A 59,567-nucleotide genomic window follows, 5' to 3' on the forward strand; every position below is an offset into this window, starting at 1 on the left:
TCATATACTCGTAAATCATTCGTACCAGCACTTTCTGTGACTACGAATTTATAGGGCTTGACCACCCACCCTAACGCCCCCAGTGTTACTCTGTCCCTGTTGCCCCTAAGCCACGGCCCCCATCCCACACTGTCCGCCCTTTCCATGGTCTCCACCTTCCTCTACCGCCCGGACTTCTCTTTCCCAACCCACCTCGTATCTACGCTCCGCCCCCAGTCCTGGCCCGGCCCAGGCACTGGATGTACTGCCGCAGGCCCCGCCCCAGACCTGGCCCCGCCCAAACCCGGGGCGCGCCACCGCAGGCCCCGCCCAGTCCACGCCCTGGCCGCCGCTGGCGGCGGCGTGCGTGCTTGTTGCGCTTGTGCGCTCGGCACGCGCGGCCTCTTCTCGCTACACGCAGGCCCGGCGTTGGGTTGTGCGTCGCGAAGGCGGGACCGCAGCCCAAGGCCTGGGCTGGAGGTAGGACCCGGGGATGGGCGGGGTGAAGGCGCAAGTCCCCGGAGGCCTCACGAGAGGAATGAGGGCGGTGGGTGCGAGTGAGGCCCTCCGCGCGGGCCGGGAACGAGTGGGCACTGGCCGGCCGTTACGGACGCAGTCGCCAGGCGCCCGGCCTGCCCGTGGAGGGAGCCAGCGAATGTGTATTACGCCGGTACCCGGGCCAGCGCGAGGGGAGGTGACCCGCCGATCCCGATCGCGCTCCGGAGACCTGCGGGCTGAGGAGGGCGGGACCGCTGGGCACCGCCCCCTCCGCGAGCATCGGGCACTGCGGTCCTGTGGCAAGCAGCGTTCGCCTGGAAAGTGAAGACAGGGTTGGTGGGGGTTGGGGGACCGAGCCCGACCCCGCCGTCTCTCTCCTACTTAGACACGCGAAGATGGAAGGCGAGAGGCGGCCGGGCCCTCCCGCCCAGAGCCTGCTGGCCGACGGGCACCTGGTGCTGTGGACGCTGTGCTCCGTGCTGCTGCCAGTGTTCATCACCTTCTGGTGCAGCCTGCAGCGGTCGCGCCGGCAGCTGCACCGCAGGGACATCTTCCGCAAGAGCAAGCACGGGTGGCGCGACACGGACCTGTTCAGCCAGCCCACCTACTGCTGCGTGTGCGCGCAGCACATTCTGCAGGGCGCCTTCTGCGACTGCTGCGGGCTCCGCGTGGACGAGGGCTGTCTCAAGAAGGCGGACAAGCGCTTCCAGTGCAAGGAGATCATGCTCAAGAGTGACGGCAGGGCGGCGGACGCCATGCCCCACCACTGGATCCGTGGCAACGTGCCCCTGTGCAGTTACTGTGTGGTTTGCAAGCAGCAGTGCGGCTGTCAGCCCAAGCTCTGCGATCACAGGTAGGGACGTCCCGGAGTGTCCTGAGTGCTGTCAGGATTGCGTGGAGACCGGCTTTAATCTCAGCAAGTTGGCCTAAACTGCTCCCTTACCCTGGTGTTGTGTAAGCACAATCCCTGGTATCGTGCAGCTCTGCAGTAGTCTTATGCTCAGATGCTGCATCTAAGCCCGGCTCCACTGCCCTCGTAGGTAATAAAGCGTGACCCCACTTCCTCCAGAGGTCTCTTAAGCCCCGTGTGCTTCCTGGCCAGTGGTCAACTCCTCATTTTATGTAAGGAAAATGAAATATGCACGAATTAACTTTCATCCACGAAACTGACTCATTCTCAGTTTTGTTCTATGAAAACAAGTGTCATTCCCAGGCAGCATTTTAAATGTCTTTTGCTAATATAGCTGTTGGTGCCGTAGTCGGAAAAAGAACTGAAATGAATACTTCTTTTGACAGATGATCTTTCTGGACTGAAGCATCAAGAATAAGTGGCCATGGTTAAACCAGGACTATTTTAATGGCTTTTCCCTACACACTGAACACATTTGTGTTGTTACATGTTGTCTGAAATAGGTGAAGACATGCGTTGCTTGTGTTAGAGATTGTTAGAAGAGGATGGTATTTTGCAGTTCATCTATTCGAACTCATTTCACAGTTGAGAAAATCGAAGATAAAATCGGATTGGCTTCTAGGATTTCTAACATCCAGAGCAGGATTAGGAAAACTAACACCTGGCCTTCTCTAAGCCGGATGTCTGGACATCCTTATTGTAAAGGATTTTATTTGTGACAAGTAGAAAGGCCCATAAACATATTTAAGAACTGAAGTAGAGAAATGTCACTAGATAGATAGGAAGTTACTTTTTTCAATTTAGTTTTTGCAGAAAAATCTTATATTAACATGAACACTGTTATGTCAATAACTTTTTTTAAATCTTAATTTTACACATCAGATTTAGACTTAATAAAATTTAAAAATAACTTTTTAGACAACTACAGAAGCATTATATAACTATTGGGTTTTATTTGGTATTTTTAAAATTTAGATGTCCTGTGTGACTTTCTGTCATTTGTCTTTATAAGTGAGTGCTATTACCAGGGACTAAATAATTTCATAATGAATTGAGTATTGCTATACTTTCTTCTCTGTCTGCAGAGTTATATTAAAATGTCTTCCACAACTAGCTTAACTGTATTTCAAATACTTCTTAGCAGATAATCACACTGCTTCTGCTCTTCCACCCAAATGATCTTTCTAAAAATGCAAATCTGATCAAGTCCCTACTCTGCTTAAAAACTGTTTAAGTGCTCCCCGTCATTTACACCAATGATCTAACAGTGTAAACTCCAAGTGCTTTAATATGGCACACAAGGGCTTGTGTGCTCTCAGCCTCTTTACTCTTCCAGGCACATCTACCACCACCTGCATTCAATTTCATACACCAGCAGCACCAAGCTGGTGGTAGTGTCCTTAAAATATCAGGCCTTTTCATACTACCCTTCTTTTGCACAAAGTCTTCCTCTCTTAGTATCCTTCTGGCTATCTGGTAAGCATCCTTAAGGGTGTTGGCTTTCCTCTAGGAACCCTTGTCCGATTTACTCACCTTCCACTCTCCCAAACTTTTCCTTGATGATGACATCATAATCTGTATCTCAGGGGTTTCAAAGTAAGGTCCTTTGACCAGCAGCATCAGCATCACTTCAAAATCTGTTACAGATGCAAATTCTAGGATTGTCAGATTTAACAAAAAAAATTTTTTTTAAATATGTAGGACATAATGCCAAAAAATTAGGTTTATCTGAAACTCACCTAGGCATCCTATTTTTATCTGGCAGTTGTAGCCTTACTCCTTACCCACGGTGTCAGAAACGTGGGCTGGGATCAACAGTCTTTGTTTTAACAGACTCTGCAGGTAATTTCTAAGTTGGAGAATTACTATATTTATGTATCTTCTTTTCTTTTTTGGTGGAGTTTGAACTTGGCTTCATGCTTGCAAAGCAGGTGCTGTACTGCTTGAGTCACACCTCCAGTCCATTTTGCTCTGATTATTTTGGAGATGAGGGTCTCTCAAACTGGTTATCCAGTCTGGCCTCAAACTGGGATCCTCCCAAGCTCAGCCTTCCAAGTAGCTAGGATTACAGGCATGAGCCATATGTTGCCAACTTTATGTCTTTTAGAACATGAGCCTCTGTCCTTAATTCTGTGTCATCCCATTGAGCACAGTGGATGTTTGTAATGATAAGGTCGTCGTCTCCTCATTAACTTGTTCTCACAGGTTACTGAGCAGAGTGTTCCCAGGATTCTGCATCCTCACCTGTGGCAGATACGGCCATTATATAATTTAGGAGGTGTTTACTTCCAGGAGAACAAGATCACAGTGTCCTGAAGTTGTACGTATTCTACAATGTTTTGAAATAATTTATTTTAGACAGCGATTTCATGCAAGATTATAATCTGCTGTGACCTTCTGTAGGAATGAGATACTTTGGAGAGAAACAAAACATCACTTTTTAGAACCTTTAAACACAAACCAGACTCCCTTTTTGTCCAGCCTTGGCAAGGGCTCCTTCTCTACACCTTATTCTTAGAGAAGTTGGTGAACTCTGGAGACTGGTCAGCAACTTGGCATTTCAAAGGGCATGATAACAGTGCTGACTGATTTTAAAGGCTGCAGTCCTATTAAACTCTATCAGAACAAGTGACAAAGGCCCTGTAATGTATACTCTTCTAGCCTTTATACTTACTGAGCATCTGTTTTGTGGCAGACACTGCAGTAGAGGCTGTACTTCCTGTAGTTTTTTTTTCTTTTTGTGTGTTCCTGCCTCGACACCAACCACTACAATGTATTTCTGCAGCTAGTATCCTGCATTTTGTTCTTTTTGCTTCTCTTTTAATCAAAATAAGGAATTGGATTATATTTAAGTATTTATTAAATTTATTAAATAAACATTTGTTCCCAGTAATATCCTATGTTTCAGTAAGAGAGGGAGGACTAAGTGTTTTCTATTTTGTAAGGCTTTTTCTTCATTACATTCTACCTTTTCTCACCCCCTACACACATGTGATCAGTAAAACAAAGCTGCTGACTCTTATCAGAATTACAATGGCCACTTTAGCCTCAGTATTGAGGCTAAATTTTTTAAATTTTATATTTCTGTATTAGATTGGTATGTGTTTATTCATTTCAATAATTATCTGAAACAATGAAAGATACCATACCATCTTATAAAGCAGAAATGGGCAAACTTTTATAATACAAAACCTTTATAGTCAAAAAAAAAAAAAAAAGCATTTGATCTGTAATTACTTAAATGCTGCCTAGTACAGAACCAGCTGTGAACCATACCTAAATGAATGGGCATAACTATGTTCCATTAAAACTTTCTTTATGAGATCAGGTGGTAGGTACAGTTTACCAAACCCTGTTTTATGAATCTCATAAATGACCATCTCAATTTGACCTATAATTCAGCTACCTCGTCTAGCATATTAAAGGAAAGTGTTAGCCAGGAAAAGTGATACACACCTATAATCCCAGAACTTGGGTGGGGGAGGCAGGAAGATAGAGTGTTTGACCCTGGGCTGCATAGTGAGTTCAAGGCCAGCTTGAGCTGCATAGTGACTACATAGTGAAACCTATCTCAAAAAAAAAAAAAATACTAAGGGGTATATGTGTGTGTATAGTGCTTGCCTAGCATCCATGAGACCTTGGGTTGAATCCCTAGCATTGCAGATAAATGGCATGTACTATTGTGAACAGTAACTTTTTAGAGAAAATAATAAGCATTGTCACTAGAAGATTTTCTTCCTTGCTAAACTTTTTTCTTTTTTTAATGAAACTAAGAAACTGGGCATGGCAGTACTCACTTGTAATCCCAGCACTCAGGAGGCTGAGGCAGAAGGATTTCAAGTTTGAGGCCAGTCTGGACTACATAATAAGACCCTGTCTTAAAAAACAAATAAATGCATATATAAAACAAAACCAGGTGCCCTGATAACACACCTGTAATTCCACCTACATAGGAGACTGAGATGGAAGGATCACTTGAGCCTAGATAGAGCCCAGCCTGGGCTTCATAGTAAGACCCTGTCTCTTAAGAAAATTAATTAATTTAGTAAAAATAAATCATACCCCTACAAAAAAATTCATACATATTCATGAAGTACTCCTTGTTTTCATATGATGGAACTATCTAGAGTAGTTAATGCTGTATGTATTAATAATAAGGATTTTAATTACATGTTTGTGTTCACTCTAATTTCATTAGATGTACATAGTTATACATTTCATTGAATATAAATTTTATATCAAACTAGAAAAACCTATACATAAGTAATGATCTCTAGGCAATGATAAGCCTACTTGCTAACATATTTAGGAAGTATTTTCATATTTGCAGTTGACTTGGAAATGTGACAAAAATAAGATGAATTAACGTTACATGGAAATGTGACAAAGCAATTATAGTGAGATGTTAATGCTGGATTATAGGTGGTGGACATGCCATGTCTGTCCACTGTAATCTTTTAAAAAGGAAATTTTTAAAAATTTTTATTAGCATAAATTAATTATACAAAGGAGTTTCTTTGTGATATTTACAACATGCATATAATGTGCTTTGATCAAATTCACCCCATCTATATTATTCTTTCTTAACCACTCCACTTTTTCCCCCTCCTTTTTATAAGTTTTGGTGGGTCTAGATTCTGCATATGAGCAAAAACATGTGATATTTGTCTTTCTGACTTTGGCTTATTACACTTAACATGATGATCTCCAGTTCCATTCATTTTCCTGCAAATGACATAATTTCATTCTTATTTTTTGGCTGGATAATCTATTGTATATTTTCTTTATCTACTCATTGGTTGTTAGGTACCTAGGCTGGTTCCATATCTTGGCTATTGTAAATAGTCTGCTATAAACATGGATGATGTACAGGTATCTCATATATTGATTTACATTCCCTTGGATTTATGCCCAAGAGTGGTATAGCAGAATCATATGGTCTTTTTAGTTTCTTTAGGAACCTCCATACTTATTTTCATAGTGGCTAGAGTAATTTACATTCCCACCAAACATTCCCACCTAACCGTCTTCACTAGCATTTTTTTTTTCCTTGATGTTTGCCATTCCGACTGGGGTGAGATAGAATCTCAGTGTTGGTTTAATATGCTAAGGATGTTGAACATTTCTTTATGTATTTATTAGCCATTTGCACTTCTTTTGAGAACTGTCTATTCAATTTGTCTGCCCCCTTATTAATTGTATTATTTGTCCTTTTGGTGTTTGGTTGTTTTAGCTCTTTATATATTCTGGTATTAATCCTGTGTCCAGTTAATACCTGACAAAGATTTTCTCCCATTCTGTGGGTTGTCTCTTAATTCTGGAAATTGTTTTCTTTGATGTGCAAAAGCTTTTTAATTTGATGTAATCCCATTTGTCAATCCTTATACTTTCATCCTGAGCAGTTGGAGTCCTGTTTAGAAAGTAATTGCTTATGCCTAGATCTTCAAATGTAAAAAGCAAAATATTTGAGAAAGCAAAGAAGGTATCCTTGTTTTTAGGAGATACTGAAATATTAAAAGGCAAAAATCTCAATGTCTGCAACTTGCTTTCAAATGATCCAGCAATATATAAGAAAAGAAATTGTAGGAAGAAATATTAATGAATTGCTAATGAGGCATGGTGGCATATAACCTGCAATCCTAGCAGCCCTTGGGGGCCCAGGGCAGAAAGATTGCGAGCTTGAAGCCAAACTGGAGTACATAGAGAGACCCTATCTAAAAAAACAAAAATCACCACAAAGAATTGGGCTGGGGGTATTGCTCAGTGATAGAGTGCTTATCTAGCATGTGTAAGGCTCAGGGTTCGTTCCCCAGCATGGCAAAAAGAAGAGTGGGAGGAGGACAAGTAAAGGGTGAGTTTAGGGTATTCATTTTGTTATCCTTTTGACTTCTCTGAAGTTTCAAAATAAAAAGAAGAAAAAATGAAGATTATAAGCAACTACCCAATGACATGGTACTGCAACTAAATTATAAGGTATTACTAATTTCATATTTTCCCAATGGCTTTGAAATCTAGACTAATTACAAGATGAAGAGACTAGATCTCAAGTTTGTTGTTTTATTTTTTTGAGACAAAGTCTTGATATATGGGTGAGTGTGGCCTGGAACTCACTATAATGCCCAAACTGGCTTCAAACTCTTGTTTTTTTAAACAGTGCTGAGGTTTGAACTTGGGGCCTCACACTTGCTAGGCAGGCACTCTGCCACTTGAACCACTGCCTTGAAAATGATTTTTCTTTTTGAGACAGGGTCTCACTATGTAGCCCAGATCAACCTTGAACTGAAGATTCTCCTGCCTTAGCCTCCTGATTGCTAGGATTACAAGTATGTACCACTACACCAGCTTGAAAATGGTATTTCTAAGGAAAAATATAATACTGAATAACTAATCATCTTTGGCTTTACCTTTACAGAGCAAAGCTGATAACCATTACCTTGTTTAAAAGGAATCTTTTTGTTAGGCATGGTGGTGTATTTCTATATATACCAGCATCACAGAGGCTGAAGCAAGAGAACCTTGAGTTCAAGACCAGCCTGGGCTACATAGCAAGACCATCTCAAAAAAATATTTTTTTTTCAAATTAAAAGAATCTTTTTGTGGGGCTAGAGGCATAACTCAGTTGGTAGAATACCTTGAGTTCAAACCCTAGTACCACCAAAAAGAAAAGAAGAAGAAAAAAACTTTTCCAAAATTATTAAGTTAGCAAATGATGTTATGTCACAAATCACTGAGAACAAAAAAGATTATTTTATGAATTATACCAAAACAAATGTTCTTGGTGATGGAGGAATAACTATAGATGACTATCTAATTTGGAAATAAAAAAATATCATGAGCATTTAAATAAACTACAAAGGAAAAAATAGATCTCTATATCACAAAAAAAACTTAAGTGTATTAAAGTACTGGAGGTGTGGCTCAAGCAGTAGAGTACCAGCTGAGCAAGTGTGAAGACCTGAGTTTAAACCCCAGTGCCACAAAAAAAGGCATATTAAAGAATAAATTTAAAGAAAACTAAGGCATATTTTCTGCAAATATGACAAAAGAGATTACTATCCTAGGTAAATAAAATATGCAGTTATTAAAACATGTGAGAGATGAATATAGGTCATAAACAAATTCACAAAAAATCACTTTTTCTCAGTGACTGAAGATGTACACATTAAAGTAGAATACCTTTCTAACAAGATATCAAGGAGAAAGTTGGAAGCATTAGTGAGCAGTCTTAGCAAGTGTTAGATATGATGGACACTTTCATGTAGTACAAACTTATCAAAGCATGTCAAGAGCCTTAGGAAATGTGTGCCCTTTGATTTAGTAACTTCTCAGATCGCAAGGAAATAAATCTCATTTATGTTTGAGTTGTTCATACATTGTTAATACTTATAAAAATAATATTTTCTAAAAGTTAGAAATCACAGTATATCTACACAGTGTAATATACATTGTTTAATACTGTTAAAATATTTAACAGTATATGAAAATATTCATGATGGGGGTGGGAGTGGAAGAACAATTTCCTAGCATGTTCAGGGCCCCAGGTTCAATCCTCAGTCCTACAAAAAGAAAGGAAGAGGGGGAGGGAAGGGAAGAAGGGAGAAAGGAAGGAAAATATTCATGATTCAGTGTAGGAAGAAAAGCAATATCCAAATGTAAATACTAACCTGAAAAGTAAACTTGTATGCACTATGAATCTGAGAATAAGTACATCATAAGAATTAAGAGTTACTATCTATAGATGGTTTTTATTTTATGTCTTTCTGTATTTCTGAATTCTCAAGCATTAACTAGTATTATTTAAAATTTAATTTTAAAAAATGTATTGAAGAAATTCATGAATATATTCTGATTCTTAGAAACTTAAACAATACTAAAGAATACAGGATAAAAAGTTAATCTGTCCTTCAGTCCTACTTTTCTTCCTAGAGGAGACCTTTATGAAATAATTCATGGGGCATCCTTTCAGATTACTTTCAATAATAACACACTATTTTTAGGTTGTGATCAGGCCACCATCCTATCTAGACCTATGCTGGGAGGCTAAAGCTAGGTTCTGTCCTTGTTTTCTGAGCACTAGTTTTCTGATACCTTCTTAACGGGAAACCATGTGACTCCTCAGATTGTGTCCCTTTGTCTTGTGTTTGTCTCTGTGATAATGATGCCCTGTGTCTGTGCAGGATCTGGTCACCTAGCCAGTTGTTAATACCAAGAAGTTAGATCAGTGTTTCTATTCCTACCCAGTTTAAAAGTTTGTGGTCAGCCAGGCCCCAGTGGCTCACACCTATAATCCCAGCTACTTAGGAGGCAGAGATCAGGAGGATTGCAGTTTGACGCCAGCCCAGATAAATAGTTCACGAGACCCTATCTCAAAATAAAATCATGACAGAAAAGGACTAGCAAGGCCCTACGTTCAAACTCCAGTGCCACCAAAAAAAAAAAAAAAAAAAAAAGTGGTAAGGTTCAATCCTGACTTCTACAAATAAATGCATTGGCTATTTGGGAGAAAACGTGTATAATCTATTTTAAAGTTAATGGTAGGACAAAGATGGAGGTATTATACTTCAGCTGTGTGACCATTTATTGTTTTTCAAGATCAGTTTGAAAGCAAGCATCAGTAAATGTTACTTTGCCAAATTATAATTTTCTTTTTTTTTTGGCGGTAGGTAGGATTACAGACGTGAGCCACTGGCACCCAGCTATGATTTTTCTCCCTAATAAGTTATGCAGATAACTATTTTTAATAGTAAATTGGACTCTTGAGTCAACAGCAGTAATTACTTAACATAGCTGACGACTAAAGGAGAGGAAAACACTTTTGAAATACAAGGCAAAGAGAGAATTAATATCTAAGCAAAACAATGTTTTCCTCCTTTTTTAAAACCTCATTTAATTATATCCATTTTTTTCTGGTGGCCTGCTTTTGTCTGTCCAGTCAGATCTGCCTTATCTGTGAGTGGATTAAATACTCAGCAGATTAATAATAGAAACCCCAGATCTTGCCAGTACTGTTCCCTTTCTGTTTTATGCATTGGCACCAAACATAGAGGCAAATCTGAATGCACATGTTCTTCTATCTGTATTTCAAAAGTAAACATAACTATTTTTTAACTGCAAAAAAAATGAACCATTTTACTTATATATAGAAGTTTAGATATTTCCAGGTTGGACCTGAGGAACTCTTTAAGACCCAGACAGTAGAGTGTTTAGGCAGAAAAGACTGTAGACATGAGCATATTTCAACTAAAGCACAAATAACTAATGCAACCATTGTTCTACATCTGTTTCCTTTACATAGATTATGTCTAGAGATATTTGCCATAGTATAAATTAGAACTAAGAAATTGTTAAAATATTTATTCATTTTAAGATAATAACAAATAATGTGTTTGGGGAAAATAACTGAAAATTTAGTAAGGAGAGTTATGTGTTTTTGCGTATTTCTTTGCCTTAGCAAACAGCTAGTTTCTTCTGTCTGCTTCTATATTCAGTGTATACTGATAGCACATGTCATATGCACTTTTGAGGGTAAAGTGATATCTTAGTGTTATTAAAATGACTTTTAGCCTCAGATGCCCAGAAAGTATCTTGGAACGTCAGACCACACTCTTAAGAACCACCGTGAGATTATGCTGCCAAGTGCACTCAAATCTTTGTAGGTCTATTTTCACTGTATGATACAGTTACAAATTTGATTTTATGTTCAATAATGATAGAATTAGTTTTAATTTTTTAACAAAAAAATTGGTTTGTGAATCAGTAAGATTATGGTTTAAAATTAACTAACGCATTTTGTTTCTTCCTTCTCTCAGGTGCATTTGGTGTCAGAAAACCATACATGATGAATGCATGAAAAATAGCTTAAAGAATGAAAAGTGTGATTTTGGAGAATTCAAAAACCTCATCATTCCACCAAGTTATTTAACTTCCATTAACCAGATGCGTAAAGACAAAAAAACAAATTATGAAGTGGTAATTTGTTTATTTTCTTACATAATTCATTTCTAAAAAGTTGTTCTGTAAGCAGAACACTGCCAGGAATAAAATAAATTCAAATTAAAGGTAGCATATAAGATGCCATTATGGAAAACCATCAAACCCTCCTCAAGACAGGTGTGATGGTACACAACTGTCATACCAGCACTCAGGAGGCAGACTAACATACACTAGAACATATCCAGAAAAGCAAAATCAAACAAGATCAGAGAAAAATCATCAATATCCATTCTAAGAATGGTTGAAAGAATTTTATATTTATTGCCTGGGGACAAGCTCATAAATGATATAGGTTGAGAATCCCTAATCCAAAAATGCAAAATTCAAAATCTAAAACTTTTTGAGCCCTAACATGACAATACAGATAGAAAATACCCCACCTGACCTCATGTGACAGGTTGTGGTCAAAATATAAACACACTAAAAATACTGTATAAAATTGCCTATACGCTATGTGTAGAAGGTATATGTGAAGCATAAATGAATTTTGTATTTAAACTTGGGCCCTATCCACAACATACCTCATACTATGTACTCAAATAATTCTAACCAGGAAATACTCCTGGTTGCAAGCATTTCAGATAAGGGATACTCAGCCCGTACAGAGCTTCAGGTGTTCGAGCACAGCAGTTACGTGAAAGAGTAAATGATTTTAGTTGCTTTAGAAGCAAAATTAAGACAATGAAAATTATTCAGTAACAGATTTTCAGCTCAATTTAAGTCTAAACTTTCTACTAATTTCATTTAACAGTGGAATGGGCTGCCTTATTAGTGAGCTTCTTTTTAACATAAGTATCCAAGCATATGCTGGCTGACTTATCTGGAATAATATAGAAGAGAATTCTACATTAAGTGGAAGGTTAAACTCTAAGGTCCTCATCCATTCTTAAAATTATTTGATTTTCATATTGCATTGATAGTACTGGTATAATTCTTCACCAAAGTACAGCACTATTGTTATCAAGGAATGAAAAATGTTGTGTTTGCCATCTATGTGTGATACTAATCCTTTTAATTCATGTTAATGTTTTTAGCTAGCCTCTAAGTTTGGAAAGCAGTGGACTCCATTGATAGTCCTGGCCAACTCTCGTAGTGGAACTAACATGGGAGAAGGATTATTGGGAGAATTTAGGATCCTGTTAAATCCAGTCCAGGTAACTAAGGAGAAAAACTTCCTTTATAAATCTTCTCATTTTTAGATTTTCATTTTCCCTAAAATGCAATGGTTATTAATGCTTTAAATTACTAATCACCTGGAATAAAAGTTAGAAAAGGCAACTGAGGCCAATAGGAAAAGGGGACCAGGAACTAGAGAAAAGGTTAGATCAAAAAGAATTAACCTAGAAGGTAACACCCACACACAGGAAATCAATGTGAGTCAATGCCCTGTATAGCTATCCTTATCTCAACCAGCAAAACCCCTTGTTCCTTCCTATTATTGCTTATACTCTCTCTACAACAAAATTAGAGATAAGGGCAAAATAGTTTCTGCTGGGTATTGAGGGGGGGAGCGGGAGGGGGTGGAGTGGGTGGTAAGGGAGGGGGTGGGGGCAGGGGGGAGAAATGAACCAAGCCTTGTATCCACATATGAATAATAAAAGAAAAATGAAAAAAAAAAAAAAAAGTTAGAAAAGAATAAAGCCATTCAAATAGTGGAAAGATAGAAACCATATCACCTAACAATCCGACTTCCAGGATAAACTAAAAGAAAAGAAAATAAATGTCCCACAAAGACTTGCATGCAGATGTTCATAGCAGCTTTATTCAACATAGCCTAAAAGTGGAAGTAGCTCATCTGTCCATGACTTGGTGAGGGGATAAACAAATGTGTGTACCCATAAAATGGAATACTTTTCAGTGGCCTAAAGGAACAAACCACATATATTACAGCAAGTAAAGTTTAAAAACATAATAAGTGAAAGAAGCCAGGCTCAAAGGACCACATACTGTATAATTCCACTTATGTGACTTGTCCAGGAAAGGCAAATCAATAGAGCCAGAGAGTAGATTGTTGGTTCCCTAAGGCTGGGTCTGGAAATGGGGAGTGTTAGCAAAGGGGCATTGAGACATTACAGAGGTAGTTGCACTACTGGATAAAAGGGGTCATGCCCTTACGATTGAATGTATATGCTAGCAACTTCTACTTTGGAAAATTAAACAACCCATTCTTGCAACTATGGGTTGCATCTTTTTTCCTTTTAATGTACAGTTTTTTACACTTTCAATATTAGAGGTGTAGCTCAATGGTAGAGTGTTTGCCTAGCGTATATGGGACCCTGGGTTCAGTGTCCAGCACCAGAAAGAAAACATGCTCCAGGCACCAATTACATGCCTGTAATCCTAGCTACTTAGGAGGCTGTGATCAGGAGGATCACAGTTTAAGGCCAACCCAGGTAAATAGTTGAAGACTCCATCTCCAAAAATAACCAGAGCAAAATAGACTGGAAGTGTGGGTCAAGCAAAGTGATGCTTTGCAAGCATGAAACCCTGAAGTCAAACCAGTCTCAACCAAAAAAAAAGAAAAGAAAAACTGCTGGAATAATAATCTAGATATAAATTTGCATTCTGTTGCAACATAGTCTTCCTCATACATACCTGAAAACAAAAGTAATTGAACAGATAGAGCATAATTTATTTATCCAGTTTCTCACTGTTAGAGGTTGAGATTGTTCCCAAGATTGTACTATTATAAATAACACCACAGAGAGCATCTATACACAGGGCATGTTAGTTACTTGAGATATTTTCCTAGGATCACTTACAGATTTATATGTCAAAGATCCTTGCATTTTTATGTGATTTTTTTTCAAAATTATTTTCCAGAAACTTGTAGTAACTTACTCTAGGGATAGTGTACTATAAAAGTATGAAACTAGATAAAAGTGAACTTAGGGCAGGCATAGTGGCACAGGTCTATAATCCCAGCACTTGGGAGGTTGAGGCAGGAGGATGGAGAGTTTAAGACCAATTTAAGCTATACAGCAAGACCCTGTCTTTTATTTTAAAAACAAAATATGTTATGGTCTCATATGAATGGGAAAGGAAGCAAAGTGATATAATAGTTTGAATTTATATTTCAGCATTTAGTTTCCTATAGAATCACAGCAAGTGATTTAACCTTCCTGTGCCTCAGTGTCTTGGTCAGTAGAATGATGCTGACTCCTGCTTTGAAGGTCAGTGTGATGGATGAGCCACAAGAACATAGAGTCTGGCGTATTGTTAAAAGTAAATGCACAGTAGCCAGTATTATTACTTAACCATGGCTCTCCTCATCAAGAAGGAAATCATCCTCAAATGAAGGACTGTGCTGGATGAAAGTAACTTTTTTCTTGTTCTTTCATTTTTAGGTTTTTGATGTAACTAAAACTCCCCCTATCAAAGCCCTGCAACTTTGTACTCTTCTTCCCTATTATTCAGCCCGAGTCCTTGTTTGTGGAGGGGATGGGACAGTGGGCTGGGTCCTGGATGCAGTTGATGAAATGAAGATTAAGGTATCTGTCTTTAAGTACTCCTATAATGATTGGGACTGAGGATGGTAGAGCAATTGCCAGCACACATAAGGCCCTGGACTTGATACCCAGTGCCACAAAAAAAAAAAAAAAAAAAACCCTACAGAAGCACTTCTAGATAGATATACACTATTTTTTGTTTATGCAGTTGAATTTTAGAAGACAGTGCTAATTTAAATAGGTAAAATGAGGTACTGTGATTAAGTAGTTGTCATAACCTAAAGTTATAATATTTGTATCTTTATTGCTTTGGTCTTTAAGTTATACAAATATATGCTACAAATTGGCTAAAGAGAAAAAATCTGAAATATATCTTCCATATTCTAGGGACAAGAAAAATACATTCCACAGGTTGCAGTCTTACCTCTGGGAACAGGCAATGATCTGTCCAATACTCTAGGTTGGGGTACAGGTTATGCTGGAGAAATCCCAGTGGCACAGGTCTTAAGAAATGTAATGGAAGCAGATGGAATCAAACTAGATCGGTAAGTCCCACTTTGCCAAAAAGTATACATCTTGAGCTTTGGAAGTATTTATAAATAAAGACTTGTAGTGAAGAAGTCAGGTAGAGATGAATCAATTCGGATTGTAATACACTTGTACATGGAAGCAATGCTAGGAATCTCTCTGTATAGCTATCCTTATCTCAACTAGCAAAAGTGCTAAGTCTTCCTTATTATGCTTATGTCTTCTCTTCAACAAAATTGGAGTTTAAAAGGGCAGAACAGGTTCTTCCTGGAAGCAAGGAGGGTAGGGGGGAGAGAGAGGGAGTTGGGAGCAGGGGGGAGAAATGACCCAAACAATGTATGCACATATGAATAAATGAATAAAGAAGAAGAAAAAAAAGACTTGTTGTATAGCAATAAAGTTCAATGTAAAGGACTGTATTAGTTTTATATGTAGATACTAAAGTCTTGTTTTGTTATCTACGTTTAAAGTCACAAATTATGCAGAGTGCTTTCCCAAAATTTATGCACTTACATAGATGTGGTTATTTTCACAAATACTGTCTTAATAGAAAAACTTCATTTATCAGGTGTCTAGATTTTTTTGTTTAAAAGTACTGATTTTTTTTTTAACTTCTGTTTTTTAGATGGAAAGTTCAGATAACAAATAAAGGATACTACAACTTAAGAAAACCCAAGGTATGTTTTTAGTGTTTCAGTTACTGGTAGTTTTTGCAGACATACTTGGAATGAATCCATTGCACAAGATACAGCAACACTTTGGGAGGTTTTAGAGACCTGATATCTTGAGCCAGATGGTTATGGAGCAGAAAAGAGACCTACATGCCCAGTTCACTAGCTGAACTGTATTCAGGGGTTTTTTTTGTTTTGTTTTGTTTTTATTTTTTTATTTTGTTTTGGTTTTGGTTTTCAGTGCTAGGGATTGAACTCTGAGCCTCTTGCATGCTAGGTAAGTACTCCGTCCCTTCGCTGAAGGCAGATCAGGTTAAAAGATTACAGAGGAAGTGACAGGCAAGGTGGTCCTTAAATACGATGTAGATCAACAGAGAAAGGAACAAAAGACTTCCCAGGCAAAGGGGATAGACAGGAATGTGAATCATGATAAGCAAATAATTCAGAGATTTCTGATTTTGTGTTTACTTGCAGTGCTGAGAATCAAACCCAGGGCCTCACCCATGCTAGGCAAACACTCTACCACTAACCTGTACCCCAACCCAAATTTTTGTTTTCAAAAGATAATTCTGGATAGAGAAGTAAAAATAACTTAGAAGTCTACTGTAGGGTGAAACAAGGGAAACCTTAAGATGACAATTCAAAGACATTTTAAAGTTAGAATTGATCAAGACATTGGTATAAAAGGAAGAGAGAGCTGGGGGTGTGGGGGTGTGACTCAAGCAGTAGAGATCAATACAACCAAAAAAAAAAACCCTCTGATAAAAGGAAGAGACAAAGTATAATATACCATGGGCTGAGGCATGGCTGAAGTGGTAGAGAGTGCTTACCCAGCATGTACAAAGCCCTGGGTTCTGTCCCCAGTACCCCAAAAAATGGGGAGGTATAGTACCTACCTAGCTATTTTAAGGCCCTGAGTTCAAATTCTATTATCACAATATAGAGAGAGAAATATAAAGATACATAGGCATATATACCTATATGTGTGTGTGTGTGTGCATATGTGTTGTGTGTGTGCATATGTGTGTATGTGTGTATATATATAAGATTATTTCTAATTTTCATGATTGGATATATGGAAATGACATTAACCAAAATAAGAAAAATGGGAAGATTAGGGTTGAGTAGGAAGAAACTGAGTTAGATTTGGAGAGTATCAATCCATATGACTATGGAGTATTGAACAAGAAGCTGAAAGTTTGGGCTTTTTGCTCAGAAACAAAAACAAGAGCAGAGTTAGACATGTAGACGAGGAATCTAGGCTGGGTTGGGTTGGGAAGTAAGATAAACTAAGGGAGAACAATAGCCTGGGTCCAGTCTGATAGAACCTGAACATTACAAAGAAGATGCAAATACAATGAAAACACAGACGTGAAAAGCCTGGGTGAAAAATCACAACCATTCTAGATGGTAAGTCCTGAGGAGTGACATGGTGAACAGAAATGGAAAGTGGAATTCATATCTATCATTATCAGCCTAGAACTGAAGCTTTATTCAGTAACTTCACCAGATGGTGTAAAATAGCTCTATGTGAAAAAAAAATGCAGAAAGTATTCAATTTTCAGAAAGAACATAAAGACCAAGATTTACATAACTTAGTATGACACCAGCCTTTACAGAGGTATCATTTGTTGCTTATCCATACCCTTGCTCACAGGAATTCACAATGAACAACTATTTTTCTATTGGACCTGATGCTCTCATGGCTCTCAATTTTCATGCTCATCGTGAGAAGGCACCATCTCTGTTTTCTAGCAGAATTCTTAATAAGGTGTGTTGGATAAAATAACATTTCCTGCTTATCACCGAAGGTACAGTAAAAATCAATGGTTTGATTATATATGGCACTCTTAGATTCAGATTGAACTAACTCTGGAAACATTTACTATTGTTTCTTTCTAGTACTGTCAAGTTAGATCCTTAAATGTATTTTATTAACTGTGACATTTTTTTTAGATCCAAAGTTGGTATGTCTTATAGCATATTTCATTGAGGGACTAAATGGAATAAATATATGATAGCTTATCTTAAATGGCAGCTAAAGTTGACAAGAAATTTTAGGCAAAATAAATTTTTGGTTAAGTCATTAATGAAAAAATGCATTCTAGGGCTGGAGGTGTGGCTGTAATGGTAAAGCACCTGCCTAGGTCCTGAGTTCAAACCCTAGTACTGAAGAAAAAATAAAAGTGAAACTGAAAAGGACACCAAAGGGGATTGCATGCCAGAAGCATCTTGTGGTACCCTCCTGTCCACAGTATCCAGTGTGCTCTAAGGAAACAGCATCCAACAGGCAGAGCAGAGAGCTTTGCTACAGTGTCTTTTTCTTAATGTTTTCAGGGTTTATGAGATTGTTGTAATATTTTTGTCCATTTTTTGTAGGCCGTTTATTTATTCTATGGAACCAAAGATTGTTTAGTACAAGAATGTAAAGATTTGAATAAAAAAGTTGAGGTAAGCTACTAACACCTTATCTAAAGCTTTAGGTGTTTTTTTATGTTATGAAGATTTTTAAACAAATGCTGAATTTTCTTAATATATTTTACTAATGTATATAGAATATTTATTTCTGTGATAGGCACTTTGCTAAATGCTTTACACATTATCCCTCTAAATTCTCACCACAACCCTATAAGGCAAGTGTTATCATATTCCCATTATTCAGAAGAGAAATTAAGTAATTGCCTAAATTCACACCCTTAGTGCCCACCAGCATGGATAGTCAGGATTCAGACCCAGGTTTATCTAATTTGGATCTGTTTGATGTGATGAGTGATACAAATTTAAAGTTACAGTGCCTGGCTCATGAAGGCTCAGGAGAAATTTAAATGCAAAGTTTAAATCAGGTTACTTTCTCTTTTCTTCTCTTTTTTTTTTTTTTTTTGGTGGTGATGGGAGGGGTTCAACTCAGGCCTCACACTTATTATGCAGGCACTGTACCATTTGAGTCACATCCTCAGCCCTTTTTGCTTGTTATTTTTCCAAATAGGGTCTTGCATTTCTGCCCAGGCTAGCCTAGACTGAGATCCTCCTACTTATGCTTCCCATGTAGCTGGGATGACAGGTATGCACCAGCACACCCAGCTTTTATTGGTTGAAATGGGGTCTCCCAAAATTTTTGCCCAGGCTGGCCTCAAACTTCAGTCCTCATAATCTCTGCCTCCCAAGTAGCTAGGATTATAGGTATGAGCCACTTTGCCTAGCTTAATTCATGTTACTTTTGTGAGATATCTCTCTTACATTCTAAACAAAATAAAAATGTTTAAGCAGTAAAAACAGAATATTAGGAAATGCTTATTGCTACAGTATCCCTGACATCATGATATGGCCAAGTCTTATATATATATATTTTTTTTTGTTTGCTTACTTTTAAAGAGAATCTATAATGGTTAATAGCAACAGCAAAGATTTTAATTAGAGAAATCCAAAACTAGTAAAAGAAGAAGGGACAAGATGATAAGCATCTCAGGAAAAGAGTGAGTAGAGTGAGTAGAGAGTGAGGATCCTGATACACAAAATCAGAGGAAAGCTGCTGCCATCTGGCAGACACTTAGCTAAAAATAAATCCCTGGGAGGCCACATGGCAGAAAAGGAGGAGCAAGATTCTGTTTTATGGAGAATCTGCTATGTGGTGCTAGGGACTGAACCCAGGTCCTTGTGTGTGTTAGGCAAGCACTCTACTGCTGAGCTGCATACCCAGCCCTTGGAGATTTATCTAGACAAGGTCTTTATATTAGACCTGGATGGCTTGAAACTCGTGATCCTCCTGCCTCTGCCTCCTGAGTGCTGGAATTACAGGCATATACTTCCATACCTGGCTCCACAAAAGTTTTATGCCACTTTCTCTTATTTCCTTTTTCTGTAGAATGAAGCATATAGCATAGAACTCTATTTTTTTGCCTAATATTTAATTTACACAAAAGTTGTTTGTGAAATAGCCTACAAAATGTTGGGCACTGTCCTAGGTACTGGAGATGAGGCGATAAAACCCTTACTCTGAGCCAGGTGTGATGGTACACACCTATAATCTCAGCACTCGGGAGGCTGAGGCAAGAGGATTGTGAGGTAGAAGCCAGCCTAGGCTACATAGTGAGATCCTGTCTCAAAAAATAGATACATATTCTGATGAATGAATGAATAAATAAATAAATAAACAAAAATACCCCAAAAAATCTTTCTCTAAGGTTTTTTTTTGGGGGGGGACCTGGGGGGAACTAGGGTTTGAACTCGGCTTTGAACTTGGCTTCATGCTTGCAAAGCAGACGCTCTACTGCTTGAGCCACTCTGCTAGCCCTTTCCCTCCAAGTTTATAGCTTAGGAGAGGAAGGTACTTAAACCACATTGCAACACAGTATGCAATGATAAGAAAAATCTGTGGTCCAGCATGGTGGCACATGAATGCGTTTGCAGTTGAGGCTGAAGCAGGAGGATTGCAAGTTTGAGGCCAGCCTGGGCAACTTAGTGAGACCCTGTCTCAAAATAAAATTTGAAAAAAGGACTGGGGTGTAGCTCAGTGGTAGAGCTCTTACCTAGCATGCTTGAAGTCCTGGGTTCAGTCCCCCCCCCCAAAAAAAAAAGAGAGAAAAGAAAGGAATAAGTAAAACCAATACATAACACAATGCTGCAAAGACAGTCTAGAGAAAGTAACAGTAACAAGGAAGTATTTAGAAGTAACAAGCTGGAATTTGAAAATTAAATAAGAGTTAACTAAGTGAAAAAGGAAGAGAAGATTATTCTGAGCTAAGAACAGCATGTGCATACAGCCCAGAAGCAAGGGAGAGTATAGAATGTTGGAGAGTGTTCAAGCTGGTGTATAGCCTCCAGGGAGGAAAGTGGCAAGCACTAAGGCTAGAGACAGAAAGATGGGCAGGAGCCAAGTATGGAGGGTCATATTAGCCTATTAAGGAACTTGGATTTATATCATCATGAATTAAACCATTGAAGGGCTGGGATAAGGGAATGCCATGTTGTATTACAAGTGTCAGCCCAACTACTGTATGAGGGGTGCATAAGAAGAGATTAAAGCTAAAGGCAGACAGGCCAGTAAGAAACATTTGAGGGAAGAGATGATGGCTCTGCACTAGGGCACTGTCAGGAATGATAGAGATAGAAACAGCATCACCGGCTTCCAGATTAATAGAACCAAAGGTAACACCCAGGTTTCCAGCTTGGGAGGACGAGAGGTTGTGCTGCTCAATCCTAAGAAGCAGGTTGGGGAGAAGCTTTTCGCCTGTTTTGCATATAGAAGTTTTAGATGCCATGTTCTGTAGAAGGAGACAGTTGGATGGGTGGATCTGGCCCAGTTTACTTTCCTACACCAGTGAAATAGAGATGGCAGTTAAAGGTATGGGAGTGCCTCTAAGTTTGCCCCAGAGTCTGCAGTCTGAGAAGAGAAGGGAGCTTGGTACACAACTATGAAGAATGCTGTCAACATGAGGCAGGATGTGAAGCTGCCAATAGTGACAAAGGAGGAACATCCAGGGATACAGAGTCTGTACTTCCAGCAAGCAAAGGAAAACTTTCAGAAGAACAGGGAAAAGACATCAGGGTCAGGTGCCACTGAAACCGTGAATCAGATGAAACCTGAAGAAAATGATGGTATTTGGCCAGGCATGGTGGCCAACACCTGTGATCTCAGTACTCTGGAGGCTGAGACAGGAGGATTGTGAGTTCAAGGCCAATGTGAGCTACATAGTGGGACACTGTCTCAAAAAGATATAAAAAAGGAGATTCAGCAAAAAGGACATTACTGACAGCTTGCTAAAAACAGTTCCAGTGTAGAGGTAAAAAGATTATCTTGAGGGAGGTAGGAAGTAGTCCCCACTCATTCAATTCTTACATCTTCCATAAACATGCATATGAAAATGGGTGTGAATTCTAAGTAATATGTGAGGAAATAGTGTGCCCTGTAGTAACTAACTTCTTGTACTTCTTTAAAGCTAGAACTGGATGGTGAGCAAGTCGAACTGCCTAATTTGGAAGGTATCATCGTTCTGAACATTGGATACTGGGGCGGTGGCTGCAGACTATGGGAAGGGATGGGAGATGAGACGTACCCTCTAGCCAGGTATGTATATTTGCAATCTGTTTGTTTGTTGTTGTTGAGTTTCTTATTTGTTTGTTTGAGACAGGGTCTCACCAGGTAACCCAACCCACGCTGGCCTTAAACTCACTCTGTGGCGGGAGTATCCTCAAACTCAGGATCCTCTTGCAGTAGCCTTCCAAGTGCTGGAACTACAGGAATGTACCACCAGGCCTGACTGCAGTCTTTCTTCTCTCACTTTCTTTTAAAGTACCCTGTTGTTCTTTATACAGACTTTCACATTTTTCCCTCAGATTTTCACTTCTGTATATCTCATTAATAGAAACATTTATTAAAACTATGGCCTACCTATCTTAAAAAGCAACTGCCCTTACATGGCTGATTTTATTTATTGCATCATGTAATCTGTATTCCTTTTTTCCAATGTTAGGCATGATGATGGATTACTGGAAGTCGTTGGAGTATATGGGTCTTTCCACTGTGCTCAGATTCAAGTGAAACTAGCAAACCCTTTTCGAATAGGACAAGCACATACAGTGCGGGTAGGTGAACCAGTGCCGTAACAGGCTAATGTGTCCCCAGTCTGTTTCCAAGCCATGATATGCAGAAAGCAGTGTACGTGCTGTTGCTTTCTCTGAACAATAGTTTATGGCCCACGCTGCTGGTCACCCTACACCAGAGACTTGAGAGGGTGGGGAAGAAATTGGAAGCATGGCCCTCAATCCAGTTAAAGAAACAAAGTGTTGACTGAAAAGGAATCCCAAAACAATCCATGAATAAATATATAATCAAGTAATTTTCTAGAAATGCAGAAAGGTTAAGGGACCATGAGTGATGTTACTAAGGAAGACCTTTCTATACTTTCTTGGAACTGACTTTTTCTAATTACTTGTTTCCTTCTATCAGCTCATTTTGAAGTGCTCAATGATGCCAATGCAGGTAGATGGGGAGCCGTGGGCCCAAGGACCCTGCACTGTCACCATAACTCACAAGACACACGCTTTAATGCTGTATTTCTCTGGAGAACAAACAGATGATGACCTCTCTAGTGCTTCAGATCAAGAGGACATAAAAGAAGCTGAGTAGACAGAGGAGGAAATGAAAAGTTAGCATAGCATCTGCACAAACAAATAGATACGTGCTTGTCCAAAAGTAGACATTCTCCATCAGCTATTCAGTCTTGATTTTACTCAGAATAGTGAGTATACATTTTTATGTAAATAGCATTCCCAAACAGCCAGACTTCCAGTTACAAACACCTATTCTTTTTCACCAAGATACTTTGATCATATATTACTAAGTTTGACAAAGTTAAACAAAGATCAAGTGTTTTTCATGGCTGTTTTGAGAATGGGGCTCACTCTGAAGTATGTATTGTCTCATGTCTTATTCTTGAATGACACAGTTGATGGACAGGATGTGGATGAAGAGAAATCCCTCTTAATTTTTAATATGGTCACACCATACTATTTTTAAAATCAGCTTGCTGTTTTGAAAGGAAATGGTTCATGTCAAACCAGCATGGTTAACTCTGGGCATCTTCCTGTAGCAGGCTTCTTAAGATTTCCCACACCACAGACCAAATGGATCCATCCATATAGATTTCCACAAACCCCCCTAAATGAGAAATGTAAAACTCTGTTTTATCATTGCTTTTTTGGATCATTTTTAGATCTTCAGACATTTGGTTAACCCTGCTGATAGATCTGTTGAGCTAAAATTTGGGGGGTGTTTTTGGTTTTGTTTCTGTTTTTGTTTTGTTTTGTTTTGTTTGGCAGTGCTAGGGATTGAACCCAGGTACATGCCTTACCACTGAGCTCAGTCCCAGGATCTTTTTTGACATCAAAAGAGTTCAAGCCCTAGTATTTGGGGGGAGCGGGGGTGAATGAATTAAAATAAGAATTTAGGTCACTTTTTTTTCTGGGTTTCTTTTGTTGGTTTTTTTTTAGTGCTATTAGGGACTGAACCCAGGGCAGGGTCTTGGGCATGCTAGGTAAGCTTTCTATCACTGAGCTACATACTGCTCCAGCCCAAGATTTACAGCACTTTGGGTTGAAAGCTGCACATTTTAAGAAAAACAGTTCGCCAATTTCTCTTTTGATGAAAAGACTGTGTTAACAATGAAAAAATACATACTTAAACTTATCAGTCAGATCAGTTGCTCAAAAACAAGCTCCAAGGTTGATGCATGTTTTCAAAATTCAGTGATCCTGTAGGATTTTGAAATCAACTAGTCTTTTCTGTCTAAAGTACTTTAACAGAATTTCCCTTTGGGGAGGTAAGTGATTAGAAAGCTCGCTAAAATGTTTTATCATATTTATTTTAAAATGAGAGAGATATATACTTTAACTTATTTTTTTATTTACCTGTGGTATGATACTTGTGTTTAGTGTTTACAGTATATTATGCAGCTTTATTTACTCGTTAAATTAATCACATAAATTCTAGTCCAATCAGATAAAAATTTAGCTTATTGACCAAGTAATTAAAATCCTAATTTAGTTCTCCTGACAGGCATATTATCCAGCCACTCTCCTTTGTCAGTGTTTACCAGGGAAAGGGAATGGAAAGCACTGACTACTTTTGAAAGGATAACTAAAAGCTTTGTTTCATTGCTGCATTTGTTCCTCGATTGCCAAATACTTGTGGAAGAGCAGTTCTGTAGCTGTACATTAGAGGGCATTCTTCTGCTGTTAGCCAGCATGCCCCTTCAATTAGGCTCACTCAGTGGGCATCTAGGCTGGTGGTTTTATGACAAATAGCCCATTGGTAGACTTGGTGGGCTTTCATGACAGTAATCTCTAAAAGACTGTATCTCTCAAGACACCATTAGCTTCCTTTAAGGGTCTGTTATGAATCTGTTATCTATGAATTGCCATAAACTTTGGATCACCTCAGGCCCAGTCCATGTTTTGAAAGAACAACATAAAGTAATGAGTATATTACATGAAATACCTTACTTTGCTAAATTAACCTCTTCCAGATCTCCACAGGTGATGCCAAGTTCTAGTATTGAAAGGTTTTGTTATGAAAGTCTGTTCTCAGCTTATTCATAAACCTTTCACACTGGATAACCACAGTGGAGGTAGTGGGAGAGTTTTGTAGATTTTCTTTTAAGGGCTGATCATATTTTGAGTATAATAAAGTTTATCTTAATTCATGATCAACATTGTTCTAGATACTACATTTTATAAATACACTTAAATTCAGTTTGCTATAGGTTGTACCTATAATTCACAGTACTCAGTTTGTAGTAGAAATAAATAAATGAGTTGTTTTAAAACAACTATGTAGGGTTTTTTTAATTGCTATAACTACTGCAGTAACCACAGGGTTACACTGAATTTAAAACAGGTTTATGTATAATGTCTTTATTTATTTAAACAAAATGATTTTTCAGTTATAATCCAGTGAAGGTTTTTTCCTACTGACACTTCATGAGGTTTTTTTTTGTTGCCTTGTTCATTCAGACTTAATTTTTAATTTTAGAAAAGTTATTTCAGAATACTATACCATAGAACATACCATTATTTCATTTTGTTTTAGCAAAATTTACTCACATCTTAAGGCACTAGTTTACCCAGCACTTCAGATAAATGTGTAGGTATGTGCCTTGTTTAAATAAATACAATTTGTATGACTTAATGTTTGCAAGTTATATATTAAGGTAGTAGTAGTTTATATTACCAGAGACTCTATACTTTACAAAATAATTCACCATAAGATTTTTCTGTTCCATTTAAAATTGTCTTGATATTTAAAAAAATAACTTTTACATTCTCAGGAAGAAATATGTGATGTAAATCATATCTCTTTATCTGTTTTCACATTTCTCTAATTTTTACTTCCCTAACACATTCCTAACTCCTCATAAACTTAGTGGCTTAAATACTGAATACCTGGCAGCTCTTGGAGATTTTCTCTTAGGTAGATGGTAGAAATTTTTAGTGTTTTGTTATATTTAATAGAAGTCAAATGGACTTCTGTTTTAGAATATAAGTTGTAAGATTACATGATTTAAATGTTTTAGGTTTTCTGCACCAATTAGCTGTGAACTGTTAATGTAGCTAATGTTTATAAAAATTTTATAGTCCAAACTATTTATTTTTATTTTTTTAGGGTGTGTCAAAATCGTGTAGTATTTGCTTTTTGGAATACATTTGCCTACTTTGAGTTGTAATATATACTGTGACTCAGAAATTGCAAAGACCTTTTTGTGCTGTAAAATGAATACTACCAGCATGTCAAAAGAAAAATAATTTACATTTGTAATATAAAGTAAAATTGTTTGTAATGTATATTATGGGATTTTTAATTTGCTCTAGCTAGAAAACTTTAAAGGTTAGATTAATGTACTTATTAATAAGGACCTGAGTACATAACATGGCTAAAAAGGTCAATAGGGTGGATGATAGTTTTGTGCTATTTTCCTTCAAAATGACAATATTGAAGCAAGAACCAGCACTTTATATTCAGAAATGTTGGCAGGGGGATACGGAAAGGTTATTATGTTTTTGTGTCCTTTTTCTTTTAATTGTACCAAATTTAGGGCAGTGGAATGTTAAGTATAGATTTATTTTTAAATCTAGAAATTTAAAAAGAAAAAATAATTCTGTTATTCTATCCCAATCCTAAGGAACGTGCAGTTCACCAGCAAGACTGCAAAGGCTGCTCTAGTCTTGCTTTTAAAAAAATGTGCCCTTCCTTCCTCAGATCCTTCCTGGAAAGCCTCATCCTGTTTCTTAACAATGTTCTCTGCAGCTTTCTGCAGCATCATAGTCGGGCAACCAGACTGTTGGAAGCATGGCTTCCAGAGCCCAGCTGTTGACTTAAGGAGTCATTATCTCTGGACATGCAACAGGGGAATCTGTTCATGAACAAGAGTCCAAAAGATTCCCATGCCCCTAAAACTAGAGAGCTGCTGGTCTGTACTTCATGCCTTCACCCTGGGCTTTTGCCAGGACAGTACTATGTACATAAACTAAATTAATTGGATGTTCTTAAAATTGTTTTTCCTTCACTCTGCTATCTGCCCCTTTCCCAGAAAAAAAAAAAATCATCCTTCTAAAAGAGTTCTGAAAAACTTGTTTTGTAGCCAGGTGTGGTGGCAGCATGCCTTTAATCCCAACACCTTGGAGTGACCAAATTCAAAGCTAGCCCTGTCTACGTAATACTGAGACCCTGTCTCAAAAAAGATAAACTTGTTTGTATCCGTCTAAATTTCTGTATTTGCTATTATGTAAAGGTTGGTCACCCCTGGGGCATGTATGGAATTGTAGTTTCTGGGCTGTGATTTGTGGAGTCTTAGAGAAGCAGGAGTTGCTTCAGGAGCTAGTAGAGGAGACCCCCAGCTAGGAGTGGGTGCCAGAGGCTCCTGCCTTCTCACGTCAGCCAGCCCCACTTTTATACCCTGGTTGCTATGTAGGAACTCAGCAGGTGAGCAGGTGAAATTTTTCCACTGTTTCAAGATATTTCTGCTACTTTACAAAAAGGATTTGGAAGCCATTGCTGTAATGACTTTGTTGTTTCCCACTGATGTTTACGCATTCGGAAACCTTGTGTTTTTTGTTGAAAAGACTCCTGGAGGTCTCAGTTGCTGCTTAGAATGTGACCACTTGACTATTTCACAACTTTCAAAGGTGTATGGTTGTAAAATCACCAAACCTAGCCTCTGTTCCTTGTGTTTTTTTATTTTAGTGTTGAAATGATATGTGTATTTAATTTTAGATATGTAAATATGCACACATGGCTGGATAGTCCGTACACTAGACCTGCAGGTCTCAAAGAGGTACATTCCAAGATTGTGGGGAAAGAATATTAAAAAGACTTGATTGAATGATTGACTTTGCATGCTATGGGAACGTATGCAGATAGAAGCCACCTTGAAACCATAGCCGCGTGACTACTATTAGACTGAGGATGCTTCCTAAGATTCTGTAAGGGTGCTGTGGAGCCCTCACCATTAAAGGAAGGCACCAACTCAGTGCACTAAGCAGGTGAACACTCAGGAACTGCCAACCTTGGCTATCTGACAAGAATCCACGTAGGAATTCGGGGCACTGAGTAGGTGGGTGATGCTGGCTCTGTTAGCAGTCCTGCCCATTTGGCCTTCTGGTTTGTAATTCTGTTCAAGTTCAGAGCAGCATAGCTGAGTCTTCAGCTCCCATCACACTTACAAGGGAACTGACCACTTACATCTCTGAGCCCATACTGTTGAGGTCACATGCAGTGACTCCACTTTAGCAGCCATCTTAGCCTCTTGTACTTTCTTTCCCCCTCCAACGACAGCACTAGTACCTACCACTTAATTACCCTGTGTTAACTGCTTTTGTTGAGTTAGGTCTGTATTGTTGTGATCCACACCTACAGACTGAAATGTGAATTGAAGCATTTGATATGTTGAAAATGTTTGCTTTTTTTTTTTTTAATAAAAGTAAAAGTGTGGCACTTAAGAAATGTGATGCTGTATTTTTTATGCAATAATGACTATTTCATCATTCCTGCCCTTGTAGCTGATTTGACCAGTGGAGCCCATCAGTTAACCAGCAACCAGTCAGATTTTCCACTGGACTTCATTTTCATAAAATGTCTTTGTATCCTTAAATCTGCTACTCAAAGTATGATCCATGAACTGTTTGCTTCCAACCCACCAAGAAATAAGTGCAAAAATTGAGAGTAAGAATTTAGATATTTTTGTAGCTATTTTGACAATTGTCTATTGAATCTAATTTTTAAATGTAGCTTATATTTTGCATATCTTCATGTCATTTTTTTCTTAACTTTTTTTTTAAATATTGCTACATGATGTTTCATAAGGGAAAAAAATCCTTTAGTCCTTTACCACAGATCATTTGCAAAGCAGTGCTTTAAGTAAAATGCTTGCTTCCTCAACGAGCTGTGGGGACCCAGGTGCAGTAACTTTGTTTTCCTTATTACAAAGTTTAACTAGAGAGGATGAGGAGTCTTGCTTTAATTGGGTAACAGGAGTGGTGTCTATTGGTGTCTGACACTGAAGCTTGGCTTGTGGCCACAATTCAGGTAATGACAACAATGAACTCTGAACTAAGGAAACAGACAACCAGAGGGAGGGAACACTAGATAAAGAAGAACCTATTAACTCAAGATAAGTAGGACACAATGTAAACGAACATATTGACTGAACCATATGGCCTGGAGCTAAGCGGTATGACATTTGTAGAGCATTTGATCATTTGGAGAGTAATTTTATATAAACTATTTCATGGATTCTTCTCCAAAACCCATTCAAGTAGGCAGAGCAGATACAATTTCTGCCTTCCAAATGAGTACATTGTAATTCAGAAAGGTTAATGGCATGCCAGTGTTGCACAGATTTCAGTGTGACTCTGAAATCAAGTGGGTTTTGTTCCTTTCCTTGTTTTTTTCACTAAGTTGTGCCATCCTCTGCCTAGGTCAGGGGTTTCTAGGCTTCACTAGGTCATAAGCAGACTTCTGTACAGAGTTGGCTACAGTTTACAGGCACCTCCTTCCTCCCTCCCCACCCCTACAGCTATGCATGTACAGCACAATTTTATAGCCAACTTCAGGGACCTCTTAAACTCCAGTTAAGAACCTCTGAGCCACAGACATCAGTCCTGGCAGGGGTGTCTCAGACATTTAGTATAAACTGCCAATAAACTTGTTCTGGCTGGTTTTCTACTGTCTCTAGTCATTTTCTATTCTGACTCAACTGCAATCCATGGAGAGATAGCTCATGTACCCACAGGTGCAGAAGAAGAGCTAGCAGGAGAAAGGAAGTGACATTGAGCCTGCACCTCAAAGGAGATGCCAACCCAGCAAATTGAAAGAACATCATGCTGGACAAGCTGGCAGGAAGAAGAGGTTGCTGGCCAAGCACTAATGGAAGATGAATTTGTAGAAATAGCAAACAACCAAGCATAGAGTCCTCGATAAATTAAAACATATCAAACTTACGTCTGTGAACTTTGTTATATGATATGTGCCATTTTAATCCTGCTGGGCACAGGTGGCCCACACCTGTAATCCTAGCTACTCAGGAAGCAGAGATCAGGAGGATCACGGTTCATAGTCAACCCAGGCAAATAGTACTCAAGACCCTATCTCAAAAATACCCAATACAAAATAGGGCTGGTAGAGTGCCTGCCTAGCAACTGTGAGGCCCTGAGTTCAAACCCCAGTACCACCAAAAGGAAAAAAAGAAAAAGGCTACTCTGGGAGCAGTGTGGAAATGTTCTTAAGACAAAGCACTGGAAACAGGAAATCCAGTTTAATAGAGCAGAAGCAGAAATGAGAATCTTCACGGAGGAAGAGTTGACCGGTGGAGGTGCAAAAGGATGCCTAGAGGAAGCTTTGGAAGAACGAATTTCTCCAAGACATTGATTATGCACATCCTATGTGGATGATAGAACACCAGGTGTCAGCACATACACACAAAGCCAAGGCCAAGTCCTGACTAACTGAAGCAATAAAGTTACAAGGAGCCACTTGTAATTTTAAACAATTTATTACTTATATAGACATCAAGGAAGAAACAAATGGTGCCAGGCCCTGGCGATTTCTTATCTCCCTCATCAGAAAGTGCAGCACTAAAAGGAGCCTAATGACTACAACGTGATTGTGAGTTTCAGTGTCGTGAGGAGCTAAAGTCCAGATTGTGTACATGATTCTGAAGCTGCCCTGTGAGGGGCTGAGGGCAGAGCCCCACCACACCTCACCAGAACCCTCGAGAGATGAGAAGCTGTCTCATGGCAGCTCCCCAAGAGAGCGAAAGTGGTGAATGGAAGATGGCCTTATAGGAGCAAATAACAGGCCTCCCAACCTCCCAAGTCCAGGAAGATCACATGGCGCTCTGCCAAGACAGATAAGCAGCTGTTCTAGTTCGTGCCCTACTGTATACGTGCAAGGTCACCATGAAGCCATGGTGGAGCTGCTCTGCACATGGAAGAAGGCTGGGCTTTGAGGAACAGCAGACAAATTAGGATTTAGATAAAGAGACTGCATTGCTTCTCTGCCTTTTGGCTAAAATCAAGTGCACAGAGACTGTGAAGATCATGGAGACATTCATGAAGAAGGAATGGGCTGCTCAGAGCTGTGTGGATTTGTCTGTTGCTTTCAGGGAGGTGGTGGTAATGAGGAGGTGTTTGAGAGCCAGCTCCATAGTCCTGTAGTCCTGAGGTCAGGTCCTGGTTCCATGTGTGTTTTGGTCACCCGTGGCTGTGTCACAAATTTCCTGAAGACTTAATGGTTAAAATAACATTTATTTTGCTCCTGAATCTTCAACTTGGGAGGGCATTTTTCAGACGAGACTTTCCCCCAGTTCACTCATCGGGAAGGGATGCTGTCGCTGGGACTCCAGCTGGCCAAACACCCACAAATGGCTTCTCCAGGTGGCTGCTTGGCTTCTTCACAGCATGGTGGAAGAGTTCTAAAGACAGAGTTCAAAGAGCACAAGCCAAATAGAAGCCCTGTCTCCTTATATGATTTAGCCTCAGAAGCTACAGTGTCAACTTACACCATCTTCTGTTCTCCAAGGAAGTGACAAAGCGCTGCCCAGGTTCCCCAAGGGGGGATTAGACTCTGCCTCTTAGTGGGGATGTGGCAAGATTCTAGAAAGACACCTGGGATCAGAAATAATGTGCTGGCCATTTTTGGAAAACACCATCTACAACAATGCTAACATGCTTACTCTTTCTCTCTCTCTCTCTAAAACATACATAACAAAATTGACCCTTTTCAGTGCTATCAAGTACCTTCACAAGGGTGTGCAACCATCACCACTGTGATGTGATTCTACTCCAGAATTTTCCACATTCCAAACAGACTCCATAACCATTAAATAGTAATTCCCAATTCCCTACCTTCCAGTCCGTTACCCTTCCAACCCCTGTAACACAATCTACTTTCTGGCTCTATAATTTGCCTGTTCTCGGTGCCTCCCATAAGGGACCATGTACTATTCGTCCTTTTGTGTGTGGGCTGGTGCACTTGCATGATGTTTGCAAGGTTCTCTCTATAAAAGGGGAGAAAGAACCCCCCTCACGGGTTGCTTGGAAGGCATAAATAACATATATGTGCAGGCTACACATTCCTTGACACATCTCCCATCAAAAAGGTGTGATTCCCCTCTCCATGAACATGGGGCTGGCCTGAGTTTCCTGCTTCTGATGAAGAGAACACAGGTGATGTGGCACAGGGCCTCTATCATCAAACGTGATAGGGCTTCTGCTGGGCCTGTGGGGACACTTGCCCTCTGAACCCAGCCCTTTCTTCAGTCTCATACACACAAAATCTACTACACCTTGGGTCTCCAGGACCACAAAAAAAAAAAACACTTGAATGTATTTGCTGATGTCCGCTGAGATGGTCCTCTGATCCAATGATTCTCAGACTAGCAGCTTCAGTAACATCTGAGAACTTGCTAAAAACATGACTTAATCTGGCCATAACTAAGACCTGTTAAAATGAAAGACCCTGCTGGTGGAACCCAGGACTTCACTTTTTTGCTTGTTTTTGGTGGGACTGGTGTTTGAACTCAGGTCTTTGCAATTGCAAAGCAGGCACTCTACTGCTTGAGCCACACCTCCACTTCATTTTTTTGCTAGATGCATCTCTAGAACTCTTTGCCCAGGGTTGGGCTTGAACTTTGAGCCTCCTAATCTCAGCCTCCCAAGTACCTAGGATAACAGGTGTGAGCCACCAATACCCCCCACCAGGACTGTACTTAACCCTCCAGGTAACTCAGAGCTCCAGAGAACATTAAACTGCCAAGCATCAAGTGAGCAGACCTCTAGCCCCCAGCCTTCAGACCACCAGAAAGGACACCAAGCAGAACAGAAATGAGCTGTCCCTGCCAAAACGATGCAAATTGCAGACCCAGGGACAAAATGAACTTTTTTTGTCTCCAAACTTGCTGTGGTTGTTACACACAGGGTTGACAACAGGGTGGACCAACCAGGAAATGCCCTTCCTTAAAACTATGGTCTGTTGAAACTATGATCTGTGAGAGGAGAAGGTTCCTCTTTTTTTTTTTTTTCCACAATACTGGGGTTTGAACTCAGAGTGCTCTACCACTTGAGTCATTTCTCCAGTCTAGTTTCCTCCTTTTTCACAGTTGGGTTTTCTGCTCTCTGAATATGATATGAGATATGGGTAGGTAAAGTGCTGGTACTTCACCTGGAACACAGAAACATAGTAAGAAAACACAGAGCAGCTAGTGTTGCTGCTGAAGGAGGTGGGGTCTTGCAGGGCAGAATGCTGACATGAAAACAGCAGAGACCCTGGACCTTGAGATTACTCACCTGTAGAGCACAGGCAGATCAAGTCAACAGAGGGTGAGATGGCAAATAACCAATAAAGGAAAGCAGAAGTCAAGTTCAAAGCAAGCCAAGGACATGAGGCTATAACGTGCTAGGGGTGATCCCCACAAAGAACGCCACAGTGTGGACACTTTCCTCATGTCAGGGAGACCTCAGAAGGAGCCAGGTTTGATACTTAGAACCACGTGGGTTACTTGGGAGGTGAGGCAAGTGGATCAAGAGTTCAAAGCCAGGCACAGTTATGGACACAAAAAAAAAAATAGAAAAACGAAGTTGCTGGGGACATGGCTCATGGCTCAAGTGGTAGAGCACTTGCCTATTGTTACAGGAAAGCTGGTCCCTAGGCTCAAGGCCAATTCACAAATAATGAGAGCGGGTTTTGAGAAAAGGAAATAGGTTATTACCGGTCAAAGAGGAAGACAGGGACAGTCAACCTCTCAAAGCTCTGTTGTCCCATTTCTAAGAGAAAACATCTGCTTTTTTAACGGGGAGTTCAGGGGCTCAGTTCAAGTATGTGACAAAAATGCGCAACCCGGATCCAAGCAGTAAGAGCGCCTGCCTAGCAAGCATGAGGCCCTGAGTTCAAACACCAGTACCACCAAAAAAATTATATATTTTTTAAAAATGCACATCCCACAGTAGGTGCTGGCCTTGGTTCTCCAGATGTCTGGTGCCACATCTCAGAAGCTGTATGTCTTGCTGACAGGTTTACTCCTCTGGTGGTCAGAGAAAGATAAAGAGAAATAAACTGAAGAGTAAAGGGTGTTAACCAGGGGCTTTAAGCATGTAGACAAAAGTGGAGAAAGGTCAGGTCGATTAATCAGCAGTGTAAACTGGCCAGCACTCAAGCTGGCTACACCAGAAGTTTTTTCCTTTTGTAGTCCCTGTTACACTTCCCACTGTCAAGTTGTTCTTTCCATTGCTATGGAAAAGTCAGGTCGCAATCATGTTTCCTGCCTTTAGTTAATTTGTGGGCCCAAGTAAGGAGCCAGTGCTCCTCAGCAAATGCAGATTTTGAGCATTGTTACACTAGTCAACACAAGGCCTTGGGTTTGATCTCCAGTCCCACCAAAAAAAAACACACACACACACACAAAGTCCCACTTGGATGTATTTGCTGACATCTGCTAAGTCAGTCCTCTGGACCAGTAATTCTCAAAGTACAGTTCATGGACCAGAAGCCACAGTAACACCTGAGAACTTGCTAGAAATGTGAATTATCAAGCCATACTCAAGATCTGTTGAATGAGAGACGCTGAAGGTAGAGCCCAGGACTGCAATTTAAACCTTCCAGGTGACTCAGATGTCACTAAAGCCAGTGATTCTGTACCAAATACCTAAATGTTAGGAGGTTTGCTCCTGAGGGTGTTCTCTTAGGAATTGCACTGGTGGGGTGAAGAGAATCAAATCCCCAAACACAATCAATCTCTCTGGGGGTAGGGAGGGACAGTATGCACATCCTAGAGGGGAAGGGAGATTTTCTCTGCCAGAGACCGAAGACAGGGCTCTCCCTGGAGAACAGATGCCAGGCAGAGAAGCTAGGCTGAGCACTAAAGCTTTGCCTCAAGGTGGCCCCTGGGGGGGAATTGAACTCTTTTTGGTGGTACTGGGGTTTGAACTTAGGGCTTCAGGCTTGCAAAGCAGGTGTTCTAGGGTTGGAGATGTGGTTCAAGCAGTAAAGCACCTGCTTTGCAAATATGAAACCCTGAATTCAAACTCCAATCCCACCAAAAAAAAAGCAGGCACTTTACCACTTGAGCCACACCACACCTCCAAGTCCATTTTGCTCTGGTTATTTTGGAGATGGGGGTTTCACAAACTATTTGTTCAGGCTGGCCTTGAACCATGATCCTCCAGATCTCAGCCTTCCAGATAGGATTATAGGCTTGAGCCATCCACTCTTGGCTGGATTTTAACTCTTCTCTCTCTCTCTTTTCCCCTAGGACTCTGGGAATGACCATATTCAACACTGAGTTTTAAATTATTTTCTTTTCCTTGGTTGCAAACTCTGGCAGACCCAAAACATACTGGTCTGCTATGCACACTGGGCTTGGGCCACAGTGAGCTCAGTCACACATTCACCCTACATCACTGTGCAACTCCCGTGCCCAGGCGCTTCTCGTATTTGGGAAACAGCAGTGAGCAAAAGAGACCTGGCGAGAGGGGGATTCTCAGGAAGTATGGTCTTCCTCAAATCATGCTTACAATAAAATCCGAAACCACATCCTGGGGTCTTCCCAACACCGGATGCATGGCTTCTTCAGAGCTTTACCAGCCTAACTACCCCCTCTCCCACTTTCCTTCTGGACGTTGCACCCCACCAGAGGGGTCTTCCCTGAGCACCTTAGCTAGACCAGCATGCTCACAAAGAAGCTATCATCTTACTGAACTTTTTTCCCCTCATATCCCTTTTCCCCCAAATATCTCTTGGGGGACTGTCTGCTCTACCTGAGCACTCTCTGTTTGCTCTGTAGAACGTAGACTCCACCCATCAAGGTAGGGATTTCTGCTTGTTTTTTCTGCTGCTGTGTCCCCAGCATAACAACTGCCCTTCAAGGTCAGTCCTCAGGATGTATTTACAGAATGAGAAGTCAGCCTCCACTGAGGCCTGTGTGACAAAGGTAGAATTGTATGGGGGAGTGGAGGCATCGTCAGAGTTCCAAGCAGGGACCCACAGACACCTGCCACGGAGTAGAAGAAAAGAAAAGTGACGTGAAGGAGTAGCTGTCTGGGCAGAGAAGCCAAAACTGACCAGTGACCTGGGGAGGCCACACTTGGACTACAGCACATTCAGCAAGTTGTTGGGTCCCACTGACTACTGTTGCTTTGTTAAGGACTCTGGGGGAGGGGACATTTAGAAGCCCAGGGAAGGAATTATCAGATAGGAAGCGAGAGATCAAACACACAAAAGAAAAGGCACAACTGTGCAACAAAATTTCGGCTTGGGGAGCTCTCACTTCTAGAATTCTCTTTTTGTCCAGAGTAGAGATTGATGCTTGCTAAAAGTGGACAGCAGTGCCTCGTACTGCCATTTACTTCTGATTGCCTTCCAGACAGGTGACAAGTGACTAGTCACTGTGTGTCACTGTCAGAATGTTTTAAAAAATATCTGAAACCAGGTGCTGGTGGCTCACCCCTGTAATCCTAGCTACTTGGAGGATTGTGGTTCGAGGCCAGCCTGGGAAAATAGTTACCAAGATTCCTTCTCCAAAATAACCAGAGCAATGGACCAGAGGTGTGGTTCAAGTGGTAGATTGCCTGCTTTGCAAGCACAAAGCCCTGAGTTCAAACCCCAGTCCCACCCAAAAGAAATCCTCCTTGAGGCATATTATACAGACATAAAAAGTAGTGCCAGCCTGGTGCCAGTAGCTCACACCTGTAATCCTAGCTGCTCAGGAGGCAGAGATCAGGAGGATCATGGTTTGAAGCTAGCCCAGGCAACTAGTTTGAGAGACCCTATCTTGAAAAAAACCCTTCACAAAAAAGGGCTGGTGGAGTTGCTCAAGGTTTAGGCCCTGAGTTCAAACTCCAGTACCACAAACACAAAAAAAAGTAGTCCCACTTTATGAGTCACTAAGAACAGAGAAGAAAAAACAAAACAGAAACTGCTCCACCTAAAAGGTGTACCTTCCATTCACAGGACAGAGTATGAAACTGTACAGCAACCAAATACAGGCAGAACCTTTTGGTATACATTTCCTTTTAAAGTTACATTCCTCAACACTATATTTCTGACTGATGAGACTTGGCACTTCCTACAACATTAGTAAGTTTAGATTTTGTTTAAAAGATCCAAAGAGGAAGTGCAGCACAAATTGCTCTCACCTTGGCATGGTAGAAAGAAGTGATGACATGCCAATAGTTATTTCTTACAGATAGTGATGAGGGTCTTACAAAGTGGAAATAATAAATTCCTGAGCTTTTAAAAAAAAGTAGCTTCTATTAAAGAAGCATTGATTTAGTTTGCTATTTTATGAATTTAGTTTCTTGTTCAAACACCAGTACTGCCAAAAATAAATAAGAATTTAATTTCTGGGCTAGAGGTGTGGCTCAAGTTATAGAGCACCTGCTTTGCAAGTGTGAAACTCTGAGTTCAAACCCATCCCACCAAGAAAAATTTTTTTTAAAGTTTCTGTGCTTTACATGATAAAAGCGAGAGCACACAGGGAGGTGTGAGGATAGGTAAGACACCTAAAAAACTAGCTAGCATTTGTTGCCCTTAACGCAGACAAACTAAAGCAGATACTTTAAAGCAACTGAGGCCAATAGGAGAAGGGGACCAGGAACTAGAGAAAAGGTTAGATCAAAAAGAATTAACCTAGAAGGTAACACACATGCACAGGAAATTAATGCGAGTCAACTCCCTGTATAGCTATCCTTATCTCAACCAGCAAAAACCCTTGTTCCTTCCTATTATAACTTATACTCTCTCTACAACAAAATTAGAGATAAGGGCAAAATAGTTTCTGCCGGGTATTGAGGGGGTGGGGGGGAGAGGGAGGGGGCGGAGTGGGTGGTAAGGGAGGGGGTGGGGGCAGGGGGGAGAAATGACTCAAGCATTGTATGCACATATGAATAATAAAACAATAAAAAAAAGTTTCTGTGCTTCAAACAAGTGACACTTAATCTGTATCAGTTTTACAGTTACTGCAGTAAAGGTGATTAATAATCCAATATTATTCATGAATATGAGTATTGAAGGTCAAATGCTATTTTTGTGCACTTGTGGATCATTTATGTTGAGAATTATAAGCATAAAATTACAAATTTTTACTGTGATTTTCTTCATAAAGTCATTCCCCTATCCTGAGGAGCAGAACAATGGTAATTTCACACACACACACACACACACACACACACACACACACACAAGAACAACAGTGAATTCACACAGGCGCTGGCCTATCTGAAACCAGTACATAAATCTTCCAGAGAATAAAAAGATTGAAGGAGCCGAGTATGGTGGCGCACCTTTGTAACTCTAACACTCAGGAGGCTGAGGATCGAGAGTTCCAGGTCAGCTTGAGCTACACAGTGAGACCCTGTGTCAAAAAAAAAAAAAAACAGACCCAAAGGAGTTACGGCAGATTTTAGTTTTTGCAGAAATGGCCAAAGCATTTCTCCTGCTATGGTTTGAATATGTTTTATCCTTCCAAAAACTTATGTCAAAGTGTACTCTCCATTGTGCCTTAAATTTCTACCTTTAACCCAACCATGGTGTTTAGAGGTGATTGGAAACCTGGACAAGAGGCTCAAGCAGTAAGAGTGTCCACCTAGCAGCATGAGGCCCTGAGTTCAAACCCCACTGCTGCCCCCCAAAAAAGAAGAAAAACTTGGGAATCACAGAGGTGACTGAATACTGGTGGCTTTATAAAGAGGCCTGAACACACACACACACACACACAACACGAATGCTCCCTGTCTCTGGTCATATGCTCTGCATTGCCTCAGAAGACCAGCAAGAAAGTCATCACTAGCTGGGTGAGGTGGCTCACTTCTGTAATCCTAGCTACTTGGGAGGAAGAGATCAGGAGGATCCCTTCAGTTGGAGGCCAGCCCAGCCAAATATTTCTTGAGACCCCCATCTCCAAAATAACCAGCGCAAAATGGACTAGAGGCATGGCTAAAACAGGAGAGGGCCTACTTTGCACATGTGAAGCCCTGAGTTTAACCCCAGTCCCACAAAAAAAATTATATATATGTATATATATTTATATTTTTATGTATATATGTGTATATATAGAAAAGGAAAGCCATCACTGGATGCAGATCCTCAGCCTACACCTGCAGAACTATGAGCCAAAATAACCTCTTTTCTTTATAACACGGTCTGCGGTGTTGTGTCATTAGCAAAGAGAAAGGACTAACACCTTCCCCTCCAGGATTAGCAGGGAACACAGAGCACTGATGCAGCTTAATGAGGTAATCAGTGTTAATGTAGCACTCACAGACTAACGCTTACTATTTCAACCACCACAAGCACCCACTGAGAAGCTACTCTGTGTTGTGCCCACTGCACCTTCATTTAAAGGTGATATACACAAAAAATATCATTTCACTGATGAGGAAACTGAGGTTCAGGGAAGTACAATAACTTGCCAAGATCAAGGGATTGGTGAAGCTGGGATGCAAACATTTTCCCCCCACATGACACTGCTTTGAATCAATATTACAATAGTGGTTTGTTTTCAATTCACAGAAAAAGTAAAAAACAGCCCAGAGAAATTTTTCAAATTGAGCTGGGTGTGGTGGTACACATCTATAATCCCAGCATTGGAAAATGAAGGCAGAAGGATGGAGAGTTTGAGGCCGGCCTGGGCTACATATTGAGACTGTCTCACAAAAGCAAAACAAAACCAAAGTTAATTTCTTGATGTTTTCCTTTAACTTTTTAGTGCACATGAGAGCAAATTAACTTGCATCAAGCATATATCCGTGAAAAGTTAGAACAGCTCATTTCATTTGGTTCAACAGTGTGTGTGTGTGTGTGTGTGAGTGAGAGTGTGTGTGCATGAGTGTAAGTGTGAGAGTGTGTAAGTGTGAGGGTGTGTAAGTGTGAGGGTGTGGGGGGGGTGAGAGTGTGGGGGGGTGAGGGGGTGGGAGGGTGAGGGGGTGGGTGTTTGAGTGTGTGGGTGTGTGAGACTGTGTGTATGTATGTATGAGGGATGTGTGAGTGACTGAGTGTGTGTCTGTGTGTTGTGTGTGTAACAGGGTGTGTGTGTGAATGTGTGAGTGTGTGTGTAGGTGTGCGAGTGTGTGGGAGTGAGATGTGTGAGAGATGTGAGTGTATGTGACTGTGTGTGGGTGGGTGTGTGTGGGCGTTGTGGAGGTGAGTGTGTATGTGAGTGTGTGTGAGTGCATGTGTGGGGGGTGTGAGTGGGTGAATGTGAATGTGTTAGTTCACACATGTGTCCATGTGGGTATGAGTGTGAGCATGTGTGAGTGGGTGTGTGAGTGTATGTGAGTGTGTGATTGTGTGGGTGTGTGCATGTGTGTGAGTGGGTGTGTTTGCGTGGGTGTGTGTGTGTGCGTGTGTGAGAAATGTCTGGGTGTGTGAGAGATGTGTGCGAGTGTGTAAATGTGTTTTAGTGTAATGAGTGTGTTTGAGTGTGTGTGGGTGTGGGTGTGTGTGAGAGATGTATGAGTGTGTATGAGTGTGAGTGTATGGTGTGTGTGTGTGTGTGTGTGTGTGTGAGTGTGGTTCTGGTCTGGTAAGAGATCCAACTATAACTAGGTAATTTGTGCTTGCTAGGCAAGTGCTCTACCTCTGAGCTACTTCCCCAACCCCATCCTGAACTGTCTATGAGAAGGCTACTGGAGTGTTGTTTCCAAGTTCGTGTCCTGGGACAGCCAATGATTGAAGACACCAGACCAGGAGCTAAGAGTTAAAGCAAGCACAAAGTTTATTGAAGGGACAGTAAAGCACCCTGACAGGTGGGACTTAGTGAAAGAGCTAAGCCATGGAATAGCTGCAGTCTGAGATTATACAGAGGCCTGATTTAGGCACCACCCACATTACCTTAAAGCTATTTCCAGAATTAACTTCTTGCTGAACCCGACCATCTGGCCACCCCCACCCTCACTGGACAGGAATTCCAAGAGGGTCTCGTTTGTCCATCCTATCCTTAAGACCTGTCACGTACATTTTCTGACTACTGCTCACTATTCTGGTGAGACCCCCTTTTCACTTATCTTGGGAAAGTTTGCTGTGTTTCTTTCCTTTGGGTGTCCATATTTCATCCCTGTAGATGGTTGCCTTTAAGGATGCCTCTTTGTCTCCCTTATCTAGGAGAAAACACTGCTGCACTTTATTATCTGGGTGAGAAGCCCACTCCTCACTTCTCCTTAGATGTTTGCTTTTAACAATGCCTTCTGTCTCCTTCATCTAAGACAAAGTTACTCTGCCATTTGTTTCCTTTACATTCTCAGAGCCATTTCTGCCATTTATTCCCCCTCACATTTGTTCCCCTCACAAGAACAAGAGTATCCAGTGACAGCTGAAGTAGCATCTCTGAACAGGAGGGCAAATCTGTAAATAATTCTAAGTATTTTTGTGGTTACAGGGACAGTGAGGGAGAAAATACCAGGGGAGGAGGTGGGGATTGAGAGCAAAATGTGGAACGTTATAAAAGCAGCATGTCTTGCCCTGACATGTTTGGTCAAGCAGGTCAAAGGCTGCAGGTCCCCCACTTTTGTTCTGACATCAACTGCTATACTGCAACACAGGAGTGACGCCAGCCACTAGAGTTAGATCTGATGCCCCAGGTTAAGTGACACAGTCCCCAACACAACAGCCTTCATTTGACTCGCCCCATTCTGGTGGGCCCAGGTCACCTACACTTCTGACTGGCTACAATACAGGAAGTTGCTGTGACCTCCTCTCTCAGGTTCAGTAATTCACTAGAAGTCACAGAATGCAGGAAAAAACTATATTTATGATTATGATTTTATTATAAATAGGATACAAATTAGAACCAGACACATAAAGAGACATACAGGACAAGGGCTGGGAGGATCTCACACAGAGCTTCCCAGACCTGTTGTCATGGAATCAGGGCACATCCCCCTGCTCACCAATCACTAAGCCTCTGTGTCCAGAAATCTTACTGGGATGTCATTATGGAGGCAGAAATGACTGAATCATTGGCCCCATGATGGAACCCAAGCCCAGCCTCCTCTTTCCTCCCCAAGGTCAGGCTAGTTCCAAGTCCCAACCCTCTAATTCTACCACTGGTCTTTCCGGTAACCAGCCCCATCCTGAATTATCTCATTTCTTGTGTGATCCAAGGGCCCCATGGAGAAACAAAGACACTCCTACCACTCAGGAAGTTAATTCCAGGGATTCAGAGCCCTTCTCCCCGGGAATCAGGGACAATGGCCAGCAAAGATGCTCACTATCCAACCACATCAATGCCCCGCTGGTGTAGTGGTACTATGCAAGATTCCCAACCATATCAACTCCACACCTCCACATCCTCTCCTCTCCAAACACAGGTAAACCCCACCTGAATGGGGCCCATGGCCAGGTGGGGCTATGTTCTGTTTCACTTTTTCTGATAGAAATATTCAAACACATGCAACAGTAGAGAGTGTGAAACAGGGAGCTCTCCATTCCCACCATTGCTCACTGGTTATCCGAGTGTGGATTACCTTTTCATCCATGCTCCACCCTGCCAATCCCCTGCAACTCAGCCCAGACAGATATCCCATCGGTCTGAGAATTCCTTATCTGAAGCATTCCAAGAGGAACACTCCAGGAGGCGACAGTTCTGGGGCAGATGGGTGGAGCCTGGGCACCCAAAGGCTCCAGAGTAGTAACTTCAGTGGTGGGTGCCTCAGCTGTGAACGCCAGCATGATTGACAAGTGACATCTTCCACTTGCACCATGATGTCAACACTGCATTCTTGCATTCAAATCTTCTAAGGTTTATCAGCTGGCCTTGCCCTGGTTACAGTCATGATTATCTTCCTAAGGAATCACCTCTAAAGAAATAGCTCAAAGAAACTAAAGCAGGTACCTTAAAAGCAACTGAGGCCAATAGGAAAAGGGGAACAGGTACTAGAGAAAAGGTTAGATCAAAAAGAATTAACCTAGAAGGTAACACCCACGCACAGGAAATCAATGTGAGTCAATGCCCTGTATAGCTATCCTTATCTCAACCAGCAAAAACCCTTGTTCCTTCCTATTATTGCTTATATTCTCTCTACAACAAAATTAGAAATAAGGGCAAAATAGTTTCTGCTGGTTATTGAGGCGGGGCGGGGGGAGGAGGGTGGGGGCGGACTGGGTGGTAAGGGAGGGGGTGGGGGCAGGGGGGAGAAATGAACCAAGCCTTGTATGCACATATGAATAATAAAAAAAAATAAAAAATAAAGAAATAGCTCAAATACTCCTAACTAATTACAATTAACAGCGGGAAGCAAAAATCACATAGAAGCTAACATATTAGTAATAAATTGTGGATCAATTACAGAGTAATTACAACAGGCATATTTGGTCAGCCAGTCTTGACTAATACAAAGACTTGACCTTGACCTTTTGGTTTATCACACCAGAGTGACTGAGATAGTCCCCAGTATCTATATCTGGCATAGGATTTTATGTTAGTGTTTCTGGGAATTTCTGGTACTCACACAGGGTACCAAGGTTTTCCTGCTCACATATTAGGAAGCAGGTATCCCCTCCATGATGGAATGGCAAGAGGGTGAACAGAGACATCTCCCTTCTTATCCGCCTGATTCTGCAAAATGAGAAGAGGGATGGATGCAAAGGTTCCTCCCACTCCAGGACTTGAAAGCGCAGCGGCCCTGCAAGGCTACATACTGCAAGGTCTTACCATTGCAAAATGAAAGGTTCAAGACAGCAAGGGCACCTTGCCCACCGCTGGACTTTGGTTACCTGCTTGATTCTCAGCAACAGAGGGCTCTTGTGTCCCTATGAGCTGCTAACTTGCCAAGGAAGACTCCTCTGTTGCTCTCATTTCTATAGAAGAGTATCCTAGTAGGAGCCCTGGGTTAATCTTTGGCATTCTACTCCTCTAGCTGGTTCCCAGCCTTGACTTGGCTTCAGACAAGGCTTTAGTATCAGAAGATCCATGAAGATGCTTTGGAACCAAAGTGGAGAAGCATTACCAGAGAACTTTTCTTCTCTGAAGTAAAGGAAGAAAACTTTTAAAATCATGTATCAGCCTTGCAGAGACATCTCCTCTACAAAGATTCTTCTCTCCCTAGGAACTGAAAACTTCCTGGGAGAGGATACAGATCACACATCTGTCCGGAACACTAAATGCTCCTGGCCCTGGAATTCCAGCACAAGGCCTGAGATGCGCTAAATTCTCAAATATCCATATGCAAAGGTCTGGGGTCCTTATTTCCCCACAGTGTAAGAAGCCTGACAGGAGAAAGCTCCCCTCTTGGGAAAGCCCACAGTTGGACTTAGGTCACAAGAGGCCAAATTTCTCACACTGCCTGACGGGCACTTACATCCTGACATCATCAGGATATAAGGAATGGGGGGAGACTCCAGCAATCCATTTACTCCTGCCCCTTGACAGACTGGGTTATTTTCACTGCATGAAACACTGCAAGGAAAACAGCCACTTGTCTGACTCTCTTTAGCTCACTACATCCCTGATTCTTAAGTCTTCCTGACCTCTAGCCTGGTCAAATCAGGAACTGGCTCAATAAGCAAGACAGCAGAAGGGCAGGGAAAGGCCTCAGACTCAAGAGAGGGTCTGCAGCCTGTTGCTTAGGGTATATGCTGCCCCCCTTCCCCAACCTTCCAGATCTGCTATAAGGCCTTTTGGACCATAGGTAGTCACCCCAGCAGGTGACCTAGTATGGTCCCTGCAGCAGCCACACACAGCCACACACGTGGCGTCAGATTATGTGGCGTGGCTGGCTGCTTGACTGTGGTAGCATTGGCGGCATCCACAGCAGTCAGGCCAATATCTACAATCCAGGGAAGAGGGACACCATGGCTGAGGACAGCTGTCAAAGCAAGGCACTGTGTAAGAGCAAAGCCATCATGCTTCCGTTAACCCAAGCCAGGGTCCTGCCTGCCCCACAGCCCAGGCTATAGGAAGCAAGGCCTTCAAGTGAGGCTCTCTGGCAGCAGCCAGAGTGTCTTTGCTGAGATGCCCCTTGTAGCACTTAGAAGAGAGAGAGAGCTATCTCTATAAACTGGGCTTGTGTCACCTTGAACTTCACCCAATCACAAATTCAACAGAGTCTGATTGAAATCATAGTTTAAAGCCTCAACTAAAAGCTCCTAACCAAATGGCTGGCAATATTGAAATTCAGTGTAGGAGTGGCGCTCACAGGTAGAGCCTAAGTTTGTACAAGGACCTATGGCCAATCCCCAGTATCAAAAAGATAAAATATATATTGAAGTTCAATGACCTTGGAATTTTTTTTAAAAATCTAGAGGGTAATCAAAACACCAAGATCTGAAGGCTATCCCAAAGAGTAAAGTACAGAAACCCATCACCTAAGAAAGAATGTGGCTGTAGATTTTCTACAAAAGCCCTAATGACTTTACTCCCCAAAGCTCTGCCCTGGTACCCAGCAGCCTGGAGATTCCCCAGAACAATGGGAGGAGGTCATCCTTCCCTGATGGACACCAGGAGGTAGACATGCTTCCCCACCCACAAGACAATCACCCCACCTCTTTCCCAATGAAATCCCTCTTTTTATTCCATCTCCCCCCTCCTCTGATCCCCTTCCACCCTTCTGACTGCTGGGGACTCAGGGAAGCACTCCAAAGAGTCTTCACTAGAGTCTTGGGTGTTCCCCAGGCCATGAGTTGAAGTCCACGGCCTGCCTACTTGAGGGAGCAGATGGAGAGTGAGGTACCCGCAGAGAACACCCAGAAGGCCGGGTACAGAGCTTCAGTAAAGTCCACCTTGAACTTATACATCAGGTGGACCTTGTCAGAGACAGCAAAGAAAATAACAAAGCCATGGTCACAGTTGAGAAGCACGCCAACCCGTGTGGCCTTGGTGGAGGGCAGAGCCTTCTCCATGTTGTTGTGCCAGGCAGAAATCTTGTTGTTGAACCACTCCACGCACCAGGAGGTGCTGTTCCGGCCAAGCCGGCTCTCGGGACCGTGGCGGTCCATGCTGCCATAGCAGACCCCCACCCCACAAAAGTTGTTCTTCTGCAGCTCCACCTCCCAGTAGTGGATGCCCTTCTTGTAGCAGTACAGGCCGAGCACCTGTGAGCAGTAGGTGAACCTCTGGGGATGTGGCTTGTAGTTCTGAGGCACATCGGCTACTGAGGCTGTGGTGTAGCTCTCCGTCAGTGCCACCTTGTTGTGGGCTGTGTTGAAGTCCAGGATGACTTTCACAGAATCTAGGGAAACACCACCCCAAAGAATCAATGGCAAAGGGCCCAAGTGCTCTCACTTTCAGGCCTTTCCCTAACTGGTACTAGCTATGCATCTGTTTTATCCATCCATCCTCCCCACCAATCAGCCAGCTAGCCACCCACTCTTCCATCCACAGAGCCAAGATACTCACAATCCAGGAGCTCAGCTCTGGACTTGGTTAAGAAGTTCTCCAGCACCTTGGCCTTGAGAGATGTAGCATTGGGCGACAAGGGAGGGGCTTTGGGAGCCACTGGGAGAGAAAAACAGGGTGGTTTTCAGGACAAACTCACAGTAGATTCCCCACTGGTCCTAGCCCATTATTACTCACCATCTGGGACTGAATTCAAGTCCACTGCCTGGGCATGGGCCACAAAGGTAGGACTAGAGACAGCAGCTGGGGTAAAGAAAGAGACACAAGAATTGGTGATGTGACATAGAGGAATAGAAATGGCCTCTCCTCCCTTCCAAGGTGTGTTGTCAACAGCCTTTCCACAAACACACATCTAAACAGTGAGGACCACCCAGGGGAGTCAACATAAGGCTACCATTATCTTATCTATCTCATGCACTTACACTGGGCCTCACCTACAACCTCTGGCCTGCAGAATACAGTCATAAGACTGGGCCCATCACAGAAGCCTGACAACATAGCTGCTGAGTTTTTAGTTCTAGGATTAGACAAGTCAAGAACAAAAAGATGAGCTGGGTGTGGTGATGAGCACATCTGTAATCCCAGCTACCCAGTAGGCAAAAATCAGGAGGATCAAAGTTCACCAGCCCAGGCAAAAAATTAGTAAGACCCCATCTCAACCAACAAGCTGGGTATGGTGGCATGTACTTGAGGTGCCAATTATGTGGCAGGCCATAGGTAGGAGGACGGTAGTCTGAGGCCAGCCCCAGGCAAAAATTCAAAAGCCTATCTAAAAAATAAATGAAGCAAAAAAAGACTGGGGGAAGGGGAAGGCATGACTCAATGCTAGAACACTTGTGTTGTAAGCACAGGTCCTGAGTTCAAATACACATACCACCAAAAGAAAAAGAACAGAAAAAAATGAAAAAGATGCACAAAAGCACAACTTACAGGTTTTCTTGATCTTCTTTTCTTCTGAAAAAGCAAGATTTCGTAATTAAGATGTTTTAAAGCACAACACCGTGATACTATAATAACACTCATTTCAACAAATTCTATTTAGACAAATAAAGTTAGGATGTTTTAACTTGAAAATACCAGGAGACAGCAGGCAGAATTTAGCTACGGTGACAGGGACCACCATGGGGAGGGTGGACGGGGAGTACTGAGTAATAAGAAGCAGGAAGGAATTTTCCAGGGTAGCAGAGAACCTTCTTGTTGACTTGGGTAATAGTAACACAAATATGCAGTTATTTGTCTAACTGCATATTTAAGATCTATGCATATTACTGCAGGTAAATTTTATCTCTATAAAAGAAAAAAACAAACTAATAAAAAATAGGGAGTCAGTAAAAGAAAAGTTATTGTCAAGTATCACAAGATACAGTGACTCATGCCTGTAATCCCAGCTAACCCCAGCCTCTTGGGAGAAGGAGATTGAGAGATTGCAGTTTGAGGTGGTTTGAGGCCAGCCCTGATAAAAAATGTAAGGAAGACCCCATCTCAACAAAACAAGCTGGGCATGTGGCACCTCAAGTATGCAGGAAGCATAAATGAGAGGATCAAAGTCCAAGCACCTGCCTAGCAAACAAGAGGCCCTGGGTTCTAACCCCAGTCTCGCCAAAAATAAATAAATAATAATAATAATAATCACAGAATTCTAGAGGCTGAGGCAAGAAGGAGGATTACAAGTTCGAGACCAACCTGAACCCTCTGCCAGAACGTAAAGACTGGGCTCTTATCCCCGTACCTGCAGGATACTTTACAGACAAGCCCTGCTTCTCCTGACAGCTTCTACTTCCCCAGATACCCCTCTTCCTCCCACTCACAGTCATATTTCTCTCAGGAGTTCACTCTCAGCCCTATTTCCTCACTTCTGCCTCTCCCACCTCCCAGAGGACCAGCATACAACCCTCCCTGGTCATCACTCATCTTGGGTGTTTCTCTACATGGTAACTAGTCCTTTCTCATTTCCTCTTCACCCACATCAGTTGATTTATTTTGGGTCATTTTCAACAATACAGAAACCCTGATTCATTTCTGAGTTTAACTTCCACAGTGCCAACTCTTTTCTAGGGCATAATTCTGCAAAGCAGAAGGGGGTTACCTCCCTCATGATGAATGGTGTTTGTGACCTGGGGCAGCAGTATGGACGCCTTCTGGGGAAGAGGACTTCAACAGGACACAGGTGCACGATCCTGTGTCACCTACTCTTTTTACTTTCCTTTTCACACAGTGCCCTTCACCATCTTCTGGCTTCCTGAGGGCTCCGTCCTCCATTTCCTCATTCTAGTCCATGGAGGGACTGACACCACACAGGTGTCTGCTGAAGTCAACCCAAACACTACAGACCAGAAAAGCAAACCCAGAGCTCTCTCAACCTGACCCCCAACTACCCACTGCTGATTTTCATACTGACTTCCAGGGAGGCAATTCAGCTAGTAAATCAGTGGCATCTTTGTGGCTTGCAAGGAGACCTCACAATCAGGGTTCCATGTGAGCCTCGCTCACCATCATCCTGTGATCTCCCTATCATTATTGCCCAAATTTGATAGACAAGGAAACTGAAGGCCATTCTTTCACCCAACCTCACACACCTTTCCCAATGATGGTGCTCACCCCCCAGGGAGGGGGAAGGTTAAAAAAAAATCTTACTCCCATCAGGCACTGGTGGCTCACGCCTGTAATCCTAGCTATTCAGAAGGCAGAGATCCGGAAGATCATGGTTCAAAGCCAGCCCAGGCAAATAGTTCATGAGACCTGATCTCGAAAAAAACCTTCACAAAAAAGGGTTGGTGGAGTGGCTCAAGGTGTAGGCCCTGAGTTCAAGCACCAGTACCACAAAAAAAAAAAATCTTACTCCTACACTGTACATATGTGGTTTAAATTTTTAATGGAAATCAGGAAAAAACTGTCTAAAATGGCTCAGTGAGAAAAGAGGAGGAGGCAATAAGACAGAAGGGTGAGGAATGCTGGGGTAGCAGCTCAAAGACTGAAGTCCACTGAGCTCCTGAGAGGCACAGCCTCCACTCATCAGGATCATCACCCACCTTCTCCATAGCCAGGACTTAGGTGTAGTAAATGACTCCCACACGCCAGCTTTGGTGACCCTGCCACACCAGCTAGCCCAAATATCCAATGAAGGTAGACAACCCTCCCTTCCCGCCCCAATAGAGCCCCTGTACCACCCATTATGCAGGGTCTGTGGCCAGATTTCTCCAGCAGAGACCCCCCCCACCCAAGACATCCGTGGTGATCTGGGATGGGCTGCGCCCATCTGGAAGCAGCAGCGACCCCTGCAAGAGTTTCAGCCAAAGCACCTGCCAGCCACAGCCATGCTGTTGCCAATGGACAAGATGGGGCAACTTACGTTGGGTCTTCTTCACAGGACGTGAGGATTTATATGTGGATTCTGCATTACGGTCTCCCAAGTCACCTGTGCCCAAGAAAAAGAGTTCACTGGATGTGGCTCTTCCCCACCAAGCCCAGAAGCCAGCTAGCTTTGCCATGGTGTAGGGTAGAGCGTTTACAGAGACAGCTACTTCCAGTGGCAGCCAGTCCAGTCACTTGTAAAGAGACAGAAACAAGGCATAGAAGGACCAGTTCTGTGTGTTCCTTTTCTTCTCTGCTTAAAATGTAGCTGAAAGCAAGGAGTTGTGTCATACTTCTAGAATCCCAGATACTCAGGAAGCAGAGGCAGGAGGACTGCAAGTTTGAGGCCAGCCTGGGAAGAAAGGTAGCAAGACCCTGTCTCAAAAACAGAAATACAAATAAAAATGCTAGGTGTGGGAGGGGCGAAATCTAACTAAGATATATTGTCAGCACATATGTAAATATCACAGTGTATCCCCTTGTACAAGTATTAGATGTTAATAAAATAATTATTAAAAAAGGATGGGCTGGGTGCACCGTCCAGTGGTAGAGTACTTGCTTAACACTGCTACACAAAGTCCTTGGTTCAATCCCTAGCACTGCCAAAAAAAAGACATAGCTGGGTTTTTGGTGAAGTCTTTCCTCCCCTAGCATTCAGCCTTGTGATCTCTGAGCTTTGGTTTGTTCAACTGCACATCAAGGAGGACTCTAGCTTGCTGGTGGTTGATGGGACCACTGAATGGGATCAAGACGCCTGGTGTATAGCCAAGCTCTGTCCATGTCAGTTCCTTACCCACTGGTTCTCTTCTCTCCCCTTTCCTGAAGACCAGGAGTCTACATAGCTTTATCCCCTGCAAAACACTTCTGGAGCCTCGTCACCAGTGGTTCAGAAACCCATTGCATAGTTGCCCAAGCTGATGGTCAAGTCCTCCCCTGACTACATCACAGAGGTATACTATGGGCCAGGCTCTGTCTTAGGAATGGGGGATCATCTTGGACAAGAAACAGACACTGCCTCTGCTCTCACAGAGGCCACAACCTAGTGAGGGACACAGATGGAAATCTCAGAGAACAGAAGAATGACACAGGTACAAAAGCCTCCAATGGGTGATACAAATCCAACGACGTTTCAAATGATCTTCAAAGAACGAGAAGGATCTAACTACTTGGGAGGCTGAAATCAGGAGAATTACATTCAAGGGCAGCCATCTCCAAAATAACTAGAACAAAATGGACTGGTGGCATGGCTCAAGTTGTAGAGGGCCTGCTTTGTGAAGCCCTGTGTTCAAACCCCAGCCACCCCCACCCCCCCGCCGCAAAAAAAAGAAAAAGATGGCACCAGAGAGCAGGCAGGTGGTGGCTGCACAGGGACCAGTGGACAGACTCAGGAAAAATTAAAGAAGTGAAACTGATGGCCAGGCTTGGGGGAGCACACCTGTAATGTGAGCATTCAGGAAGCAGAGGCAAGAGGAGAAACTCCTTTTTTTTGATGGCACAGGGGTTTGAACTCTGGGCCTCATTCTTGCTAGGCCGGTACTCTGCCACTTAAACCACTCCACCAGCACAAATGGATCACAAGTTTGAGGCCAGCATGGGCTACATAGAAAGACTCTTGTCTCAAAAAAACAAAGGCTTGGATGTTGCTCAGTGGTAGAGCGCTTTCCCTAGCATGTACAAGGCCCTCTAGGTTCAATCCCCAGCACCAGGGGGGAAAAAGCAGTGAAATCTGTTGACGGATTGGATGTGGGGGAAGGAAGGCTATAAAGGTAGAATTCCAAGTTTCTCTGACCCCCAAACTAGTCATCTTCCCACCAAACACACACTGAGCCCCAGTAACCCTTCAGGAAGGCTGGCTATGTTAGGATGAAGCAGATTCCTCTGATGGGGGCGGTGACTGTTTTGGGACCCCTGAAACTCAAGCCCCGATGCTCTGCATCACACCCCCACTCCCCAGGATGCTGAGAGACACCAGATTTCAGGGCTCTGCCAGGGCAGCATAGGGGCTACAGATGTTACCTGAGCTGGAAGGCTCCTCAGGCTTCTTCTCCTGCAGCTGCCTTACGGACCGCTTCAGCTCATTCTTGAGGTCAAAGGCACCCTGGTAGACCCCCTTCATCAGCTCATAATCCATCTCCACCTTTGGGATGTAGACTGGCTTTGTTGAGACTCCTTGCAGTTTTGCCGCTTTCTGGAACAAGCCAGGGGGTTAAGGACAGGGAGCTGCAGGAAAGCCAGGGCCTGGGCTTGGTCCTCACCACCCCCACAGGGAGCTTCCTGTGCTCCTGGGTGCTGCTCAAATCACAGGCCCGAGGCCCATGGAGGTTAAAGCACTGCTTGCTCTAAGATCTTTTAAGATCTGACACTGGAAAGGACCTTAGAGGTCACTCATCTTACAGATGGGGAAACTGAAATCTAGACAGGCCAAGTGGCCTGCCAGCATTTCCGCCAATGAGGGTGCAGACATAGCTGCTCTTCCCACTCCTCCAGCTTTGGCTGGGAAAGCACAGCAGGGACAGGACTCTCCCCAGGCAGGGTGGAGCAGGGCACATCCAACAGGAAGGGAGGGTCTCACTGAAAGCCCCAAACTTTGAGACTAAAGGACCCTACAGAATCAAAGGATCCATATGTGGAGGTGGAATCTGAAATCAGAGAGCTCAGGCAGCTGCCCAAGGGCACAGGAATGAGCACCTGGTAGGAAGCATCACGCCGTTCTGCCCAGCCCAAATGGGCATCATGCTCAGAGAGAAGGTTCCATCACTCCTGTGCTGAGTAGGAACCTAGGCCTTTGAGGAATTGTAGCAGGTCACCCACTAGGCAGCCTGGCATGCCAGGCCCTGGCCTCTGCATGGGACATATGTGGAGGAAGAAGGGATGAGCTGACAGCCAAATGAAGCAGGGAAACAGGCACATCTGATAACCCTGTCACCAGGGTGGTGGAGGCAGCCATGCTCTGGGACCCAAGGAAGACAGGGGAAGCTGCAGCTGACCCTAGAGAAAGGACATGAAGCCCTGAGCACGGGAGGTAGCATGGCGCTCCCACTCAGTGCCCACTGTGTCTGGGGAGTGAAGAGCGCCTCACTCGAGTCAGCACAGGGCGTGGTTGGGGGTGCTGGCAAAGGCTGCACCAGGACACCAAGGACCCTGTAGGCCACACTAATGAGGCTAGAAAGGACAGGGGACAGTGCTTTAGAAAGACACTTTCCAGGGGCCATGTGGGGAAGGATGGAAAGAGAGGGAAAAGCCTGTATAGTAGTTGACATTCTAAGGTATCCCCAAGATTCCTCCCCACCACTATACACTCCCCACCTAACCCCTCCTCTTGAATAATAGGCAGGACAGTGGATGTGACAAGATATCACTCCATAATTAGCTCACACTATATGGCAAAGGAGAGGGAATACTGCAGGTGGAATTAAGACCCTAAACCAGTTGATTTTGAGTTCATCAAAAGGGTGACTATCCTGGGTGGGCCAGACTTAATCAGGTAAAAGCCTTCTAAGTTGGGTAGGGCAGGACCTTCCTAGAGGGAGAAATTTCTCCTGCTGGTTGACAAAGCTGCTAAGTTGAGAAAAGACCTTAGTTAACAGCAAAAAAAAAAAAGTGGGAAGGAACTAAATTCTGCCAAGAATGAGGTGAGCATGGAAGACAAGGCTGAGCTACAAAATGAATGAATCCGGGCAACACCCCAACTGCAGCCTTGTGAGATACTAAACAGACAACCCAGAAAGCCAGGCCCAGATCTTGGGCTGGGTAAACTCTGAGACAATAAATATGTATTGTCCTAACCCCTAAAATCGGGTAAGTTGTTGCGCAGCGTGTCTCAGGAATACTTCCAATGACCTCTAGCAGCCCCAACTCCATGAGGTCCTGATTGTAATCAACACTGGGAACCACTAGGCCGTGGCTCACGCCTGTAATCCTAACTACTTGAGAGGCTGAGATTGGGAGGATCACGGTTTGAGGCCAGCCTAGGCAAGTAGTTCTGGAGACCCTATCTCCAAAATAACCAGAGAAAAATAGACTCGAGGAATGGCTCAAGCAGTAGAGAGCCTGCTTGGCAAGCATGAAGCCCCACGTTCAAACCCCGTTCCCATTAAAAACAAACAAAAAAAAACCATGGGGATGCTAGACAGAAAGCTCTCGCCAACACCATCAGGGCAACCTACCCCCAGAAACTCATACTCGTCCCCTTTGGTCAGGCTGAGCTCGATCTCCTCCTTCAGGCTCTGCATCTCACTCTTCTTCTTGAGGAGTACCTGGTAAATGGTGTCGTACTTGCTGCTCACCCTCATCTCTTCATCTTTTATCTTACGAGTCAAGCTGGCCTCTGAAGCATCAATGATTGCCTTAATTTCCATGTATTCTTGTCTCAGCTGATCCATCTTCCTTTTTGCAGCATCCTAAGAGGACCAAGGCAAGAGGGCTCCCGTCAGACAGCAAAATTGCTGAGGCTGCAACCCCACTAGTCAGGGCAGCGGGGAGCACGGGGACCTCGCACTGCCCCTCGCGGAGGTGCAAACGGGCACAGCCGCTTGAGATGGACATTTGCAATGCATGCTCCACATCCCACATCCCAGCAACTCCAATCCTAGGCAAACACTCTAGAAAAATTCTTGGATACCTGCCCCAGAGGCACACACAAGCATGTGCAGAAGCAGCATTGTTTAAAACAGCAAAAAGCAAGCTGGGCATGGTGGTGCACTGCTGTAGTTTCGTCTGCCCAGGAGGCTAAGATAGAAGGATCGCTTGAATCCAGAAGTTTGAAGCCAGTTGGGCAACATAGCTAGAGTATCTCAACTTAAAAAGAAAAGCAGAAACCTGAACATAGGAGACTTAATACAAAGACTGAGAAGGACCCATAGGATGGAATACTGAGCAGTGATAAAACTTAAAAAACTGCTTAGCAAGCCCAAGGCTCTGAATTCAATCCTCAGTACCCCACTAATAATAATAATAATAATAATAATAATAAATAATAACAGAAATACATGGGAATGAATGAATAAATTCAAGGTAGCAGTTACTTCTAGAAGGGGGGAGGCAGATGAGATAAAAGGAGAAACCAAGAGGAGGGGCTACTGGCAATATTTTATTTCTTAAGCTAGAGGAAGTTCATAGGTGATTTTTTTAAAGGAGGGGCATAAAGCAGTTTTAGGAAGTTTCTGGAACAACATAGACACGTAGTGATTACGGAACATCTGAAATGAGCTGGGGTGTTTTTCAAGTTGTGGATACACATTGGATGTCAACGACTTGATATCAAAAAAAGGAATGTAAAACGTCTCATTAATACGTTTTCTCTCTTTTTTTTATTATACTGTTGTACTGGGGGTACACTGTAACATTTATAAAAGTTCTTACAATATACTATAGCTGAATTCACTCCCTCCATCGTTCTCTCATTAATGCTTTTTATTGATGACATATTGAAATGATAATTTTTGGACACATTAAGTTAAATAAATTGTGCTTTCAGGGACTGGGGTGCAGTGCAGTGGCAGAGCACTTGTCTAGGATGTACAAAAGCCCTGGGCTTGATTTCCAGTACTGGAAAAAAAAAAAAAGAAGAAGAAGAAGGAAGAGGAAAAAGAGGAGGAAGAAAATAATAAATTCCATGTAATATTCAAGTTTCTTTAACATTCTATTTTGGATATAATATATTCAAAATATATCCTATTTTGGATGCACGATACTGCTGGGTAACCTCAACAGCTCAGAATCAAGCATAACAAGCAGAAACACATGCTAGAGGAACAGGATACCGACAGAGTAGTTTCAACTACTTTTTTTTTTTTTTTGGCAGTACTTGGGTTTGAACTCAGGGCCTCAAGCTTGCTAGACAGGTGCTCTACCACTTGAGTCACTCCACCATCCCTTTTTTGTGTTGGGTAATTTTTTGAGGTAGGGTCTTAAGAACTATTTGGCCAAGGCTGGCTTTGAACCTTGATCCTTCTGATCTGTCTCCTGAGTAGCTAGGATTATAGGCATGAGCCACCAGTACTTGACTAAACTATTTCTTAATCCAACCTTTTACTTTGATGCCTCCATTGTGACCACCAATACCTTCCAATATTTATTCCCTCCTTTTTCCTTTAGTAAGAAAACACCCTAGAGTTCCATCTGGGCATGTAGTTATCTGCCCAGACTACATTTCCCAGACTCCTCTGCAGCTAGGCTTGGCCAGGTGACTAAGCTCCTTCCAATGAGACATGGCCAGAAGTGATAAGTGCAACCTGTGTCACTTGCTTACAAGGAATTTGCTTATTGTCCTCCACTTCCTCCCCTCCCTCTCTGTTCCCTTTTTCACAGGCTGAAAAAAATGTAATTGTGACTCAGTGTAGAGATCCAATTTGACATGACTACTGCCATCTTGGTCATAACCGCCATTTGGTCAGCCAGGTGATCCTGGCACATATCCTAAACCCTATAGGACAAAGTCATTAGGACAGTCAGCCAAGTGTGCTGTGCTGGCCACTGATGCCTGACTATTTCTTAGCCAAGGTGGGACACATTAACAGTTTTTGAGAAAGGTCAGGTGCATTCCATTTGGTAGAGGCCTCCCTAGCTTAGCAGATAAACCCCTTCCTCCTGCCCTGGGGTGTGAGGATCCTCCTGTCTCATTGCTACCCAAGACACTGTTCCCTTTACTAAGTCCCCAATAAACTGCACTCCACAGTCCTGCATCTGTCTGCTTCTTCCTGGGGTCTTTGCCACCTTCTGCCTTTGGTGATTGGTTTTCATCTCCTAAGTCCAGGTTCTTCCAATACACCCATTTTCAACAAAAGAGAAAGGACACCACCCTGTGGAACAGAAGGACAATAAAAAGGAAGGGCACAGAATCCCTGAATGGTGCACAGCCATCTGCTAGCCTGGGTTTCTCACGTGTGGGCGTGGACTGTCACTATCTTATTTAGATCTCTAAATTTGGTGGTGTCTTTGTTATAGGAGTTTAACCAGCTCTCTACCCAGTGAATACAGTTCCGCTTGCATCCTGCCGTTTAAATCTCACAGTTCCCATCAGAGGAGTTGTGGTTCCATCGCACAGATGGGAAAACTAAGACTCAGAGATGTGCCAACATGACCAAAGCCACAACGGCTAGTCCAGAACACAGACCTCATGTAACCAAGCCACAACCGCCACAGTGAACTAGGGGCCGCCACTCAGGAACAGGTATTTAAAAATCCAGACTTCTTGCTTTCAGTTCAAAGGCAATGTAATGTTAAAGGAGAACACACATTTCTACTAGTTAGACTATACCTGCTTCCTTCCAGTGTTCTTTCCTTCACTTCCTGCAGTGGATTGAATGCTGGCCCCACCAAAAGATAATGTCCACATTCCCGTAATTAAAGTAAGGGTCTGAAGTTGAGCTCATCCTGGATTACCCAGTAAGACCTAAGTAAAACGATGAGTGTCCTTATTACAGATGGAAGATAAGACACAGAGGAGGGGGAGGTGACCATATGGAGACAGAGGCAGAAATTGGAGCAATGTTACTACTAGAAGCTGTAAGAGACAAGGAAGAAGTCTCCCCCAGAGACTTTAGAGGGAGTGTGACCCTGCCAACACCTTCATTTTGGACTTCTGGTCTCCAGAACTGTGAAAAAATTAATTTCTCTTGTTGTAAACCACCGACTGTGTGTGGCAATTTATTACCCAGGAAAATGATGCAATTTTTAAAAACAGACCACCCCCAGAGGGGATATACTTTGTTTCCTGTTTTCCTTAAAACTGCTTTTCTATATTACTACTTTTTAATCCTAATTATTCATGATTCCCCAAGGATGGGTTTATAGGTAGTTTTCAATTTGGGTTTGGGAAGGGTCTTTCTTGGGTACACAGCTTTTTTGCACATGTCACGCACCCAGGCTTATGTAGGTCAGAGCCAAGTCTGTCCTGCCTGGAGGCCAAAGGAAATGCCAGAACTGGGCTGGGGCCAGAAGGGGTGCTGCCACTCACCCGCACACTCTGCTGCTTGGCTCTCACATCCTCCAGTGCTCTTGACGCCCCATTGATATGACTGTACATGATGGTTAGTTTTTGCCTCAGTTTGTTCTGTAGAAGAAACAGACAAGGGTGAGATAGTCCCAGTTGGGCCCAACCCCTCCCCCTGGGAGCCATGTTTTTGCATCTGTCCTCTGGCGCTTCTGCCATCCATGTTTTGCCTGCCTGCAGCTTCTTTTTTTTTTTTTTTTTTTTTTGGTGGCACAGGGGTTTGAACTCGGTGCCTCATGCTTGCTAAGCAGGCTGCTGAGTCACTCCACCAGCCCTTGCCTGCAGCTTCTTAAAGCATTCTCTTATTTCCTGATCCCTTCATCCCTTTAGGGGACAGGACAGGACAGTAAAGAAGACTTGGCACCAGTCAGACTAGGTTCAACGGTCCCAACTGTCTCCCACCTCGGTTTCCTTGGCCATGAATTAGATACAACTGTTCTCACCTGCAGGGCCATCAGGAGACCAACTGAAACCCCGTACCAGCATGGCGTCTGGTCTCAGTAAGGGCATACTAAAATATCAGCTTCTATTACCAGGAATTTCTTCACTACTATTCATTTAACAGCTGATGAGATCGAAGCAAGGAGGATGGCAAGGGACCAAGCTTGCACAGAGACATAACAAGCTGGGACAGCTGCTTCGGTCATGGCAGATGAAGTCACTCAGACACCACAAACAGCCAGAAAAGCAGACAGGATATCGAAGAAGAAAAATCTGCTAAAAGACACTGAAGAGCTAACAAAGCAGGGGAGAATGATGGAGCCTCTCCTCAGATGCACCTGCCAATTCTGGAAAGAAGATGGGAGAGCTTCTGTTAGCCTGAGGACTCAGAGTCCAAGATGCACCTGGCCACCCCTGGCCGGGACCACCAAGAGCTGGGAAAAAGGACGGGGTGGGCACAAAGGCTGCAGCCCAGCTGTCAATCAGTTCAGGCCCCGAAATGGTGCTCAGGTAGTTCAGAATTACTTGGCTCCAAGCCACCCCCAGAAACAAAGGTAAATTATGCATGAAGGAAGATAATGTCAACTTCATGTTATTTCTGTGAGTTTTTTGGTTTTACAGTAAATGGGTTACATTTCATTTTTTAAATTTATCGTTTTTACAATTACTTGCATGTGTGTACATTATTTGGGCCACCTCCCCCATTCCCCCATTTCTGTAAGTTTTTGCATCAATATCTGAGTCTCCTACATCCCTGCTTAGATGAAATGTTGGGGCACAGAACTGAGAAGGGAAATCACCACCACTACCATATGTGCTTACTGTATGTACTATGCTACCATTTGACACATATTAACTTATTCAAAGCTAAAAACAATGCTGTGAGGTAGGAATTACCTAATCTTTACAGAAAAGGACACTGAGGCAGACAGCAATTAGGTCACTCGCCCAAGACCACATTACTATTAATTTTCAAAGCTAAGGTTCTAGTATTAAAGTTATAGACATGATCAAACTGAATGTGCTGGAAATTTCTAGGAAGAACAAAAACAAAACACTTCCTTCCCTTAAGTAGCTGCTCAGTTCAACATACTCTGGTCCCTGCTCCAGTTTCCTGCTCCCCACTCCACCAGAGATACTCAGGGCTGAACATGCCCTTGAATCTGGATTTGAACAACCCAGTGACAGTCACATGTAAAGGCTGGAAGCAGAGATCAAAGCCATACAAACCCAAGCAGGAAAGCCCAAATAATTAACAATGGTTTCACACTCCCACCTGGCCTCCACCAGCGGCCTTAGGCTGAGATAGGTTGGGGCCAAAGGCCAAACCCAGTCAGATCCGGACTCACAGAGCTGGAAGAGACCTGGGAACACCCAGGC

The 59,567-nt window shown here is 42.4% G+C and overlaps 2 protein-coding genes across 3 annotated transcripts in view; one reads left to right on the forward strand and one right to left on the reverse strand.

The window, feature by feature from the left end:
* The first annotated feature begins 330 nt into the window (after nucleotides 1-330).
* Nucleotides 331-28,734, forward strand: Dgke (diacylglycerol kinase epsilon). Of its 2 annotated transcripts, XM_020179874.2 has the most exons (12): nucleotides 331-459; nucleotides 863-1,330; nucleotides 11,197-11,356; nucleotides 12,415-12,534; nucleotides 14,728-14,871; nucleotides 15,217-15,374; nucleotides 15,983-16,034; nucleotides 17,686-17,799; nucleotides 18,408-18,479; nucleotides 21,965-22,092; nucleotides 22,499-22,610; nucleotides 22,975-28,734. In XM_020179874.2, exons 2-12 carry the CDS (start codon nucleotides 873-875, stop codon nucleotides 23,152-23,154), a joined length of 1,698 nt encoding a protein of 565 aa, XP_020035463.1. In that variant the 5' UTR covers nucleotides 331-459; nucleotides 863-872; the 3' UTR covers nucleotides 23,155-28,734. The 2 variants fall into 2 exon arrangements, 1 of the variants encoding a protein (XP_020035463.1); XR_012438636.1 differs by lacking the exon at nucleotides 22,975-28,734 and having other exon boundaries at nucleotides 21,969-22,092.
* A 12,028-nt stretch (nucleotides 28,735-40,762) lies between these two features.
* Trim25 (tripartite motif containing 25) overlaps nucleotides 40,763-59,567 on the reverse strand; it is a 21,777-nt gene continuing 2,972 nt past the window's right edge. The window contains exons 2-9 of the mRNA XM_020179872.2: nucleotides 57,711-57,806; nucleotides 53,920-54,153; nucleotides 51,770-51,941; nucleotides 49,752-49,817; nucleotides 47,333-47,356; nucleotides 46,580-46,645; nucleotides 46,403-46,501; nucleotides 40,763-46,235 (exon numbers count right to left, since the gene is read on the reverse strand). Coding sequence (XP_020035461.1) covers nucleotides 45,706-46,235; nucleotides 46,403-46,501; nucleotides 46,580-46,645; nucleotides 47,333-47,356; nucleotides 49,752-49,817; nucleotides 51,770-51,941; nucleotides 53,920-54,153; nucleotides 57,711-57,806 — 1,287 coding nt within the window. The 3' untranslated portion in view covers nucleotides 40,763-45,705. The remainder of the gene's footprint in view (nucleotides 46,236-46,402; nucleotides 46,502-46,579; nucleotides 46,646-47,332; nucleotides 47,357-49,751; nucleotides 49,818-51,769; nucleotides 51,942-53,919; nucleotides 54,154-57,710; nucleotides 57,807-59,567) is intronic.

This window comes from Castor canadensis, chromosome 11 (assembly GCF_047511655.1).
Source record: "Castor canadensis chromosome 11, mCasCan1.hap1v2, whole genome shotgun sequence".
NCBI lineage: Eukaryota > Metazoa > Chordata > Mammalia > Rodentia > Castoridae > Castor > Castor canadensis.

What these genes read in the sequence shown, in the direction of transcription:
- Dgke (XM_020179874.2), top strand. Translation starts at nt 873, where the DNA reads ATGGAAGGCGAGAGGCGGCCGGGCCCTCCCGCCCAGAGCCTGCTGGCC. An exon ending in CCCAAGCTCTGCGATCACAG is followed by an intron (nt 1,331 to 11,196) that starts GTAGGGACGTCC and finishes TCCTTCTCTCAG; the next exon opens with GTGCATTTGGTGTCAGAAAA. An exon ending in CTAGCAGAATTCTTAATAAG is followed by an intron (nt 17,800 to 18,407) that starts GTGTGTTGGATA and finishes CATTTTTTGTAG; the next exon opens with GCCGTTTATTTATTCTATGG.